Source organism: Quercus lobata, chromosome 1 (genome assembly GCF_001633185.2).
Source record: "Quercus lobata isolate SW786 chromosome 1, ValleyOak3.0 Primary Assembly, whole genome shotgun sequence".
NCBI classification, from domain to species: Eukaryota; Viridiplantae; Streptophyta; class Magnoliopsida; order Fagales; family Fagaceae; genus Quercus; species Quercus lobata.
Window position 1 is genome coordinate 42,747,010 of NC_044904.1, and position 72,089 is coordinate 42,819,098.

At 36.7% G+C, this 72,089-nt stretch overlaps 1 protein-coding gene and 1 long non-coding RNA gene across 2 annotated transcripts; one reads left to right on the top strand and one right to left on the bottom strand.

The window, feature by feature from the left end:
* Positions 1 to 22,749: 22,749 nt before the first annotated feature.
* On the bottom strand, positions 22,750 to 32,236 carry LOC115990524 (homocysteine S-methyltransferase 1). Its single transcript, XM_031114353.1, has 7 exons — positions 31,908 to 32,236; positions 31,747 to 31,803; positions 30,764 to 30,969; positions 24,670 to 24,799; positions 23,567 to 23,770; positions 23,404 to 23,475; positions 22,750 to 23,207 (listed from the first exon to the last, which is right to left on the bottom strand). The coding sequence occupies exons 1-7, from the start codon at positions 32,070 to 32,072 to the stop codon at positions 23,064 to 23,066; spliced, it is 978 nt and encodes a 325-aa protein (XP_030970213.1). The 5' UTR covers positions 32,073 to 32,236; the 3' UTR covers positions 22,750 to 23,063.
* Positions 32,237 to 57,179: 24,943 nt separating this feature from the next.
* LOC115956849 lies at positions 57,180 to 62,657 on the top strand. Its single transcript, XR_004084313.1, has 4 exons — positions 57,180 to 57,743; positions 58,391 to 58,495; positions 61,819 to 61,863; positions 62,456 to 62,657. It is a non-coding gene; the product is annotated as an uncharacterized LOC115956849 (long non-coding RNA).
* Positions 62,658 to 72,089: the final 9,432 nt, after the last annotated feature.

Genomic DNA, 72,089 nt, shown 5'->3' on the forward strand with positions numbered 1-72,089 from the left:
GACTACCATTCAATTATTATGTTGTTTGCCATAGTGTTATTTCCATTTGTTATATTTTTCTGCTATAACTTTATTGGCTACTTTCCTTGTTGGCGCTAGTCTTACTCACTCCGTTTAGTATTCTAGTTACTTTGTGGTACTGTATTCTTGCTATAACATATGTGATAGTTATTCCTGCCATGCCCGTACCATATGCCTACCCCACGGTGCTCCTGCCAGAATACGTCTATATTGGGATGGCCCAACTTGAACACAAGTTGGCGTAAAGTGTAGTCCCATTTAGGCCAGTCCCATCACTCTTACTTTAGATCTACGGGCCGTAGTGCAGCAATAAGGGTCTCAAGTTCCATAGATGCTGATAGGTTGTCTAGCCTTAGGGATAGGTATCTCTATTTCCCGATGATGTATGCACTCATCTTGCTACTCCAGATGAGTGGTGTTATTCCCCAAGGTCTCCTCATATATGAATCATATCTTTTAGTTGGGCTTAGATTTCCTTGGAATGCCTTTACTGGAGAGCTCTTCCATAGACTGGGCATTGCCCCTAGCCAACTTAATCCCAGTGGTTGGAGGATTATTGTTGTGATGCAACTCCTATGAAGGGATTTTAGTGAAGGGAATTGTCTACTGACTGTGGATGAATTTCTCCTCTTTTACATGCCTGTTCAAATCTCCAAGTCGCTTGGTGTCTTCCAATTTTCTCTTGGTGTAGAACTTTTAAGCTTATCACATCACTGTCCTTGTCTGATAGAGAGTGGAAGTCAAAGTTTTTCTTTGTATATGGTTTTTGGATTGGCGATCCCATTGAGGTAGGAAGAGACGCATTCCCTTCTTTGTATGATGTGTGGGGTCATCCTACAGGTATGCATTTCTTCTTTTCATGTATATGTATACATATTATATTCTCGTCTGACATGTTGTTCTATTCCTTTCTAGCTTTAGTTCGTCTTGTCTTAGACGCCTTCTTTGAGGCTAGAGTTCATAGGGCATCCATTTTCATGAAAAGATATTTTCATTCTTTGGTGACGCTTCATCGTCTAAGTTCATTGGGGCTTAGGACCCAAACCCAGTGAAGTTGCACTTGGTTACAAAGTTACCACTCAAAGGAGTAAGTACTTCATAATTTCTTCCAACTTAGTGGTAAGTACTTCATAATTTCTTCCAACTTTGCTTCGTCTTGTTCATCTAATATGTTATTTAACTTGTCAGGGATGGCAACCATGAATAGAAACAAGAAATTATTTAGTGACGATGTCGTCCAGCCTGAGGAGGTTGCTCAAATTGAGGCTCGTCCTACCGTCCAGAAGACATTGAAGCTTGTCCCCCCTATCGTTCCGGGGAATAGGAAGGTTGTGAGCAAGATAGTTGACACGAGGAATCTTCCCAGTGGTCGAGGCTTCAAGAAGTAAAAGGTTGATTCATCGGCCCCAAACTTGTCTACTCTTGATGCGGTTCCAAGTGATTTTACTATCCTTGCTGATCCTTCAATCGTTGAGCCCAAGGCTTCTAAGACTTGTACTACTTCTCTAGCCTGGTTCACGTCTTTTGGGCCCATGTCTACTTGTCAATTCGACGAGGCTAGTGTTGTTAAACCTCCCTCTTTGCTATCGGATTCTGATTTGGCTTGGCGAAAGGCCAAGGAGGTGGTTGACGACTCTAATATTAAGAATTCCTTTCAGCTATCTGTTAAGGAATTTGAGAGATCTACCATCCACGACTTGTTCAAGGTAGCTTTTCATAAGTTTTCTCACAACTTGTTGGGTAACTTATTTATAAAACTTTTTGATCTCGTTCTTTCGTCTATAGGACTTGGTTAAGTTCAAGGCTGTAGCTCATCAAGGACAAGAATTGAGCAAAGATAATGAGAGGCTAAGGAGAACAAGAGTTTGGCCCACGAGCTTAAAAATCAAGTAGAGAGGAATGTGTGTATCGTCAATGACGTGAGGAACTTTAAGGGCCAGATGAATGAAGACTGATATTGTTGGAAAGGAGTCTCGTCTAGATCATCTTTAGAGGATGAATGATTAGCTCTCTGATTCTTTAAAAGAGGCTAAGGATGCCTCTGTAGACGAATTTATGTCGTCTAAGGATGATGATGCTCAGATCATCAGCCAATTTCGATCGTCCAGATGGATGTCATCCACGACCAACCCAGTCCTCAGTAATGAGTAAATGGAAGAACGGGTGTAGTTCACCGGCGTGATGCCTGCAAAAAAGTCTCCGATGCCAAAGTCAGAAAGATTGACAAAAGAGAGCTGTGTGAATAATGTGCTAGAGTTTTTTTCTTACCTCCACCCCTTTTGGGGTTATGTATTTATATACGTGCACTCACAGGTGGTTTCTTCTAGCCGTTGGTGGAGTCTTGATGGAGACTTTATTCTTGCCTGGTAACGCCCCTGCGGGGTGTTAATGATGAGCTGCCCCTCCCAACGGTCTGAAGATTGATCAATGTTTTATAACGGTTCCTCGAGGGGTGGAAGTGGGTTTACTCGTCCTTGAGCGACGACCATTTCTTCCCGGACAATCTTGGTTAGGTCGTCCGCCACTAGTCGTGAATGTATGGACGATGATTATTTGATCGAGCCTATCAGCTGCCCCCCTATTCCTTGATCGTCCATATCATGGACAGTCGTAGGAATATGAAAGGGTTTTACAGGTTCATTTGAGTAAATATGTATATATTTATTTTACATATCCTTTTTTTTTTTTTTTTTTTTGCAATTGTGGCATTTGGGGTTCTGCTCCGCATTGATTGCTTAATGGCGGTTGTGGCTCACTTCGCGGCCACGTGGCTGAATTTCATTGGCTGGGGGATCTCGTTTCAGGTGAAAACCTTTTCAGTTTTCCCGCACTTTCCAAGGCAGAACCCTTTGATTTCTTTGGCCTTTACTTTTCTCATTTTCCCATCTTCTGTGAGGTTGGTTTCTCCCTCACTTGCGTGTTTTGCTCCTAACTTTCTCAGTTTTCTCCCTAATTTCCAGGTACGCCCCCTATTTATGCTTTCTTTCCTTTCTGAATTTTGCTTGCATCTATGTCTTTTAAGTTCCTTCTCTTCTCTGTACTGTCCCTTTTTCTTATTGAGTGGTGTTGCTCCTCTTTAATGGTGGATAACTTCAAAGTTAGGCGCAACTCTCCCTCTGTAGCTTTTCTCTTTGCCCGTTTAGGATCCTTAGTGGAACTTTCCGGCGACCCATTGGGTGCGCTTTTGCCTAACGGTTCATACCCACAAGTTGAGGAGTTTGTCAGTAAGGGTAGTGGGTTAGGATTGGCGTTGGGTGTCTTATACCCTTTACTCTTAGAATCTCAGGTCTGGTTTCGGTCCATTCGAGGGATCCTAAGAGGGGAAAGTATGGGTTTAGAGGAAAGGTCAGGTGATTTAAAGAGGGGATCGTCCTCTAACGCAGGTGAGGAAGGAGCCGGGGTTGATACAGCGACCACCATGCTTTCTCATGCTCCCTCGTCCTCCCGTTCTCCCGCTTCGGCTGTCATCCGTCCCTTCCATGCCCTTAAGGAAAATTGTTCCTTGAAAATAGAGGTTTTTAGCAAATTTAAAGATAGATTCCAGTTTCCTGAGGGGACCAGGGCTCGTCTTCCCAGGAATGGTGAAAAGGCTTGCACCTTTGCCCACAGGGAAGTTTGCTTTTATGAGGCTGCTTTTTCGTGTGGCCTCCGGTTCCCCGTCCATCCGTTCATCATGGAGCTTCTTCACCATTTTAACCTTGCATCGGGGCAACTTATGCCTAACTCTTGGAGAATAGTTGTTAGCTGTATGGTGATTTGGATGACCATCGCCGACGGAGACATGATCACGGTCAATGAATTCGTCCATCTGTACCGTCTAAAAGAGTCCAAAGAATTTGGATATTATGAGTTTGTACCCTGGAATAGGAAGTTGCGTCTGGTAGTTGATCTTCCGTCGTCCTTTTGCTACTGGAAGTCTAGATACTTCTTTGTGTCGGGTGACGGTTGGGAAACGTTGCCTGATGACTTGTGGGGGAACGTTCCTAGGCTGCTGCACCGGTGGGAGACCCCTTTGATTGGTGCGTTTGCTCCTCATGAGATGCCCCCCCCCCTTTTTTTTATTTTTTTTTATTTCCTCTTTGATGTCGTCTTTTGCAGTGAAAGATCGTCTAGAGCTCGAGGGCAAATTTGTAGAGCGAGTCCAGGCGGCAATCGGGTACGCAAGGACAATCGAGGATTTTGGTGAATTAATCAACCCGCGCACTTTAGCTCGTCACTGTTTGGGGCCGGAGCCTTCCCTCTACGTCCTCAGTACCCTCGATCGTGAAGAGAAAAAATGTAAGCTGTTCCTTCCAATAGATTTGTCTCCTTTTTCTTCGTTCTTCGCTCCTTACTTTCTTTTTATTCGTCCTTAATCTCTTGTTTTCTTTTTCTTCGTCCTTAAATTATTTTGTGTAGAAATGACTTCCAAGTTTAACAAGAAGATGTACAAGAAAATTAAGGACAAGAAGAATGAGCCTCTTTCCAGCATAGGTTAGAGGAGGTTGAGAATTATTGATAAGGAGAAGGAGAAAGAAATTAAAGGAGGTGGTGGAGATAGGCTTGTCCACACCTGCCCTTGATCTGGATGAGGGTTTGGCTGCCTCTCCAGCCATTTCGGTTGAGGAGGTGGCTCGTCCTTTCAAGAAGCAGAAAGTGGCGAGCAAGGGGAAAGAGAAAGTTGGTGCTAGCGTTTGGTCGGACGCCGAGACGGCCATGGACCGTGATAACGAGCACTTTACCCCCGGGGAGATGAGGGAAATTATGAGTGTTCCTTCGCACGAGATGGTGAGCCGTCACGTTCACAAGCTCGTGCAGGTAGTCCACCACATTTTTGCCTTTTTCTTCGTCTTTATCTGCTTGATCATTTTTGTTGATTTTGACTGAACTTTTTTGTCCTCAGGTGTTGGGGGAGACCATGCACATTACCACGCAGTATCTGGCCAATGAGGAAAAGGCTGTCGTGGCCAACTCGAAGGTGGAAGCACTGGAGGCTGAAGCTTCGGGCTTGTGCAAGGACTTGATCACAACCATGGACTCCCTCAACGCTTCCAAGGAGAAAGTTCAAGCCCTGTCGGAGCAGCTAGACGCTGAAAAGCAGTCCGTGAAGCAGAAGGACGAACTCCTGGCAGCAGCTGCTCAGAAGATGAAAGTCGCTGTGGCCAAGGCCGTCACTGCCTTCCAGACCATGGACGAATATAACACCATCCTCTTCCAGTGGTACTCTAAGGGGTTTGAGCTGCTTCGGAGATATTTGATCAAGCATGGACCTGGTACGAACCTTGAGGACTTAGACTTTGAGGCTGTTGACAAGGAGATCGAAGAGGACGAAGCAGCTCAGGCAACGACGTCTACCGGTGCGAAACCTTCTTAGGCGAACAGAGACGACGATGTTCATCTACCAGCTTGATTTTATCTTATTGAAAAAGTTTTTATTTTCTGTTTGTATGTATTAAGTTTTCATGAACAACTGATGTTTGGATGCCCCATTTGTTTTTTGGGGCCCCCTTTTTTGCCTCTGAACAATTTAACTTTATGTAATAAGTCTATTTAACAATTAGGCTTTATATAAACGTCTGAGTGTTTACCTTTGCCTTTGATGATTGCATGTGTTGTGTGAAGATTTTCTTTTGGATGTTCATTTCTTCCCTGTTTGCGGGCTTTGAAAAAGTTTGCTAGCCCACTGAATTTGTCCCCGTCATCCTGTGCCTCTTGAGCTACTTTTGTTTCGTGCACCTTTTTTGGGGATTTTGCTTACTCATCTCAGATGATGCCAATCTCTTCGTCTCTGGATGGCGTTCATATTTTTTTTTTTTTTTTTTTGGATTATGGATGAGGTTTGTCTGTTCGAGGAATTTTATTGTCTCACTTTTCTGGACGATGCGTATCCATTTGAGGAATCTAGTCGTCTTTCTTTGTTGGACGATGTACACCCATTTAAGGAATCCGATCGTCGTTTTTCTTTTTGGGACGATGTACATCTGTCTAAGGAATCTTATTGTCTTTCTTCTTTTTGGGATGATGTACATCCATTTAAGGAATCTTATCGCCATTTTTCATTTTGGGACGATGTTCATCCGTCTAAGGAATCTTTTCGCCATTTTTCTTTTTGGGACGATGTACATCCATTTAAGGAATCTTATCGCCATTTTTCTTTTTGGGACGATGTTCATCCGTCCAAGGAATCTTATCGTCTTTCTTTGTTTAGGACGTTCATTTGTGTTTTTTGGGAAAAATTGTGGCGCATGACTTGCTGAATAACACTTAAGAAATACTGGATAATACTTATGAATTGAATAATAAGTAACAGGCTTTGAATAATTGCATACATAAGACAGGAAGTATTAAATTGGGTTTTACAATCAGGCTATGGTTCCTTTTCATAATACCTCTTTAGATGTTCGACATTCCATAGATGAGGTAGTCTTTTTCCTTCTGAGTCTTCCAGATGGTAACTTCCTTGACATGAATAGTGGACGACTTTATAGGGACCTTCCTAGGACGGTCCCAATTTGCCTTGTGCCAGATCTTTTGTTGTGGGGGTGACTTTTCTAAGGACAAGGTCTCCAACGTTGAATCTTCTCCGCTTCACTCTTCGATTATAATATTTGACTATCTTCTGCTAGTATTTGGACATTCTTTGGGATGCCTGATCTCTGATCTCGTCCAAGCCGTCTAGGTTCTGTTTCAGTTGGTCGTCACTGGTTTGTTCGTTAAAGAATTCTCTCCTAAGGCTATTAAGCTCAACTTCGACCGAGATGACCACTTCTGTGCCGTATGTCAGACTGAACGGTGTTTCTCCTGTTGGTGTACGTGCTGTCGTCCTATATGCCCACAAGACGCTTGGCAATTCTTCAGGCTACGTTCCCTTTGCCCCCACTAACCGAGACTTGATAATCTTGAGCAGGGTCCGGTTGGTTACTTCCTTCTGTCCGTTGGCCTGAGGATGACCCAGGGATGAGTACCTGTTTTTTATGCCCAAGCCCGAGCAAAACGATCTGAATTTTTGGCTGTCAAACTGACGACCGTTATCTGATATGATCGTCCTCGGTATCCCGAACCTACAAATAATATTTTTCCATACAAAATTTTGTACCTTTGCTTCGGTGATTGTCGCCAGAGCTTCTGCCTCCACCCACTTTGTGAAGTAGTCGATAGCAACGAGCAGGAACTTTACTTGTCTCTTCCCTTGAGGTAATGGACCCATGATGTTGATCCCCTATTGTGCAAATGGCCAGGGCGAGGAGATTGTGGTCATCTTTTCCCCAGGGATTCTTTGAACATTCCCATACCTTTGGCAACTATCACACTTCCTCACGAAATCAGCAGCGTCTTGTTGCATTGTTGGCCAAAAGTAGCCTGTTCTCATGATCTTCCTGACGAGGGACTTTGCCCCCATGTGGTCTCTGCAGATTCCTCCGTGCACTTCCTCCAGGATGTATTTGGCCTCCTCCCCTTCTACACATCTCAAATACGGTTGGGAGTAACCCCTTTTGTAGAGTTCGTCATTAAGTATCGTAAATCTGGCTACTCATTTCTGGACCTTTTTAGCCTCTTCTAGATCTAATGGTAGTCGTCCTTCTCGAAGGAATGACAAAATCGGGCTCGTCCATCCACTGCTGGTATGCACCGAGAGAGTTTGAAGTCCCTGGATGCTAGGAGAGTTTTGTTCTTCAATCTTCCAACCGAAACTTTTATTTTGGTTGTCCGCTGAGGCACTTCGTGCAACCTCGTCAGCTTCAGTGTTCTGATCCCTAGGGATCTGGATGAACTCTACGTAATTAAAGGCGCTTACCAGCTAGTTCGTCAATTTGAGATACTTCTGCATCCTTGCCTCCTTTGCTTCGTACTCCCCTCTTACTTGCCCTATGACGAGTTGGGAGTCGCTCTTGAGCACAACATTCTCACCCTCTGAGGGCCCGAGCTATCCTTAATCCCGTCAGTAAGGCCTCGTATTCCGCTTCGTTATTGGTTACAAGGAATTTGAGCTGGACCCCATACTTGAGAACACTTTTTTCAGGGGAAGTGATGACAATGTCTGCTCCGCCTCCTTTCTGGGTGGACGACCCATCAGTGTTTATCGTCCAGAGGCTCTCTATGCTCTCGGGGGTGGTGAATTCTGCTATGAAATCAGCCAATGCCTGTGCTTTTATTGCTGTCCTTGGAAGGTATTTTATGTCGAATTGGCTGAGCTTGATTGCCCACTGTACCATTCGTCCTGCTGCTTCGAGTTTGTTCATTGCTTTTCTGATGGGTTGGTCCGTCATCACAATGATGGGATTGGCTTGAAAGTATGGACGAAGTTTTCTCGAAGCCACAATCAAGGCGAAGGTGATCTTCTCTACGCGAGGATACCACGCCTCGGCACCCTGAAAAGCCTGGCTGACGTAATACACAGGAAGTTGCAACCCGTCTTCTTCTCTGATCAACGCCGTGCTGACGGCCGTAACAGACACAGCTAAGTACAGGAATAAGTCTTCGCCCTCTTTTGACGGGCTTAAGAGCGAAGGGTTGCTAAGATAGCGCTTCAACTCTTGGAACGTCGTTTCGTATTCCTCCGTCCAGGAAAACACCTTCTTCAAAGTCTTGAAGAATGGAAGGCATTTGTCTGTAGCCTTCGAGAAGAATTTGTTGAGGGCCGCTATTCTTCCCGTGAGGGATTGCAGGACCGTCCTAAGTGAGGACATTTCAAGGATGGCTTTGACCTTCTCGGGGTTTGCTTCAATCCCTCTCTGCGAAACCATAAACCCGAGGAATTTTCCCAAGGAGACCCCAAAAGCACACTTGGACGGGTTGAGCTTCATGCTATACTACCTGAGCGTATTGAACGTCTCCCTGAGATCGTCCAGATGATCTTCTTCCTTCTTGCTCTTGACGAGCATATCGTTAACGTAAACCTCCACATTTCTCCCGATTTGCTTCTCGAATATCTGGTTCACCAACCTTTGATAGATGGCACCTGCGTTCTTGAGCCCAAAAGGCATGACCTGGTAACAGTAAAGTCCCTGGCTGGTGATAAAAGCACTCTTCTCTTGGTCTTCTTCAGCCATTTGTATCTTGTTGTATCCTGAGAATGCGTCCATAAACGTGAGAAGTTTGTGCCCTGCTGTGGGGTCCACTAGCTGGTCGATTCTGGGTAGTGGGAAATTGTCTTTTGGGCAGGCTTGATTTAGGTCTGTAAAGTCGACACAGATTCTCCACTTCCCATTTGCTTTTTTGACCATGACTACGTTGGCCAACCACTTTGGGTAATGGACTTCTCGGATAAATTTGGCTGCAAGTAACTTATTTACCTCGTCCATCACTGCCTTGTTTCGCTCGGGGGCAAAGACTCTCCTTTTCTACTGGACGGGCTTCTTTCCTGGGTCAACATTCAGGTGATGCTGGATAAGGCTTGCTGGGATTCCTGACATATCTTCGTGGCTCCATGCGAATATATCGAGGTTACTTTTCAGGAAGCTGACGATCTCTTCCTTCGTCCTGGGACTCAGGTTCGTCCTGGGACTCAGGTTCGTCCCTATTTTGGTCGTCTTTGGCAGACTCCCTTCAGCCAGCTCTACCGTTTCAAGCTTCTCCACAATTTCTGGTGATTTCTCTTCAATCGTCCACGTATGGTTCTCTTTTGAGGCTAGGACGGCCTGATATCATTCTCTTGCCAATACTTGGTCTCCTTTAATTTCTCCGACCCCCTGTTCTATTGGGAACTTCACCTTTAAGCAGTAGGGGGAAATAGCAGCCTTCCAGCGATTGAGCATTGGTCTTCCTATGACTACATTGTAGGATGAGGGTGAGTCCACTATCAGGAAATTGTGCTGGTTGGTTACTTGGAGAGGGTATGATCCGGCCGTCACTGTCAACGTCACTATTCCTCTAGGGTATACCTTGTCTCTGCTGAAACTGACGAGGGGAGACTCAAAAGGACAGAGCCTTTTTGGGTTTAGTTTTAGTTGTTGGAAGGCAAGAAGATAGATTATGTCGTCTGAGCTTCCACTGTTGACTAGGAATCTTCGCGTGTTAAACCCCTCAATCATGATCATAATGACGAGTGGGTCATCATGAGGTTGCTTTACACTTCTGGCATCCTCCTCAAAGAAGTACAAGTCTCCATTGGTGCGTCTTTGCTTCAACGGAGGTATACTGTGGACACTGTTTACCTGCCTTTGGTATGATTTCCTGAGGGATTTGAATGATCCCCTAGTGGTTGGTCCTCTGGCGATGGTTTTTATCTCCCCTAGCGCGCTTTGTGGACGAGGTTAGGGGCGGTCTTCGTCTCTCCTTGCACTAACTTGCTGGTTTTCCTGTCCGTACCTGTCGGAATCTCTCCTTTTCATATACTGTTGTAACTTCCCATTACGGATGAGCTCTTCAATCTGCTCTTTGAGGTCTCTGCAATCCTCCATGTAATGCCCATGATCTTTGTGGAAGCGGCAGTATTTCCTCTTGTCGCGCAAACCAGGCGCTGAATGGAGTGGTCTTAGCCACTTGAGAGATGGTTCATCCCTTATCTATGTTAGAATCTGGTCAACGGGCATCATCAGCAGTGTGAATTTCAATGGACGAGGGTTCTTGTCCTCCCTCCTCCTATTTCCATCGTCATTTCGTCGATCAGCCCGATCCCTTTTTAGCCCTCGTCGATCGTCCTCCTTTTCCTTTTTCTTTTCCTTGCTCTTCTCTGCTCCGTCAATGGCTGCTAGGGCTTCTTCCGCGTTCATGTACTTCTGAGCTTTCAGCAATGCCTCGGCCATTGTCTTAGGAGGGTTCTTTGCCAAAGATGCCACAAAATCTCTGGAATTTAACCCCGCTTTGAAGGTCGTGAGATGTACCTTGTCATTTGCCTCGTCTATTTCCAGCATTCCTCGGGTGAAACGTGTCACATAAGACCTCAATGGTTCCTTTTCTCCTTGTCTGATGGTAAACAGATGGTCGGCAGTCCTTTTTGGACGCTGCCCACCTACAAAATGACGGACAAAGGAACTGCTTAACTACTCGAAGTTATCAATGGACGATGTTGGCAACTTGTTGAACCACTCCCTGGCTGCTCCTTTGAGGGTTGTAGGGAAGGAGCGACACAAAATCTCATCAGGTGGTTGTTGAAGGCCTAGGGTCGTCTTGAAGGTATTCAGGTGATCCAAGGGATCTTTCAACCCGTCGAAAGGTTCTAGCTGGGGTAGACGGAACTTGGAGGGCATTAGGCACTCCTGGACGGCCATGGTAAAAGGTGAATCCGTCTTCCGGACAATCCTCTCCAAGCTTTGGTCCGTTTTTCCTTTGATGGCGTTCTTCAGTTCGTCCATCTCTTTCCTCATCTCTCTTAAGAGATCCGAGCTTGCTTCCTCCGGAGTGCTGGTTCGCCTTCTGTTGCTGTCTTCGTCGTCGCCCCTGTCTGCACAATTACTTTCCTGTAGCAGTCGTTGCTTCATCTCTTAGTTCTGTCTGGTGAGTTCTTCCACAGTTGCTGATAGCAACTGGATTTGTAGGGCCAATGCAGCGGGATCTGGGTTTGTACTGGATTCCATTTGGACCGGGGGCAGATCACGTGTTGAATCTTCCCCACAGACGGCGCCAAACTGATGATGCTCAGATTGTCAGCCAATTTCAATCGTCCAGATGGATGTCGTCCACGACCAACCCAATCCTCAGTAACGAGTGAATGGAAGAACGGGTGTAGTTCGCCGGCGTGATGCCTGCAAAAAAGTCTCCGATGCCAAAGTCAAAAAGATTGACAAAAGAGAGCTGTGTGAATAATGTGCTAGAGTTTTTTTCTTACCTCCACCCCTTTTGGGGTTATGTATTTATATATGTGCACTCATAGGTGGTTTCTTCTAGCCGTTGGTGGAGTCTTGATGGAAACTCTATTCTTGCCTGGTAACACCCCTGCGGGGTGTTAATGATGAGCTGCCCCTCCCAACGGTCTGAAGATTGATCAATGTTTTGTAATGGTTCCTCAAGGGGTGGAAGTGGGTTTACTCGTCCTTGAGCGACGACCGTTTCTTCCCAGATGATCTTGGTTAGGTCGTTCGCCACTAGTTGTGAATGTATGGACGATGATTATTTTATCGAGCCTATCAAAGGACTTCAAGGATGTTTTGGATCGACATTACATTGTGGGTTTTGAAGATTTTTGTCAGAAGACAATGGAGACGTTTTTGAATATGGATTTCTCCAAGATCAAGCTTTTTAAGGCTAATGATGGTTCCTTGCTCACTAAGAGTTCAGATGGAGCTAATAAGGAAGACAATACCTTTGATTTGCCTCTGGGCAAGATTTTAGGCCAGCCCCAAGGTGATTCCTCAAAGTGACTTCTTTTTATTCTCATTTGCAAATGATAGGCCAAGAATATATTGACCCGTTGTGACAAATTAACCAATTAATTAGCCAAGTGAATTAATTAAGTTAATTTACATGCAATACGTGTGGTAATAGAAATAAATCACCAACTAAGTTAATATGCAGTGGAAAATAAAGTTGACACGGTGATTTTTTTGCGAATGAAGAAAACCTTGAAGGCAAAAACTCCATTGGGTGATTTTAAGGTTGATGGTGTTGCAAAAAACACCAACTCTTGAGCTTGTCCATATGGCCCGTCCAATGAAAGACCAACTAGGGCGAACCAAGCGCGTGTAGTGATCGTCCCAAGCGTCCTTAATGACCTTATCTGTCCTTCAAAGCGTTTAGATGGACGAGCTTCCTTAAAAAGCTCGTCTGTCCTTAGAAACATTTGGACAGACGAGCTTTACACTGGTGAATCGTTTCCAACGGCAGTTATGGAAACGATAGTCAAAGAAACATAACTCCCACGGCAGTTACAGGAGTTGACTCCAAATCCTATAGACTCCTTAATAATAGGGGAAGTTATGAGATGAATAACCGCTTACATCGACCCATATAAATGCTTCCACTTCGGTGAAAAAAGGTAAGTTCATTCTAGACAATATTCCTAGAATCTTGAAATTTCAGATTTTCTAAAGAAAGAGACTAACTTCACCATAGGAGGATTCGTGGCCGGTCACCCTGGTCTCTTCTGACTTTTATCAATTCTTTTTCAGGTCTGACACATCATCCTAATCTGCATCATCCAACCTACTGATTTTCCAAGAAACATCAAAGGTCACCACTTCCGAGAATCCACTATTATCAAAACAAGCGGTTACAAGTAAAGGAATCCTAGTACCTAATACCAACCTACAGTTGAATCCTTACCCCAATACCCAATTGGACTTGTTCTGTAGTGACAATCTCTTCTTTTAATGCACAGTTCCAGTATGTGACTAACCAATTGATGTACGGATCCAAGTACGTGACTAACCACCAACTCAAGAAGGATGTTGGCTGTAAAGTTTTTCAGTTCATCAACACAATGAAGATCATGAAACTCCTAGGTTACAAAACCCTACGGCGTACAAACGTAGCAGTTTCTTAAAGAGAAAAATGAACTAGGGCAAATTGTCTTCAGTCACAATATGCTTGTGAAAAACCTTTGTATTAAGTTGCAGTCACTTGCATCAGTTGTGATAGCCCTTAAATAATCCTTATATATGTTTAGAGTTATGAGAAAAGAAAGCCTAAACATGTATACATGGATTGGAGTAAAATCAAATATGAAAAACTGATTTTCTTAAATCTCAATAGATAGGGTATCTATCGAGCATCGGGCAAAAGCTACCTTTTAAACGTTGATAGATGCTATCCATCGAGTTTTAAAATCCAGCAGTTCTTCACTTGATTCTTGGACATATTTTCATAGCTTTAACACTTGGACTCGAAACCTTGTTCCTTGAAGTATTAAACACATCCTAGATTTACCCAATTACAAGTAAAGTGTGTTTTGTCAAAAGATTAGCCATTTCTACATTGACATATGTTCCTAGCATGATTCACATATGTCCTAACAGCAAACAATATTTATTTCTAGTAGCTTTCATGGGATCCGCTATCTTGGATCATTTTATTTTTTGTTAATTACATTTCATTCGTCCATGTTTTGGACGTAAGTTCTATACATTCATCCATGGTATGAACTTACTTTTAAAGGGTTCTTGGACATCGGTCATCTACCCTTATTGCTTATTTAAAACAAGCTTTATATATATATATAGACACACACCTTCATCCATGTTTTGGACAAATTATTTGTTTAAGGGCTTTTCTCGACATTGTTCGTCCACCCATATTGTTTATTTAAAACAGTACTTTGTATGTTTCTTCATCCATAATTTGGACTTTGTTTAAGGGTTTTGGACATTGGTTGTCCACCCATATTCGTCCATAGTTTAGACTTTGTTTAAGGGTTTTGGACAGTGGTCGTCCACCCATATTCGTCCATGGTTTGGACTTTGTTTAGGGGTTTTACACGTTGGTCGTCCACCCATATCGTCTGTTAAAATGATGTTTTCGTTTCAGCTGAATTTCATTGTTTGCATGCTATATTTTTTTTTTTCATTGTTCACATGCTATATATTTTTTTCTCGTCTTTCACTTAGTGAATTTAGACGATTATGTGAAAGGTGTTCGTTCCTTTACTTTATACCTTAAAGTTTTGTTTCACTGTTAGTGGTATTTTGTCTTTCCTTTGTCAAAAGGTGGCTTTTGACAGTACGTCTCTGCATCCAAATATTTTTGTCGTCTATGTTAGCCTTTTGGATATGTAGTATTTTGAGAATACTTAGTAGAAAATCCAAATTGCTTTATATACAAGCTAGAAACTTTGCATATAACAAATTGAAATCCACATGCATTACACATGCTAGTAGCATGTGCTTTTTAGGGAATTAAAATGCTAGAGAACATAAAATGTTAAAAGATAACATAGATAGACAACTAGTAGCAACTTACTGCTATTACTTCCTTAGATGCTCCACATTCCATGGGTGTTGTAACTTTCATCCATCTAGGGCTTCTAAGTGGTAAGTTCCTCGTCTTTTGTAGCTGACAACCTTGTATGTTCCTTCCTAGTTAGGCCCCAACTTTCCTTGAGTAGGGTCCTTAGTAAGCTAAAGATACCCTTTTAAGACAAGGTTTCCAATGCCAAGCAACTCCGTCTAAGCCGTGATCCTATAGACGAAGTAAGGATGCATGAAAAAATCAATGAGCCACTAGTCCATCTAGAGGCACTAGAAGACCTACAAGAAGGAAGAATGCTACCAATGGCCACTGGTGGGGTGTCGGCCTTGATTTGAGTGAAGTTTGGCCTTTATTTAGGGGATCTTGAGTGGGTCTCCTTATTTTGTGTCACTCTCCTCTTGGGAGATGTGTTGGCTAACAGAGTTAGTGAGAACGAATTTCGGAGAGATTGCTCCCTAGTTTTGAAGTAGGGGACTTGTAGAGTAAATTCCATTGGTAGCATCTAAGTGTAGTTGAATTTGTCTAAGTGTAGAATGACTGTTACCTTAGATGATCATGATGTAGACGAACCTTATGGTATGGACGATTTTTTATAATCCACCTGTGTAATTGGGTGATCCTTTATATGGACAGTCATAATTGCGTTGGATGACACCTTAGACAAGACTATTACTTTATTCCATAGAATGACCATCTATGTGGACGAGTCCTATGTGTAGATAACCATAATAACATGAATGGTTAATTACGGTCTTATGGTGGAAATAAGAAACATTTTCCTATTCTGACCAACCAATATGAGATGGACAAATAATTTTAGACGGACGGTCTCCTTGGATGAACATCCTCCCTGGACAAGTGAGGCTTTTATCTCTAGTTTCGAGTCATCGCTCATTGGACAAATAAGAATGATCGTCAATGGGTCATTCCCTATATGTATAAGCAAATGAAAAGTCCCCTCTGGAAGAGTCTCATCTAGAAGAGCTAACATTTGTTAGATAAGGTCATTTAGGAAAGTTTCCCTTTTCAAATGGAAGGTTCCATGGTCGTCCATGCAGTCGGACGACTTACTTGGGTTAACGGTGATGGAAGGCCGACTTGGTAGACATTTTGGATGAGTTTATTGTAGAGTGGCAGGTAGTTCACTTAAGGGGTAAAAATATTATCCTTATCAGTTGGCCCCCATTCCATAAGCGTTTGGTGTACCTTGTTTGGATGGTCGTCGGAATTAAAAGCTATTTTTGTTGCCCTTTGATTTCCAACAAAGTTGTTGACGAACAACTTGCTTAACTTCTACTAGAATGAAGTTATAGTATTTGGTGGCAACTTGCCAAGCCATACCCTCAATAGGCCCTTCAAAGTTGTAGGAAAGGCTTTGCATATGATTTCGTTTGGAATGCCTTGGTGATGCATCGTCGACTTGAATGTAGTCATGTGATCGTAGGGATCTCGTGTTCCATCATACGAGTCTAGAGTAGGCATCTTGAACTTTGAGGGTACGAGATGATTTGTGGTTAATGCGGTGAAAGGATAGTCAGTCCTGTGGATGAGGCCGTCTATGCATGTTCTTCCTCCCATAGAGCCCTTCATTTCTCTCATGGCTATCTTCACCTAGTCCACTTCTCTCTCCAAGTGTGGTACTTCATGGGTGGTGGTTCCCCTTTATCAATCTTCTTCTGTAATGCCACTTTTTACCCTCCTTTCCTCTAGGTTTAGTCCAGACTCTTCTCAGTTTGCATGTCGGCGTTGACAATGCCTCTTCTTGTGGACTTTTATGGTTTTGTGATGCTAGCTTCATGACCATAGTCACCATAGACTGCAACTGTTGCTGGACAAAATCTGGTGGAGGGTCAAGGGCGTGATTTGGATGACTGGAAGCATCTCCATCATTTGGATGTTCTGGACTAGTGGCTACTGATCTAGTCCAAACCATACAACCTTTTGTCTTTGGGAGCAAAGTGGCAGTAACTCACTTTTCTCACAAACGACGCCAACTGATGATGCTCGAAAATCAGTAGGCTGAATGCTTCGAACTCCAACGATGGTTGAATGACCTGGAAAATAAGAAAGGGACTATCGAAGGTGGCCGGAGTGAACCGGCTAAAGACCCCTCTGATGGTTAAGTCAGTTTTCTCTTTAGAACTCAAGTATAGTAAGTGGCTGAATAGTAGAACATACCCTAGGTTAGTGAGATTGAGTCCTTTTTATAGAGAGTTTGGAGTGGGTCTACTTGTTAGGTACTACTAACATCATGGGAGATGTGTGGACTTAGTGGGGAGCGTGGAGCGAATTTCGGGGGATTCATCCCATGTTCCAAGATGAAGGATTGTGGTCTAACCATTTGTAATCAGTGGAGAACACTTAAAATTTTACTAAGTGTTTGTTGATCGTCCATACCTTCTTGTGGTATTAATGACCTATTTATCTATAGATGACTGATGTTGGTGTATATGACTAATGTTGGTGTAGACGATCTATCTTTCTTTAGATGGCATTTCTCCTTGGTGTTACCTTTTTCCCTTTTCCTTCTGGATCATCATCTTAGACGAACTTTGTTTTTGTGGACGATTCATATGGACGATAAACACTTTATAATTACCCATCAAATACTACATGGGAAATAATATTTTTATGCTTCACCTTTTAGGTTCTTGATTAAGACTGTTTTGTTTTTCATTCTTTCTTGCAACTTTACTTTAAGTTGACAAATCATTGTATTTCTTAGAACTCTATTTTGGTTTAATACTTTTTGGTGTTGTGTTTTTTGAGTTCCCTATCACAAGCCCCCCCCCCCCTCTCTTCTCTCTCTCTCTCTCTCTCTCTCTCTCTCTCTCTCTCTCTCTCTCTCTCTCTCTCTCTCATTCATTTATAGCTTTAGTTTAATTATTGTTTAAGTTAGTACTTAGTCATTTTGGAAGTAAGAATTTGAATATATATATATATATATATATATATCAAAACACAATCTTGGCTATGTATTTGAAAGTGTCTATCAATTATTTGAGTAATATCATAATGCACTATAACACAATCTATATCATATCATATACTATATATAATAGCAGAAGCTGAGAGAAAGTTGATTCCTACAATTAAGGAGGTGCTACCATATAGGAAAAGTGCCCACTTAAAATTTTGCCACGTTTAAGTTAAAAAGCGATACATTATATTGTTTGGTAACGCTACAACACTGTTTATAAGCCCTCATTATAAATAACCTAAAAAACCGGTTAAAATTAAAAGTACATGGAAATAGAAATAAAGAAGCAATTAGGATACTGAGAGAAGCACAGAGAGAGGCGATGAAATAGAGAGAGGACGAGGTCTAGGATAGAGAGAAAGGAACAGAGATAGAGGCAAAACGGTGAACAATGCATCGATTGGGCATAAGAAATCAAAAAGTTACAAAACATGGTTTTGCAAACTCAAAAGCTAGGCAGAATGGTAAACAGAGAAGGCACGGAGAAAGAAAAAGAGAAAGAGGCAAAGTTCCTAAGGCCGTCCATTATGCGTCACAATCAAAAGGTAAAGAGAGCAGAGTTCATCCGAACCATACCTCGTCCGTTCCCTTGCAAAATTTAGACCACTAGACAGCGGAACCGACTTCGACAACAGTACATTTTTTTTCTCAATTTTGTAGGTTTAGGTCTAAAACGTTACTTTTTATTGAGTTTTTTTTTTTTTTTTTTTTTGGGTAGGTTCAAATTTGATTCGTTTTTGTTTTGTCTTTTTGGAATCTCTATCAAAATGTTTGTTTTCTCAATTTTAGATATTTGCTTTTTTTTTTTTTTAGATTACAGAAATCACTAAAAATATTGTTTTTAGTTTGGGTACTTTTGTTTCTAATGTTAACGAAATCGTTGGGATTAAATAAGAATGGGATTGAATGTTGCATTGATATTTATTTTAGTTTTTTTTTTTTTTTTTTTTTGTATACCCATAACCAGTAAAGTTTTTTTTTTTTCTTTTTCTTTTTCAAATCTGGGGATTGAATATGAACTAGTTTTGAATTTTTTGGTTGGATTGGTTTAGATTTAGTTATTTGAGTTAAATGCAATCAAAACTCAAAAGGATTGAGATACAGAGATAGGTGAGACAGAGTTCATAGGGCGATTTTAATTTAGGTATATGGGTTACATTAGGTTTTGATTTGATTTTTGAAATTTGGGATTATATATGATTTAGGTTTGGAGAGGGCAAAGACAGAGAAATGAGAGAGAATGTGAGTTTGCTATTCGGAAAGAGCGTTGGTAACGAGAGAAATCTGACATCTTCCGGTTAGACCACTAGAAACCTTTATTGGTAATTTTTTTTTAAAAAAAAATTACTTTAAACGTTTGAGTTGATATATTCTTAGGCTTGGGTATTCAATTGAATTGATTTTGATTCAAGATATGTCTTCCTTTTTTAACTTTTTTCCCTCTAAACTACACCCTAAAATACCATTTACAGGACAGAAAAACAGACATCTCCTTCCATTAGAGTCTAGAGAGCAAGAGGGAGATTAGAGAAGTTTGGTTTTTTAAATTTGATTTTAATTGTCAATTTGTCATATACATACTGCTACAATTATTGTTTCTTCATGTCTTATTCTTATTTCCTTTTATGCATGTTTTGATTTCATGTTGGGTTAAAATTATAGGAAAAAATAATTGTGTTAAGTTGTTAAAATTTTCTGTTGCATATGACTAATTGTTAACAATGTTCTATTCAATTTTTATCTATTTTAGATCAGTTCTATGATAGATTTCGTTTGATGTTTCTTAATGATTTTAAATTGCAGAGTGAATATTTGTGGTGTAAATTTGAAATTATTTTCTAGGTTGTTTAAACTGTATTTTAACCGGTTATTTTTCCTTTTATACAGAGATGCTATCAAATGGTGTGTTAACCTAATGAAACAGTATAATTTATCCTTTTTTAATTGCAAGTGTGGCAGAGTTTTAAATGGCCAAACGGTGCAACGTGCAGCTGGTTTAATTTAAAAGCTGTATATGTGGCAGCATTTTAAGGGACCTTTTTTTCCTACATGGCAGCACCTTTATAATGTAAACTAGATTGTCACTTATATTGTAAACAGTAGGTTCTTCTCCATTGTTATATATAAACTTTACTAATGTTTAGAATGTTCTAATATTACAGATTCATATCGCAATGAAGTACAAAACTTTGAAGCATATATCAATGAATGTGGGATGCAATTAACATAGCTAACAACCATGATTTGATCAATATTGCTATGATTTCGGTTGACTAATAGGTAATTGTTTTTTCCTATTTAAAACAAATTAACATGGATGCCTTGAATTTTTACTGCAGGAGTTTCTGTTTTGGTTCACCATGTGGAGAGAGACACCAAAGATGATTGGGAGGCCTATAGAAACATGTGTTTGACATGCTACCTCCTGTGCTTTTCGTTGGTTTTACTTATAATTTTTCTTTTGATATACAAACTAACCCCAATTCATAGGAATTACTTAAAATCGTCATTACCCTTTTTGTTCTCTAGGTTGCCAGATAACTCTTTGTTTTAGCTTTATTTGAAAGGGAAAAAAAAAGTTAAAATATTTATCTTTGAGAGTTTTCTTTTGGATTATTTTCTCAGTTGATGATAAAGATTGGTGGGGAGATATTTCTAAGAAAGGGGCTCTGCCTTGGCAAATAACAGTTGTGATGGAAGACATCTGAGACTTGCTGGCTTAGTATAGACATTTATATTTTGTACATAGAAATTTATTGGCAAAAGAAAAGTCTTAGATGCATTTTTTTTGGGACAATAACTGCAGTGCATAGTAGTTTTTCTATATTCAAGATTTATAGAAAGCTTACAGAAATGTTCAAAGGGCTTAAAAAGGTTTGTAATACCGTATGCAATATACTTGGATCAATGATGATTTAAATGTAAATCTTCTTTTGAAAATGGATTTTTTTATTTTGTGTTTTAATAATTTTCTAACTTAATACATTTTTTTTCTCACACTTTTTTACTGTATGAAGTTTAGCCATTAGTATTTGGCTTAATACTCTACTCATCTCATCTCTTTTATAAACTACTAATCTCTTAGGTGTTAAATATCATTGGTATTTTGATTGGATTGGTTTCGATTTAGGTATTTGGGTTAGATTTATTTATTTTAAATAATTTGAATTTTTTTTGTAATTAATGTACGTATTTATGTTAGAAGTAGTTTTGCTATGGGTATTCATGTAAGATTTGGTTCTGATTTGTAATATATAATTGCTAAACTTCTATTCAGTCATAAGTTAATCTTTGACTTGAGAGGGGAGAATGTTCCACATGGAAGCCTTTCAAAATTGGATATGGAATTTTAGCATATTGGTTTGATATGTTTCATTTTCTTTGCAAGTATTGATTTTTAAGCTTTTCAGTCTGTCGGTCTTAACATTTTCAATTAGTTAAGAGATTTTTTTTCCCCAATTTCCTATGGGGCTTCTTGAATGCTGAAAAAAAGGTTAGAAAGACAGAATTACCATTTTCTGTTTGCAAGATTTGGGGGCTGTGCAAGCTTGAATACAATATAATTTAGCTTGATTTAAAATAAAAAAAATAAAAAAAATTCTTTTTGTTTAGCTTTTGAGGAAAATATTTTCAAGGTTCTTTTGTTTTGATAAATAAAAAGTTCACCTTAGTGATGCAAAATAACCAAGACAAGCTGTGTTAGAGAGTTTATTTATTTTACCATAAATAACAAATAAGAGTGTCTTAATTCAAAATAAATAAATAAAACTAACTACCCCGCACATTGTACGGGTTATACACTAGTATATAATAATAGGTGAAGTTAAGAGAAATTAAAATTAGAATTCCAAATTAGATTTTTAATTTTGCACCATATGTATTAAATTATTTATTCTTAAAGAGTTTTATTTCTTGATTTTAGAATCAAATGTAGGACCATATCATAAATATTCATCCAAGTGAGTTATTAAATACAAAAACCAAAGAGTTTAAAATAAATGAATCATAAAAAATAAAAAATAAAAAGTGCTTCACAATATTTTTTTAAAAATGGACAATTTACATTTTATACCTAATAATATCCTTACAAAATTTTTTAAAGAGTTAACAAAATATAAAAATGAATATCAATAATATTTAAATTATATATATAGGAATTTTATTATACATCTTATTGTATATCTTTAAGTATATCTATGCATATACATAGAGTTAAAAGCTAATTTAAAATAATATGGACACCTAAAAAAATGAATAATATCAATCAAACACACCAAAAATAATAGAATGATAAATTTGCAGAGATAGAGAGATGAAAAATAATTTTACAAATTGTTTAACTTTTTGGAAGAGTAAATTATCTTCAACAAATTTAGGAAAACAAATTATACATTATATAAAAATTACAAAATAATTATCTATTCTCATGCATCGCGTAGGTTTGCAAATAGTTCTATTAGAAGTAGAAACATTGCATTAGTTTCTCTAATAAAAAAAGAAGCTTTGCATTAAAAAGTTTGTGCTAAAACTCCCTTTTTTTCCTTGTGCTCTATTTTATACTCCGTAAATTGTGGTATGTTGTATCTCTATTTTTTTTTTTTTAACTATAATTTTTTATTTTTGAGTGAAGAATGATAGATGACAAATTAAAATTAGTAGAGTACAAAGTAAAACACAAAAAGTGCACAAATAATTTGTATTTTCCTTTCTAAAATATATAAACACTAGTTATTCTTGATCAATCATTGATATGACCTAACTCAATCGTCATAACCCCTTCAGGACTCTTCCTCAAGTTCTGAGATTAATGAAACAGTAATTCGCGTGAACCTGTTTTTTAAATAATGGAATTATTTTGCCGTTTTAAATGTGCACCAGAAAATTGTAGTCACTGTAATGGATGAGATCTTATATTTCATCTTTTAATATGATGAAGCCCAGTAAGTATTTAATATTGATTACACTAAATGACCACACTAGTTTTTCATCGTCATTTAAGTACAAAATTTGCTCTAGAAACGAAATGTAATTTCTTTTGTAGTTCATTTCGCAAATAGTAATGGGATGCATAATCTCTAAGATTAAAAACTGATGATATTCTTGATCTTCTCTCTCTCTCTCTCCATTCTTTTAATGAGTAAAAATATGAGGTAAAACAAATTCAATGGAAACAACTCAGAAAAGTAAAGCCACTTGGTGGAAGTTGAAAGAATGAAATCAACTGCCTAGCTATCTCCTTTGCTTAGGAACTTTCTTTCAAAACCTTTGAAATGGCTAGAATGGTGGAAGGTGTTGTCCGACAACAGCCTCCAACGAGTCTAGCTCCTGAGTTGCGCCATCTTGTTGCAAAAACTTCAAATTTGTCATCACCAAAACATTTTGATGGCTGTCAACCAAACCACAGAAATAAATTAATTAATAGAAGCAACTTCAGAATGCGTACGTGTATGTTTGTGTGTGAGAGAGAGGGGAAGATATCCAGTGAATCAAGCATATGTCACATCCCTATGTGAGAGTGGTGCTACTTATGCCCAATACATATGATACTTATTCGTTAGAGATTCAAAACAACCCTTACTCACCAGCCATCTCTTAGCTCTGCCATCCCATACCTCACCACTATTAGGGTATACAATTATTGCCTTCTTGGTTAACTGGAGAGAAAATTGTCATTCAATTACTGATAGTATAAAATCAAATTCTTTCTGTTTCAGCAAATCAATTGGCATAAATTGTAGGAATTACCTCCTTAAATTTGTGGATAAGGGTTTCAATAAAATGGGGAGGTGCACAGTTTATTCCAATTGCATGCACCTTGTTGCTCTTATTTATTATATCCAGGCACTCCTTAAAACTCTCTCCTGATGGGGCATTCTCACCATCTACAGAGCTAAAACAGATCCAAGATGGAACTTCAATGTTCTCTTCTTCAAGCAACTCAACACAGGCCTGCAAATTGTATTTCAATAATGCAGAAGCTGTCAAGTGAAAACACAAAGGTAAAAAAAAATGCAGAAAAATAAAAAAGAAAGTTCCAATTCTCATGGGTTTACAAAATAAGTAGGAATCAACATAGAAGTTTCAGTGTGACGTCACCTTTAAGTGATACTAAAAAAGTACATGTAGAATTTCATTTCCAGATATAAATAAACGACATAGTTGGTCAGTACACAATAACAAATTCAAGCTGGAATGAATGTTCACTTGAAGAATTTAACATAAAATTTTTATATTGGTTTCCTGCCCTAGGCTCTGTAGCTTTGAAATTATGAAAATATTAGTGCTGGTCAAATGATAAGGTACAAACTGAAAAGGTAATTGGTATTTGAAATTTCTGACTACTGAGATAGGATCAATAACGATTTATCAACATCCTTACAGAGCCCATAATCTGTCTATCATTTGTTTTTAAGAACATAAAATTGTCAATCATTATGTAATATTATGCTACAATGATTTTAGTGAATCGCATTGAAATATTAGATAAATCATACAAATACATCTTCAGTTTTTAACCTGTAGGCCCAATAAGCGAAGGCAACAAGTGAATCACATATTCTCACCAGTAAAAAGAATACATCAAGAAATTAAATGCCTGAGATTAGGCCTGAATAATTCATTCAAATAAAAGTTTCTGGCTTACGAAATTTGTCAGGATCACTTGCAATTCACAAAGCAAAGTCATAGTTATTTTCTTGTGATTAATGTACAGAGAGAACTAACACCATTACAGTCAGATTTTGATATTGCTCAAAGGCAATTCAAATTTCCTTCTTGTTCCATGGAATTATTAGCTCAACTAAAAGCAACTATCATTCCACAAAAGCATATTTGGGTAAGGAACAGACCTGAGCTTCAATTTTATTGGGAATAGTCTCAAAGGCAAGTAAATCCGGACCTGCTTCCACTAATACTTGCAATCTGCGCCGGTGGAAATCCTTCAGCTTATCCAAATTCACATCCAGGCCATAACACCCACTAGAAGCAAATGACATTAACACATATAAGAATATGATAATACTTACCATATAGAATATGTTAGGTTCTAAGACTTTAGGAAATAAATGTATTAGAACTTTAATGTGTATTGTGTTAACAAACCATGATCAAAACTTAGAGTCTAGATTTAGGCTACTCAAAGTGTGTTTATGTGTAAAGTTGGAATTAAGTGATTGCAGAATTTCCTGGACTAAATTTGCAAGGCTCGATCAATCGAAAATTAGACTTGATCAATCGAACCTTGAACAGATTGTTTTTTCTGCAGAATTTCCAACTCAGCCTAAGCCCATATGATGTGTAGGATTTTATGTTTTGCTTCAAGTATAAAAGGAAAAACCCTAGCTATGTTTTAGAGGTTGATTGATATGCTCTGTGTGTGAATTTTCTGTGAGATCTAGAGATGTTTACCTTCATACACACTTAGGATTATCAAGATCAAGATTGATGTCAAGAACTTGGTGATCTCTTCAGTTCCTGTTTCAAGAGCTTAAAGAAAAACACAAGTAGGAGAACTTGTGGTTGCTTTGAATTAAAGCTAGAAATAGTCCGTGGATTCAGAGCTGTCACGTGATCATGGTAGTAAGTTTTCTACTCAAGGTAGTAAGTTTTCTACTCAAGGTAGCAATAGGATGTTAGTGGTCTAAGTCTTATTATATAAACTTCAATTCTTTCATAGTGAATCTGTTTTATCCTGAGAATAGCTAGGTTAAATCCTTTCCAGGTTTTTTACTAGTTTAGTTTTCTTGAGTTATCATATCGTGTGTTCTTTATATTTCCACACTATTTACATGATATGATTTGAATGTGTTTAACTTAGATCTTATTAATGAACTTGTTAATTAACTTGACTTAATATTAGGTCAAACAACTTGTGTTTAAGGGGTCTAAAAATGTATAAGTGGTATTAGAGCAGGTTAGCTCTAATATTTAGAACCTTCGATCTAAGAGTTGATTCTTGACCCCTGTTGTCATGGATTCTTTGAAGTTCTTATTGCTAAAAGTCCAACTTGTCTACTTTTGGTTTGCATCTCTTGTTGCTTTTGTTAAGACTTTCCTTGAGTATCTTGGAAAAAATTACATGTAATGATAATTATGTGTGTTATATTGTTTTAACTGTCTTAAAGACACGCGATTCTTATCTTTGGTATTTGGATAGTGGTTATTCCAGGCATATGACAAGAAATAAACCTTTATTCAAAACATTTTTTGAATGAAAGATTAGAACAATCAAATTTGGAGATAGAAGCAAATTTGTGATCAGAGGCATTGGAACCGTGGACATTCTAGGATTGTCAATTTTTGAAGATGTCTGGTATGTTGATGAACTGAAGGCTAACTTACTCAGCATCAGTCAAATTTGTGACAATGGACTGAATGTTCTCTTTACCAAGTATGAATGTGAGATACTTGATGAAAGAGGTGACTGCATGTGTATTGGTGTTAGAACAGTTGACAACTATTATGGTATAACACCAAGTATAAGTAACAAGTGTTTCAATGCAAAGATCAAGTAGACTTATGGCATCAACGGTTGGAACACACAAGTCACAAGCAATTAGAGAAGATTTTCAAGTGTAATGCAGTTATTGGTTTGCCCAAGTTTGAAAAGATAGAAAAGTGCATATGTGGACCATGTCAAATGGGTAAACAAGTGAAGTCCAAGCATCCGTCTGTAACTGTAATTCAAACTTCAAGACCTCTAGAGTTGTTGCACATTGATCTCATGGGTCCTGCCAGAGTTCAGAATTTAAATGGAAAGAAGTATATTCTAGCTGTTGTGGATGATGTCACTAGATATACTTGGATTGTGCTTTTGAGAGATAAAGTTGAGGCTCTTGAAAAGATGATACACTTGTGCAAGAAATTGCAAGTTGAGAAAGGTATTTTGATAGCCAGAATTAGAAGTGATTATGGAAGAGAATTTGAAAAAAAAAAAGTAGCTACCTTCTGCAATGATCAAGGCATACATCAAGAGTTCTCATCACCCAAGACACCACAACAGAATGAAATTGTGAAACGGAAGAATAGGGTTGTTCAAGAGATGGCTCATGTCATGCTAAATAACAAAAAGATGTCCAAGTCCTTCTGGGGAGAAGCAGTTAACATTGCTTGCCATACACTCAACCGAGTGTATTTCAGACCTGATTCCAAGAAAACTCCTTATGAACTCTGGAAAGGAAAGAAGCTTGTTGTCAAACACTTTAGGATATTTGGTAGTGACTGTTATATTCTGCGTCATAGGGAGAACCTAGAAAAGTTTGATGCAAAGAGCAACAAGGGATACTTTCTGCGATACTCTTCCACTAGTAGAGCATAAAAAGAATACAATCTGAGAACTAAAATAGTCATGAAGTCTTCAAATATGGTGATCAATGATGAACTCTGTTCAGAAACTCATTCAAAAAACACACCTTCAGTTCAAGAAAAGACTATGGAGGTTGATGATTCTATTCCTGATGATTATGTTGGGAAGCATAGTGATGAAGAGCTACTGTTATTGAATGATGCTGTTTCAGTACCATCAAGTTCAGAACCATCCATACCGGTCCGTGAAACTTAACAAGAACAAAGTGAGCCTAGTTCTTCAACTGAACAAAAAGGTACCTCCACATCTCTAGTCAAAGGTCCATCTTCTGGAGTAAAGTTAAATCACCTTGCCACAAACATATTGGGTAGTTTGAATAATAACATGAGATTAAGCTCCAAAGCATTAAATGTAATTACTTACTTATGCTATCTATTCCAATTTGAACTAAAAAAGGTGGATGAAGCACTTCAAGATGCTGATTGGGTAAATTCTATGCATGAAGAATTTCAACAATTTGTTCGGAATAATGTGTGGGAATTAGTTCCTAGATCAAAGAGAGTAAATGTGATTGGAACTAAGTGGATTTTTAAGAATAAGTCGGATGAACATGGTACAGTCATTAGAAATAAATCAAGACTTGTTGCTCAAGGATACACACAAGTGAAAGGAATTGATTTTGATGAGACTTTTGCACCGATAGCAAGATTGGAATCCATTAGGATACTTTTGGCAATAGCAAGTCATTTGAATTTCAAGCTGTATTGAATGGATGTCAAGAGTGCATTCTTGAAAGGAATGTTGCAAGAAAAGGTGTATATTGAACAACCAAAGGGTTTTGCTGATCCTCACAAACCGGATGATGTCTACAAGTTGAAGAGAGCCTTCTACGGTTTGAAACAAGCTCCCAGGGCATAGTATGGTAAGTTAACTGCGTATCTCAGAGCATGGATTCAAAAGAGGATTTGCAAATACTACTCTCTTCATACGAAAAGATAATAATTATTTTGTAATAGCTCAAATTTATGTTGATATTGTTTTTGGTGCTACTAATGATTCTCTTGCTCAATCTTTTGCAGATGAAATGAAGAAGATGTTTGAAATGAGTATGGTTGTTAAACTAACTTATTTCTTAGGATTGCAGATGAAGCAAACGGATTCTGGAATTTACATCAACCAAGCAAAGTATGCCAGAAATCTTGTCAAGAGATTTAAACTTGAAAAGGCTGCACATGCTAGAATATCAATGGCTACTAATGCAAAGCTAACCAATGATCCTTCACGTGAGTCTGTAAATGTTACATTATATAGAAGCATGATTGACTGCAAGTCGTCCTGATATTGCCTTCAGTTTTGGTGTATATTCTAGATTTCAATCTAATCCTAAAGTTTCACATTTAAATACTGTTAAAAGAATCATAAAATATGTTGGTGGAACTTGTGATTACGGGTTGTTTTATAGTAAAGAGTCAAATTTGTCTCTTGCTGAATACTTAGATTCAGATTGGGCTGACAATGCCGATGATAGAAAAAACACCACTAGTGGGTGTTTTTATGTAGAAGCCAATCTTGTTGCTTAGATGAGTAAAAAGCAAAATTACGTCTCTCTGTCTACTACAGAAGCAGAATATATAGTTGCTGGAAGTTGTTGTTCACAGTTTTTTTGAATGAAAAAACTATTGAGTGATTATGGGATATCACAAGACACCATGGTTGTCTATTGTGATAATTCAAGTGCTATCGATATCTCTAAGAACCCTGTTCAATACTCTAAAACTAAGCACATAGAGATTAGATATCACTTTATTAGGGATCTGGTTGAACGAAAAATTGTGGCTCTTAAATATATCCCTACTGAACATCAAAATGCTGACATCTTTACCAAGCCTTTTGATAGAAGTAAGTTTGAGACACTTTGTCAAGTAATTGGTGTGACTCTGTCCCTAATCATCTTTGGCTTTCTTGGTCCTTGTGCTTCATCTTTCTACTCTTTGTGACCATTCTTCTTTGCTTTTTTTTTTTTTTTTTTTTTTTTTTGGATTTGCATTGGCATAACATTCATGCATTTCATGATAAGTTATTTTTGTTATTCTTTTCAAAATAATAAAATAAAATAAAAAAGGAATGAAAGGAAAGAAAAATGTGTTTTGCATTATTTTTCTTAGACTTATAATCAAGGTTGGTCATATTATCTTTACATAACATGTTTATGTACCTTGAATTTAGTGGACTAAATCTGCAATGCTCGATCGATCGAAAATTAGACTCCATCGATCGAACCTCGTGCAGATTGTTTTTTCTGCAAAATTTCCAACTTCGTCCAAGCCCATATGACATGTAGGATATTATGTTTTGCTTCAAGTATAAAAGGAAAAACCCTAGCCATGTTTTAGAGGTAGATTGATATGCTGTGTGTTTGAATCTGTATGAGATTCAAAGGTTTTTACCTTCATATACACTTAGGGTTATCAAGATCAAGATTGATGTCAAGAACTTGGTGATCTCTTCAGTTGCTGTTTCAAGAGTTTAAAGAAAAACACAAGTAGGAGAACTTGTAGTTGCTGTGGATCAAAGAAAGAAATAATTCATGGACTCGGAGTTGTCACGTGGTCATGGTAGTAAGTTTTCTACTCGAGGTAACAATAAGACGTTAGTGGTCTAAGTCTTATTGAACAAATTTCAATTCTTTCATAGTGAATTTGCTTTACCTTGAAGATAGCTAAGTTAAATCTTCCCTAGATTTTTTACCGGTTTAGTTTTCCTAAGTTATCATATCGTGTGTTCTTTATATTTCCACACTATTTACATGATGTGAGCATTTGGATTACGTTTTCTCCATTATGTTTCAGCGTTTGCGTTTACTAACCACGGGGACCCATGCTACAATGCGTAAAAATAAACGCACAACTCTTCCCAATTGAAACATAGGATGAAATCAGCTTGAACGCACCGTTTCATTAAAAGTTGGGCGTGTGCGGGTATTGATCTTCGTGTTCTTCACCATTCTTTGTGTTCTTCACCAATCAAACCCAAAACATGACTATTCATGTTCTTGAAACCCAGCAAACTGATCAAAACAAAAGATCAAAACAGTGAAGCCAAAACCATATGAATCAAACCCATGTGAAAGAAAATCAAACCCATCAAACCCAGCAACCGATCAAATGGATCTACCCAGCAAACGCAAATCAGACCCATCACCAATCTCAACCTCACCCAGCACCACCGACTTCCCATATCAAACCCATCCACCACCACCGAGGGAACCCGATCTTCACCGGCGTCGGACTGGGTTGTCTTCCTCGTGGATTTACATTCTGAGCTCTTCGCCAGCGTCGCTGAGACATAGGTCTTCCTCTCTTCCTTTCTTTGGTGGGCGTGGAACTCTCTAGACACAGGCATTAGCTAGGGTGGGTGAGGAGTTAATAGAAGGGGGGGGAAAAAAATAAGAAGTAAAAACACGTTTTTAGCTAAGCTACAGTACTCGGACCCAAAAATAATCAACACGCGTTTTTTACTTATTTGCTACAATGTTTTTACTTATGTTTAAAGGGTCTAAAAACTTACAAAATATAACTATGTGAATACAAAAATGGAGATAACTAACTGTCAACTTTGTTTATAGTGTTGAAAGGCACCTGTACTCCGAACCATCAGCAAGATAAGCTCCATAGCTTCCAATGGAGGCTGCAACCAAAGCCCTGTTATAGCAATGTCCAGGAGTCCTTTCCAATGAATTCCAAAAACTATCCCGAGCTTCAACAGCCAACTTGACACTCTTCTCTAATAATGACTCCCCTTCTTCGATCGAAAGTCCTCTGGACAGAAATCCGGGCAGGGTGGCCTATAAATATAATGAAGAAGTATGGTAAAAAGGAGTTACAATGACTACAGAGAATAGGAGATTATAAGGAAATCTAGCATCCAAAAGCACATGCACTCCTGCACAATCTTTGGAGGCAGAAACAATCAAGAGATAATCTTCACTAAAATAAAAAATTAACAGGCTTACTTAGCAAAACATCATTCTAGCCTGATATATCAACAAATTGGATGGAAATTAGAATATCACTGTTAGTGCCGAATGGTGTCAAAATAAATAGTGGAAAAAGGTACATTTATTTATTTAATTATTTGTTTATTTTTCACTGAAAAGTGATAAGGAGGTTGCATTCTGGTTCTAGATGCCACCAACATCCATGTTCGACTACATATATGCTATAATTGGCACCTAACAGGCTAACAGCTCAACTCTATCACACTGCCCTGTTGTTAAACATGTTATATACACTTACCCAGCACAATACATTTATTAGCACATCCATTCCAGAATCCATAATCGCTTTGAAAGCCCAAAAGTCCAACTACTAATTGTGATTCACACACAATATCCCTATTTGCTTCAATATTATTAGCCAATACTTAAATGGGACATTGCATACTTCTATACAACATTGATTCAAAATCTTTTTGAAATCACAATCAAATAACTTTATTTTTTATTACACAGGAACAAAATGATAAACAAAGATCAACCAAATAAAACTATCTTCTCAAAAAAAAAAAAAAAAAAAAAAACTAAAGGTAGTGCGATGTACGAAGGAAGAAAAGAAACACAAACCTGGTAAGATGAAGTGACCAAAATATCAGCACCAGCCTCCAAGTATTCCAAGTGGACCTATACACATTTCAACAACCACAAACTCGTTAAAGTTTCAATTTTTTATTTTATTTTTTTATTTTTTTTAACGAAGGATGCCTATTGCATACAGAGAGAGCTACCTGCTTGATAAGATGAGGGTCTTTGATGAGACAGAGGGCACTCCAAAGAGGGTCATTGATGACAGCACCATGCCTCTCAAGCTGTGTAGCGAATCCTCCATCAACCACAGCACAACCTCCTGCCTTCTCTATCAAATCTTCCAATGAAGACTTATCCTTCCCCATCTCTCTCTCCCTCTCTCTCTCTAAAGGTTTTTTTTTATTTATTTTTATTTTTTATTTTTGAAGAGGCAGCAGTGCACGTTGAGAGAAGGCTTTAATGGCGCCGGTGACAAAGGGGTTGTTGGGTGTTGGACTTTGGAGGATCTTATGTAAATTTTGTGAATGAATGAGGACAAATTACCGGTCAGGTTCTTTTTAACTCGTTCAAACCTCTAAAGACTCAAAACTCTTTTGGTTTGGTCAGTTTGTTGGTCCTACTGACCTCGGTTGGTAAGAAGTTTAAGTTTTTTTTTTTTTTTTTACACTGAAAAAAAAAAAAAAAAAAAAAAAAAAAAAACCAAGGAAAAAGAGAATGGATTTGAGGAACTTAAAGTTGTATTCTCGGCCCAAAAGTAAGTTCATGAGCTGGTCCCAACTAACTGAGCCCACCCAAATGACCAAGTGTTCGAGCATTGCGTCAACCAAAATAGAAAAATGTAATTGCTTTACACATTTAACCCCCCAAAATCACTCACATAAGCCGAGGTAAAAATATGTAAATTTACAAAATTGCTACAATAAATGTGTAAATTTACACGGATGAAAATAGATAATTTGATGTGAAGTGTTTTGAAAAATAAGTATATGTAAAATAGAAAAAGTAGATTTTTATGCTAAAAATAGATGAAATTTTTTGCATAAATTGATGTGAATGCTCTTAAGAGTTAAGACCCAAAAAAGCAAAAAGAGTCACGACTTAAGATGTACTATTACCAAAAAAAAAAAAAAAAACAGAAAAAAAGAAAACATAGTTTCATTTACTTTGATAAAACTTTAGGCATTTAAGAAATTGGAATTTTATATTTAAGGTAATTGTTCAAAACTCTTAGAACATTTAGGTTAGTTCTTCCAAACACGATTTTCAAACAAAAATTCTTCAATACACACCAAGTAACTACAAGTACTTTAAATGTTGATTAAGAGACTTTTAAATCCAAGAACTCATGGATCACATTAGATTTAGAAACCACTTGACTAAACCTTTAAGATTAAGAAAATTAATTTTTATTTAAAAAAAAATGATTGTTATGTGGTGCAATTTGCAATTATAATATGGTGTTTACCATTTTGAGTTAGTACTTATGGGTGTCCATGGGTTGGGTTGGATCGGGTGTGACCCATACCTGACTTGACTTAATCGAGCAAAGAAAATCTTAACTTGCCACTAATCTGAATGGATGATCAGATCAAGAGAATTGAGCCTTCAATACGTGGTGGTCAAATCTGTTGGCATCAAGGATTTAGAAAACAATGAAGATCCAGTAAGATAATGGTGGAAAATAGAAAAAATTTGACAAGATCTTGCCAGATTTGGTGAAAATCTCACCAAATCTAGTGAAATCTCTTTGAATCTAGTTGAGATTTCATTGAATCTGGCAACTCTTGTTGGAAAATTCTTGACTCATGATCTTGTTTGGCTAGTTTTGGAGGAGAGAACCTACCACTCGACCTATTGGAGTCAGCTATTGACAGCAGAGGCCTACTAGTACTTGTGTAATTAATGTGACATTAAACTTGATGGCACGGGAAGGTGGTAATCAGGCAACAACTATTTTAAAGTTTGCCTCTCTAGCATCATTTAAGTTTATTACAAGGTCGATTTCTCTTGAAGGTTTAAGTCATTAAACAACATTGTTATTTTTTTTTTTTTTCCTAAAAATAAATTTAATAAGGACATGGTGTAAAAAACCTTATTTATATTACCAATAATATGGTGCCACATCAAAAGATAAACTTTTCATTTAAACTAGTTTTGAAAAATCATTTCCAACCTATTACGTGGCAATTGATAAAACCATCTATTTGTTTAATTTAAACAAGTAATATGACTAATTAAATAGGTCATATGACTAAAAGTATATGTGAAGAGTTTATCAAGCACCCACATAGTGGGTTGGAGGAGTTTTCTTCAAACCGGATAAAAGCATTTTGGATAGAATTTGACTCTAATGACTTCTTCTCGACTTTGATGGCATTTCAATTCTCTAGCAGTGTTTTTGATTCTCTGCACATTTAGGTTTTAATATTTTTTCAATAATTATATTAAGTAATAAAGTTTTAATGAAAATGTGATTGTGTCTATTAACCTTTTTTTTTTTTTTTGGCAAAATTTTAATGTGTAACGATGCTAGTGAATATTGTAAATAGAAACCTTTTTTTTTTTTTTTGAAAAATTTTAATGTCGAACAATGCTAGTGAATATTGTAAATAGAGGTTTTTACACTAAGTCCTTATTGGATTTAATATATTTTTTTTCTTCTAAATTTTCAACAAATCCATCTTACAAATTTTCCTTAGCTAGTTTACGGAAGTAGGGCTAAACCATGCCCAAAGTCTACCTTGCCTACATTGGCTCAAACCATTATAAAAGTTGTACTCTTTGAGCAAGACGGAAGGAAAAAGAAATAGGATTTTAGAATTGAAGAAACAGCTAGCTGTGAAAAGGAACCTGGGGTCGGGGAGAACTGAGGAGCTTTGACTTCGGTTCTGCCTACTTCGTTGCTCATGTTAGAGATGGCGTTGTCTACCACCGCGCACCCTTGTGCGGTGGTCACTCCACAAATATAAGTGCTTTGTGGGATGTGGGGTGTGGGAGGCAAGGGCCAGGATTCAAGTCTCTAGGAAGGAACTTCACACACATATACACTTAGATTAGGCTAGAGTAGAATTTCTATCTTGTATCAAAAAGGAGATGGTGTTGTCTACTCCACCGAGCTATACAACGTGGCCCCACTTTTATAATGTAACCCTATGCTATATACACTTTTAACTCTCATTTTCCCAACACTTGCTAATTCAATGGGAGAACACAAAATGCAACAATGCATCATAGTGGCACTAATAAAGAAAGGTCACCTGCTCATATTTTTTTCTTAAATTAAGATTTTGGTCAATGCTACAAAATTGTTGGAAGCCATATTCCATGCCTTGCCTGTGCTGCATTCATAAGTACAATTTGATCATAGTCTTAGCTACTTTTTGTCGCAATAATGTACTACTTTTTTCTTTATGTATTAAATTTATTTAGGCCAAATTACAACTTACCATATGTGGTTTGATTAAAATTTAAGTTTCTTACCTGTAGTTTGAAATCCCATGATGCAAGAGTTCTGTTGGGTTATTTTTGATCTTACATTTTTATATATATATATTTTTTTGTGTTTTTGAAGAAGAGAAACATAAAAGTGGAATAAAATTACATATTTAGCAATGTTTTTTACATTACGAAATTCTAATAGAGCTAATCTTGGACATCGCCTCTGGTTCCATACAATAGCCCAATCTATCATGTTTGCAGCTATAAAAGAAGTAACATACATGTGCCGTTTGAAATTGACACAAGAGTGGTGCTGCTCTTTATGGAAACAAAATTTCAATATCCACTCTCAGTGTCTCCAACATTGGTGACATATATTATGTGTCTGCCTTTTATTTTTAAGATCTCAAAACATTATCAAGTTTTTTAAAAGAATCCCCTAAAAAGAAAGTTTTCTAAAAGAAATTCCTTAAAAAAATGTTTTCTAAAAGAAAATTATATTTACAATCACATATTGTTGATGCCCACTTTGACAAAAGGGCCCAATGGGAAAAGAAGCCCAATAATATGAAAAAGATAGGGAGAGAAAATAGAAAAATAAAGACCAGTAGGCCAGAATGGTAGGAATAATGGTTAACAAGCCTACAAAAATAATAAGTGGCCAGGAAGAAGCAAATGGGCCAAGGAAGCTCAAAGAATGAACGTAGTAAACCCATGGGAATAGTAAGAGGTAGAAAAGACGTAAACAAGCCAGGGAAGCCCAAGAAATGAATTAGTAAATCCGTAGGGTTGACATAAAGGCTAATAAGCCCAAAAGGTAATAAGAGGTAAGGATGTGGTAATTGGGCTGGGGAAGCTCAAAGGATTTAAGAAAAACTCATGGGAGTGAAAGAGATAAGGAAGAAGAAAATGGGCCGAGGAAGCTCGAGGAATGAAATGGACCAAGGAAGCCTAAGGAATGAAATGGGCCAAGGAAGCGCAAGGCATAGAATGGGCTGGCCTAGTAGGAATGTTGGCTAGTGAAGCCCAAAAGAAGAAAGAATGTAAGGAATGGATTGGCAAGAATTTTAGCCCATAAGCCCAAAGGTAACAACAAAATAAGTGACATCATAGCAGGAGTAGTGCAATGGCATGATAGGAGCACTAGCCAGCCTACGGACACGGGACAAAAGGGGACATGGGCCAGGTAGGAGGGAGAGGGCCCACACCCAAATAATGCCCAGTCCAAAGAGGAGATGGAATGCAGAGAACGAAGGCCCAAAGGCCCATGTATCATTCATGTCACAAGAGTTAAACAAATACCAGAATGTCTAGCAAAATCAAACAAACACGGAGGCAATGGCAAATGCGTGAAGGCTAGAAAAGTAATGGATTTAGACGGAAGTGGAGCATGCACACAGGGCTCAAGCACTGCCTACCTGTACCTAGCCAATATAGGGGAGGTGGGCCACGGTCAGAGGTATGAGAGGGTATGGTCTAGTGGTGGTAAGAAGGGGGTTCCTGCTCAAACTCTTTTGGGAAAAAATGTCTTGCTGGAATGAAATCTCACCCAAAATGAGTAAACATGAGCTAAAACCACTAGATGCATGCCATAGAGGTAGGTAAAGGAGAGGTTTAACCCTTATCTGATGAGAGTATTAACAGAGGTAAGAGACAAAAATAAAAATAAAAAAAATAAAACATTTTATTCTAGGAATGAGGCATGGTGCAAGCCCTCACAGTGCAATGGTAGTGGCTGGGCAGCCGGCTAGTAGGCAATCTCAGAAGGACGCCCACCATGAGCCAAAAGCAATTAAGGGGTAAAACGGTAAATCCTATCACAACAGACAGTATAAAAGGCCATAGGCGTGAATAGTATGGGAGGAACAACGGCAAACAAAAAAAAAGAGATAAAAAGAAAGAAAATAAAACAGAGTAAACAAAGAAATAAAAAAGAAAAGGAAAAATACAGAAATCCCAAAGAAAGGGAAGAAATATGAATGCCAGGAATAGAGGCTTGCATCAATAGGCTACCCTTTTCTCTCCCTCTCAATAGATCCACTCTTTGATAAGCTAAGATCTCAAGTTCCAGCCATCTAGGTCCTTTTTCCAAAGTGTATAATCTCTACAATATGAATTCCCTTTGAGGTTACCCACATTAGAGATCAGCTTCCTTTTTGGGCTTGTGTCCGCTGAACAGTTAAGCTAATTCTTTGACAGAAGAATCCTATTTTTGTTGATAAAGGACTAACTTGTTATCCTATTGATAGACCATTTGTCGTAGTCGTGTTATTCGTGATTATATTGCTCTACTCCCCCATTGTCGTGTTATTTATGTATTATTGTTAATTGGTAGAAATGTTTTAGTTATTTTGCTGCATCGTGCCTTCTGTTGTAACATCTGTAACAGTTGCTCCTGTTGTGAGCACGTGGTACATCTAAAGCTCCTGTCAGGGTGTGTCTATGTGGGGATGGCCCGACTTGTGCACAAGCTGGCCTAAGGTGTGTTTTAGTTAAGCTTGTTCCGACTCTCCTACCTCAAAATCACGGGCCATGGTATAGTAGGAGAAATCCAGTCCAAAACACAAAAAAAGGCCCACCACACATATCAACTGCCTTTAAATACAAAGTTGTTGTGCTCAGACTAGGGGTAGCCTAACAAAATTGGAGGCCTAAGACAATACATTTAAATGAGGCCTTTTTATTATCACTTAAATAATTTTTTTTTTTTTTTTTGAAGAATCCACTTAAATAATATTTAACTAGTGTTTAATATCATATTTTTTATATAACAAAAATCCATTTTTATTTATTTTGTAATACGTTTTTTCTTTTGGTTGGAAAAATGCTTAAGCTATAACAAATTTTTTTACAAAAAAAACTTGCGAACGATGTAACAATGAATGTGATTAGTGACACTTTAAGAAGATAATAAACAAGTACTTGGATATATGATATTAGAGATATTATAAATTTTACAACATGAGACTTACAAAGATGTATAATCAATTTACAAAAAGTAGTTCAAAAATGTATTTAATAAGTTGTTGATATTCATAAATCATATTAATTGTCACATCAATTTATAAGACCTATGTATTTAAATTTATAGTATTTCTAGCATTTTCCTATCTGAATTATTTATTGTAATTAGTAACACATTTTTTTGTAAGACTTTTGTATTTAAAGTTATATTATATCTAGCATTACTCAATTCTAAAAATTCTTAAATGTAGAATGTAAAACTAATTTTTTTTTCCTATATCTCAAAAAAAAAAAAAAAAATCAATTTTGCCTCAATTTTGGGAACCTTTCTCTAGTAGGGGGCCCTAGACCAAGATTTAAGTGGCCTAGGTCTAGGGCCGGCCCTAGCTTGGACCCACCTCCATGGATTTGGGCTTTGTAGGTTGAGATATTTTGGGCCCTTCGTTATTTTCTCTATTGGCAATAAATGAAGTTATTAAAAAGTCCCACTACTCAATCCTATTGGCTTACTATTGAGATAACATACTAAACATGAAGAAAACTTCTCAAACCAACTAGAACAAAATCTATGACAATGCCTTTCATTTTTGAATAATTTATAATTCTCACTTTTATGCTGATATGGCCTAGTCTTGAGATACTCTTGATGAATTTCATTGGATTGATTAACGGGATTTGAACATGTTTTATTTAAAAATATACATCAATAAATTACTTGCATTTTGAAAACATAAATATTAAATTTAATAACCTAGTCATATAACATCTAAAAAAAAGTAAGTACTAAAGTGTATGTTGACAAAAAAAAAAAAAAAAAACCAAACATTTGAAATGAATTTGTCTGAATTATTATTATCGAATATAAATATATAACTAATAAACAACTCTATAAAAATAGCTTAATTTTATAACTCAAGAAAATACTTTCAATTAAACAAATAATAAAGAAACACTATTATTAAATTTAATTATAAAGCAATTTGTTAATAACAATCCTAATTTTATAAGCTATTGGTCTTTTTTATTTTATTTAGAAAAATTTATTAAGAGAAAACCAAACAACAGAGACCAGCTTGCCTCGCCCCTCACAAAAAAAACAAAACAAGGGGGGGTATTGTTGACATCAAAGGAACCAAAAAAATTACAGTCGAAAGACCATCTAGCTTTTTCTCAAAAAAAAAAAAGGACCATCTAGCTAGAGAGGGGGAAGCATAATTGCATTGCCTAGGAACCCAATAAACTGAGACGCTTAGTGAATCTGCCAAGAGAGCCAGAGAATCAGAAATGATGGATTTGATATAACAAGGGGAAGCAAACTCCAAATCAGACCGGAGATTGGCACAAATCTGAAAATCCGATTCAACAATCACTGCCTCAAAATTCAAATTAGATGCTAAGGATAGTGCCCACTTAATAGCCTCAGCTTCGGCCTGAAAAGGGAGGGTGGTGTTCACTTTCTTTGAACAAGCAAATACTAGCTCCTCTCTCCAATCTCTGGTAACGGAGGAAATGACAGAAAAGTGGGTCTCCAGCAACATCAGCATTAATCTTAGATGAATGGAGGGAGAAAGGGGACCAATATTGAGCAAGAGCCAAGCTACTCAGACTACGAAGGGGACGCCTAGCCAACTTATGCTCAGCAAATAAGCCGGAGATTCTGGAGAACATTTCATCACAATTTACTACAGATCCTTCGAATAGAGACAGGTTTCTTTGTTTCCAGAGAGCGTCGCAAAGAATCGCAGCATGGTCCACTTCAATACAACTTTTTTTTGTTTCTTAGAATCCCACTACAGTACTACATGTATTGATATTTCATGTCGGATTGAACTACATGTATTAATTAACAAAGCTATAATTTTCCTGGAACTAACAAAGCTATAAGCCTACAAGCTACTTCAGCAACTTTACTAAAGAGTCATTGAAACATTATTTTTTGAGAATCAAAGAGTCATTGAACTGGTGCGACAGGGGATGCTGGTCATCCTTGCTGGTCCGATCTTCGACTGGATGGAGCTCTTACAGCTGACGACGTAAGTGCTAAGGGCATTATATATATATATATATATATATATATATATATATATATACACACATATATATTTATATTTTGATTTGGGAGAGATTGACGATGAATTTTGGAGCTGTTTAGGAGATTTTATATTATTTTCTTTTCATTTGGAGCAGACCTGATTTAAGAGGAATCCATGTAGAAACACGGTTTTCAAATTCAGACCATTCAAGGAACAGGTGAAGGTTTCAAATTTAGACCGTTCAAGGTTTTTAAGGTTGGACTGTGATTTGATTAAAGTCCAACCGTGATGATGTCATAATTAAATTTTTAATTAATTAAAATAAAATAAATGTATAAAATTTGTATATATTAGCAAAATTGACTAAAAATAACTTCTTCTTCTTTTTTTCTTTTTTTGAATGGAATAAAAATAACTTAAAAATTAAAACAAACTTTCAAATAAATTTTCACAATATTAAAGGTTAACATAAAATAGTACATTATAAGATTAATAGAAAATAGTACAGCATAAATAAGCATGAAAAAAATTGTATAATAATCCCTCAAGTTGAAATCATTTTGATTAAATAAAAATCACTTTTAGAATAAATTCATAAATAATAAATTCCTATGCGAAGGTATTATTCTTAAATCACAAGTTAATTTAGCAATTTAAACAAATTTAGTAATATTTAATACATTGAGAGAAAAGTGATATAGAAGTTGGGAAAGTATAAATCATGTAAATCTAATATATATTTTTAATAATACTTCTTAGTAGTCCACAAGAGGCTAACCTGGCCTGTTGGTCATCCTATTAGCCACAGTGCTTAAGTGGAAGAGGTCTTTGGTTCTACTCCTAGTTACTGTGCCTCTTTCTCTAATTTTTTGAAAAAAAAAAGTCAATCATTTGACTCGGTTGAACTGGCTTATGGGTCACACGATTTTTCAAGTTGAAACACAATTCCCTAAGATTTCTTGCATACCTAGTTCTCATATATAAAAATCCAGTCTCTAATTTTTTGAAAAAAAGTCAATCATTTGACCCAGTTGAACCAACTTATGGATCACACGATTTTTCGAGTTGAAACACAGTTCTCTGAGATTTCTTGCATACCTAGTTCTCATATATAAAAAACCAGTTTCATCAGCAGTTTACTGTTAACTTGGTCGGGTTGGCTAATCAAGTCCTACTCCTAGTTACTGTGCCTCTTTCTCTAATTTTTGAAAAAAAAAAAGTCAATCATTTGACTCGGTTGAATTGGCTTATGGGTCACACGATTTTCTGAGTTGAAACACGGTTCTCTTAGATTTCTTACATACCCATTTCTCATATATAAAAAACCAGTTTCATCAGCTATTCATGGTTAACCCGGTCGGATTGGCCGATCCAATCCGGGTTTGAAAACCATTTGCAAAAGGGATTTGGGGTTTTTTATATATTTATTTATAATTTATTTTTTCTGATATTATTGTGAATTAAATAAAATTATTTATTTGCTTGTAATCTTGTATTTGGAAGGAACAATGGCCCAACTAATGGTCCAATCTTTATTTTTATTTTTGGCTTCTTTATATCAAAATAATTTTTTATGTATATATTTTTAAAAATTCTTGGAGGGGCCAGTAACTAAATTACTCTTTGTTGATACCCATTTTGGACAAAAGGCCCAATAGTAGAAAAAGTCAAACAATGAGAAAAGATGAAAGAGAAAGGGAGTAGAAGATGTAAGAGCAAAGTAAATGGATTGTGGAAGCCCAAGAAAAGAGGTAAAAAGCCCTATGGGCTAACATGACAAGAATGACAGCCAGTAGGCCCATAAACACAACAAGAAGTAAAAGTAAAGTAAATGGGCCATGGAAGACCAAGAAAAGAGGTAAAAAGCCCAATGGGACAACATGGTAGGAATGATAGCTAGTAGGCCCATAGGCACAATAAGAGGTAAAATTAAAGTAAACGGGCCATGGAAACCCAAGAAAAGAGTTAAAAATCTCAGTGGGCCAACATGGGAGGAATGACAGCCAGTGAGTCCATAGGCATAGCAAGAAGAGAAGTAACAAGAGCAAAAGCCCAACGGATTGGATGGATAAGGAAATTTGCCAAGCTAATTTCCAAGCCCATAAGAGGAAATAGTACTAGCCCAAGAGCCCATACCTTTCATGCCATGAAGGATAAGCATGAACACAATGGATACATAGCAGAATGAGATATGGTAAGAGCGATAGAAATGACATGGGAGTAAAAGAAGACAAATGTGGAGGGTAGTGGAATGCATACATAAGGACCAAAGCACTACGCACTTGTACCTAGCTAATATAGGAGAGGTGGGCCCTCGGTCAAGAGACTTAGAGGGTGTGGTTTGGTGGTGGGGGGAAAAGGGGTCTATTTTGTGGTTTCTACCAAGACTTCTTTCAGGAAAAATGCCTTCCTAGGATGGCATTTGGCCCAAAAGAGGTAAGCAAACGACTGAGACCACCTGATGCATGCCATAGAGATAGGTAGAGAGAGGAGCTCAAGCCCTTATCCATTTAGTTTAGACAGGAAAGGTGAGGGGAGAAACAAAAAAAGTATAGTTTTGTCCTAGAATGGGGAGTGGTGCAGTAATCACACTCTAAGCAGAGGTAGAAGTTAGGCAACCAATGGGTTAGTGGGCAATCCTGAAGGAATGCCCATAATAAACCAAAAGCGGTTGGTGAAGCCTTAGGGACAAAAGGGAGAAATCTCATTGAATCAATTCACTATAAAAGGAAAAGATAGTCATGGATGAAGGATGGGGAATACACAGTGAGAGAGTAGCAAGAAACTAAGAGTAAAGAACTAAGAGAAAGAAAGAAAGAAAGCGGTAAAAAAGGAAGAGAGAAAACACAACAGAAATAGGGGCATGCATCAATAGATCACTTTTCCCTCCTCCTGACAAGCCCACTCTCTAGAACTCTAGCAGTCATAACCCATAACCCTTTAGGCCCTTTCTCTAGAACAAACAACTTTGATGGCAGAAGCCTATAACAAGGTTGTCCGTGTTGGAGCTCGAATCCCTTCTTGGACTTTTCATTGTTGGTAGACTTGACACAGGACTAGGACAATGAACTCATGTCATCTTATTTGCCTAAATTCGTTCCCATTTTCCTGCCATTGTTTCTTTTAACTTGTTTAGCATTTTTGTCAATCTTTGTTCTGCTGTAATGTCTTATGCTGTTGGCTATTCTGTTGTGGAACATTTTATTATATTTGCTGTATCACTTGTTTTGCTATAACACCTTTTCTTATATTTGTTGTATCAGTTGTTCTGTTATAGTACATTTTATTACATTTGTTGTGTCAGATGTTCCACTGTAGTATATTATATTATTGCTGTAACATTTGTTCTGCCGTGGTATTTTCCTTATTATATTTACTGTATCAGTTATTTTGCCATGGTGTTATCCACTGTGTCCACTAAGACACCTAATCTACTATAGCACCTTTTGTCTCGTCTGAGCATTGGGAATGCTTGGCTTGCGCACAAGCTAGCCTACAGTATAATCCCATTGGGATAATAGGCTAGTCCCAACTCCCTAACGCATCAATCCATAGGCCTGAGTGTAGCAGGACAGGCCCTAGCCCATCAACGCAGAAAAGGCCCCACATTAAATTGGTGACTCCATTGGGGATTTGGGAAGCAAACAGGGAAGGACTGACAAACCCTCGCAAGTCATGCCTACAAGATCCATGACAACATGGAACATGAGTGTTGTACTATCTCAAGCAGAGTCCCTGCTAGCTACCTTACACAAACCCAACCAGGCAGATGGTGCAACTAGTGCGTGGGCTAAGCCACAACAATAGCAACAAAATCCAGGAGACAATGCCAACCTTTTCATTGAGATGATGCAATCAATGTAGTATACCTAACAACAATTGGTGGAGGATATTCGTTAGCTAAAGGCTGACAAGACTAAAGAAAAGGGCAATCAGCATGACTCTGAGAATGCAGTTGACAAAGAGGAAACCTCGGAGGGCAGATGCCCACAGAACACAGAATAGTGCTTCGTGACAATGGCGGACATTGTGATGTTGTTGGAACGAGAGAAGGCCAAAGTGCCCAAGGAGAGATTCTACTTGAGGAGACCACCATACCCGATGTGGTTGCTTAGCAAGCCATACCTTGACAGATATGAGCCACCAACTTTCTCGCACTATAACAGTAGAAAGGGAAGCATCGTTAAGCACGTGAGTAAGTTTGTGGACACCATGGGACCATAAGCAGGAAATGAGGACCTGTGTTTACTCAAAATTTTAAAATCCCTGTGTGACCATGCTTACACTTGGTATACTAGCTATGGCGGTATCTACAAGCGAAAAAAGGAAGAAACCAGGTGGGAGGGAGTACGAGAGCCCTCCACCCATACCATGCACACTGAAAGAGTTGGATGTGCTTTAAGAAAATGGATTGTAGACAGGGTCTTCAAGCCCAATCATGTTTCTAGAGAACCCACTGAAAAGGAACGGAGAGACCCGCATTTCTATTGACTACACAACTATGTGCAGCATGCTACTGCAGAATGTTGGGCACTCCACAGGTTGGTCCACTGCAAAATCAAAGAAGGAACTCTCAAGTTGACCTAGCTAGAAGTTCAGAGAAACCCACTCCTAAATCATAAAGGAAAGGGGGTAGTACTAGTAGTTATTTGTGCCGATCTAGGCGATGAAGAGGAGGAAAGGCCCTCGTTGCCAATGGGAGCCATCATGACTTTGCAAAAGAGCTCCCAGTTCAAAAATCTATTTGATTGGCTAGAGTTTATGGCTAATGAGAGAAGAATGGCCACAGAGGCCTTGGTGAGCAATGCTTCGGGAGCAGGGGTTGAGTGCCTTACTGTAGAAACTCTGTTTAACCGAGATTTTCTTGAAGACACTAATGAAATCACTTTTTGTGATGAGGACATGGAGGAGAGATACCCAAGTCATAGAAGACCACTTTATTTAGCAGCCTTGATAAATCAAATTCCTATCAAGTGAGCTCTGGTGGATACGGGCACTTCAGTAAACCTTATACCACTCAGCACGTTGCAAGCAGCAAGAATACCAGAAAGTAAGATTTTGGGATATCCAATGGAGGTAATAGGGTTTGGAGGAAAGGGCGAGTATACAATTGGATTGTAGACACCGTATTTTGTACCCCTTACAACTCAGGTCCCTGTTCCCTAATGATGCTGAAATTCTAAGACCTAAGGTTGGTTTAGGGCCCAATCAGATGTTAAATTGACTTGAGGAATGTTAAAATGGAAAATATAACTTTTAATGAGCAAATAAATCTATTTTTAAAAAATAAGGACTAAGGGAACTCTCGACTTGCGCACGCAGGAATCAACTTGCACGCACGGCCATGGTACATGCATATGCAGGGTTAAACCTGTGCACACATAGCGAATTCCAGAAACTATGAAAGGAAAATTTTCAACATTAAAACTGAGTTTTGGAACGAATCCCATATTGTCTGAGAGTTGTTCCAAACCCCTATTTTCTCAATATAAATAGTCATACATGGTACCTTTTCAAAACACACAAAAATCCTAAGGGAAAACATTAAGATTCACTAGAAATAGTGAATCAAAGAGGGAGTTTTTCACAAAATATCCTTAAGTCAATTTTCTTTTGAATAGGCCCTTTTTTGGCCTCGATCTTTGAGTTTAAGATTACTAATCACGTTTCTTATTGATTGTGAATAGATTTGATTGAGGGAATGATAAAAAATAAAGCTTCGAAAGCTTTGTGTTTAAGGTATTAGTCTAAACTTTCTTTTTCCTTTTTGATGCTCTAATCTTTCTATTTGCTTTAGTTTTTTGTTATATGTTTTAATATGTTTGAATGGCTTAGTTTTAAGTAGATTTTATGTTTTAAAGCATGTTAGGTTGTTAGAATTATCGTTTTTGAAGTCCTGCTTTATTTTTTATGTTACTGTGTTCTTGGCTAGAATTTTTTGGGCTAAACCCACGTGCGTATAATCCTACTTGCGCACGCAGGCTAGATTATGCACACGCAGGCTTCTTCATGCATGTGCATGCAACTGCCCAAAAACCCTAATTTAGATTTTTGCTTTGTTTTCTTTGCTTATTTCACATATTATGCCTCTGCTTGTTCCCTCTTTTACGTGTTTTAGTCCTCGTGTTATTGTTTACTTGTTTGTTTGCTTTTCACATGTTAAATTAGGGTTTATCTTGTGTTTCTTTGTTTTGATGTCGTAAACATGCATTCACGTATTCATGCATTTATGGTCCTTGTGTTATTGTTTATTTGTTTGTTCACATGTTAAATTAGGGTTTATCTTGTGTTTCTTTGTTTTGATGCCATAACCACGCATTCATATATTCATACGTTTATGCCATAGGTGTTGAGATGCAGCAAGATAAGTGAGGTAAGTCATGCATTCACATAAATATGCATCTTTTGAATATGATCTTGCTTTAATAATGAGTATGAACATGCTTGTTTGGATGAGTGTTTCCAATGTATAGATGCAATCACATGTTTCCTGGAACTTTCTAGGCTTGTGTTTCTGCCATGATTTGCTTGCTTTCCTTGGATGAATAACATGATGTAATGAGAAGCATGATAAATGTATGTTAGGCTTGAATTGCAATATGCCATGATAGATGTATGATTAGGTCTTTTTGGGATGACTGATGCCATATTGTATGCTTAGATGTATGCTAATGTGTGTATGTGTGTGTATAGATACAAAATTGAATACGCGTTTAATAGGGTTAAGACATAAGATACAATGAGAGGAAGCCAACCCTAAGGTTAGGCAGTTTTGGGTGTCTAACACCTTCCCAAGACTGTACCTAAACTCCGAACCCATATCTCTGATAGTAAGATGAAAAAAGTCCTTCCTCGAGAGGATGCTATATATATGGTTTCTAGACCATTGCAAAAACTAAGTGGTGACTCTCTGTTGTGTCCACAGTGGCGACTCCACTGGGGATGGTGAGTTTAATTGTCATGTGTCTTATGTCTTAAACTTAATAAAGGCTTATTCAATACTTGTTTGCATACACATCACTTGGTTCTATTGTCCCTTTTACCTTGGTTGGTGATGAGTGGGAAGATGGAAGTTTCCATTTGGGCCCAAGTCTTTTAAAATTCAACCCACTAACTCACAATGTGTGCCGTTGCCTATGATGGGCTTTGAGTATGTTAATGATTTGCCACCAATCCTTAAAGGTCCACTTAGGCCATTAGTTGGAATCATGGCTCACCTAGTTGTGAGTGACCTACTTATCTATCCTTTTAGCTCTAGGGAGCCTACCCACACTTAGATCCCATCAAATGAGGATGCCCTTTATATCTCTTGTTTGTTCAACCATATATCTTATGTTCACTCAATTCTAAAGGACAAATGAAAGATAAAAGACATAAAGAATTGGAGGATGACCCAAAAGTTATGGCATACCCTAAGATATTGGCACAAAAAGAAAAGAAGTTCTCACATATGAGAGACTTATCCAAATTTCAAAGGTATGTCTTAACTTGAAAGGTTCATAAGACCATAGCCTAGTTGCTATCATAAGCCCAAATCAAAAGGCCTCTTGAAAAGGAGAACCTTGGGCCTAGTGTAACAAATATGCTATGGACTTAGCATCCAACATCCTACAAAGTCAATACGAACTTCCCTAATCTTGGGCCTCCTTGTTGTATGCCAAGGCCAAAAATGATAAGAGATTCATAAGTTTTGAGAGGAGGGCCACAATATGTTCTAGCTAGAGGGCTACTTCAAAAAAAAAAAAAAAAATTCAAGAAAAGAAGAAAGTCTTTTGCAAAGAAGAAAATTTTTTCAAAAAAAAAAAAAAATCTTTTGTAATTTTGTTTTTTAGAAGTGGAATTTTAAAAAGAAAAATCTTTTGCAAATAAAAATAATTCATTAAAAGAAATGTTTTGCAAAGAAAAGAATTTAAAAAAAAAAAATCTTTTGTAAATAATTTTTATTCAAGAAAGGAATTTTCAAAAAGAAAAGGAAGAAAAGTTTTTAAGATCAAAATAAAAAATTTTGAAAAGAAAAATTCAAAAAGAAGATAAGAGATGATCTACAAAGCCATGATATACCCTAAGTTTTGGACCTATTCTTCTTCTTTTTATTTTATTTTATTTTATTTTTTTAAATTCAAGAGGGCCTAAGATCTTGATTATTTCATAGACTTTGGAGGAAGGCATTGGGCCATGAAGTCATAATATACCCTGACTTTTAGGGTCGAAATTCAAAAATCCTTTTCAAAAGCAAGAGAGCCCAAGATCATGAGTATGTTATAGGCTTTATTGAAAAGTTATGAACCAATCCATGCTTTAGGAAGATTTTGAAACCCTACAACCCAAAGACATGGGTAGGCTCACCAAGAGCCCAATGAGGATTAAAAGAGGAAGTTTTTTTGGACCAACTGACCAAACTCTTCAAACTAAGGGTGATAGGCTAAGAAAGTATTGACTCCTTGTGATGAATTAACCAATTAATTAGCCAAGTTAATTAATTAATTCAATTAGCATGCAATAAGCATGGTAGCACAAACAGATCACCAACTAAGTTAGAATGCAGCGGAAAATAAATTGACACGGTGATTTGTTTACAAATAGGGAAAACCTAAACGGCAAAAACCCCACCGGGTGATTTTAAGGTCACCACTCCCGAGAATTCACTATTATCACAACAAGTGGTTACAAGTAAAGGAATCTCAGTACCTTATACCATTCTACAGTTGAACCCTTACCCCAATAAATAATTGGACTTGTTCTGTAGTGACAATCTTTCCTTTCAATGCACGGCTTCGTGTACGTGACTAACCAATTTGATGAGAGAATCCCAGTACATGGCTAACACACTAACTTGAGAAAGATATTGGTTGCAAAGTTCTTTAGTTCATCAACACGATGAAGATCACGAAGTTCCTTGGTTACAAAACCCTACGGCATATAAACACAGCAGCTTCTTGAAGAGAAAGCTGAACTAGGGTATATCTCCAGTTCATAATATGCTTGTGAAAAACTTTTGCATTGAGGTGCATCATTTATGACGGCCCTTAAAACAATCTTTATATATGTTTAGAGTTGTGAGAAAGAAAGCCTAAACATCTATACACGGATTGGATGAAAATCAGCATTGAAAGTCTAATTTTCTTAAATCTCGATAAATACCCTATCTATTGAGCAATTGTCTAGCATCAGACTTAAACAGCCTTTTAAACCTTGATAGATACACTGTTGAGATTTAAAATCCAGCACTTCTTCACTTGATTCTTGGATAGACTTGTATGGCTTTAGCACTTGAACTTGAAACCTTGTTCCTTGAAGCATGAAACACATCCTAGATCTACTCAATTACAAGTAAAGTGCGTTTGTTAAAGGATTAGTCAATTCTATATTGACATATGTTCTTAACATGATTAACATATGTCCTAACAATCTCCCTCTTTAGCAATCCGTGACAAAACCACAACAAAAAAATGAACATATGAGAAAAGTCATAAATCACTCAACTCATACACACTTGTTGAATACAGTAAAATCTATCCTAACACAAACTCTTGAAAAACTTTGCAAGAAGAGAGTTTATGGCAAGAAGACTTTGACAACCTATATTTTTGAAACACTTTAAACAAAACTCATCACAGCATCTTAGTGTGAAAAAGAAATAAAAAAATTACATACAATATATAAGAAGTATGTGCATAAAGAGAGAAAAGAAATAACACATGAGAAGATAGGTGAAAGAACTATAATAACAACCTTATCATATACATATAACATCATAAGTAAAAGGTTTGCTATCACAAAGTAAGAACAATGTATCTATAAAAAAAGAAAAGAAAAAATACATAAGTCCTCACTATATTGCTAAAAAAGAAAACACTCCCCCTAACAAAAATCTCCTATGCTAACTCTCCCCCTATGTATATGACTACTCTCATATCCAAAACTACTTCCCCTTTTTGTCACGAATGACAAAGGGTAAGTAAATCAAGTAGTCATCTCATCGTCACTAGGCAAGCTAGCATCCTCATCCTCATCATCATCATCGTTGTTAGAGTCACCATCATCGTCCTCATCCTCAGATGCCTTTGGAGAAGGAGAGGAGACTTTACGAAGCCACCAAGGCGAGCTTGCCGTCGAGCAATACAACCGACACGGGTGTTTACCTAACACAACTTATCACTGAGTGTGTCAAGGCAAGCATCCATGTGCTGTAGCTGCGCTATGATTGCCTCGAGCGTCACACCACCCACCGATGAAGAAGGAGCAGATGTAAAAGGAGCGAAAGAAGTTGGATGAGTTGTTGTCTTTATCTGTGGCTGCTTCAGTCGAAGTTAGGCCTCGCTCCGTCTGACAGTAGCAGCATCTATGGCATGCATAACCGAAAAATAAGGAGACTCAGGATAGAAGATAGAAAAATGGTGAAGAATTCGTATGATAGCCGAAGGAAAAATGAGCTGATCACGGGTCGCCATATCCCTATAGACATCTATAACGAATAGAATGAAGTGAGAGGGAAAATCAATAGTAAGCCTCTCAAGGAGGGATAACAAAAATCAAGCTTAAGGCTCTATGATAGAGTTATATTAAGACAATGGATGGAGAACAAATGTCATCACCATCTTAAGGAACCTCGGACCTTTTGCAAAGCCCGAGCAAGGGTTGTTTTGATGGTCACCCCAAGAAGAAGGTGTCTCATAGAAAAGAGATGAAAGTTCATCTTTGGACATAGTCCTCAGACGATCGCAGCCAAGGTAGTTAGGATGCGCTACCCTAGGAACATGTAGCACCTTGAGTACAATATCCGGAGTGACTACGATGCGTGTACCTCGAACGCGAGTGACAAAATGAGGTACTGAAATGTCAAATTCATGCATATTGGAGTAAAACTCTTGTATGATCACAGAGGGACAAGTGACCGGGATGCCACACAGTGACTCCCAACCCCTACTATAGATGACAATGGGAAGGTCAGTATCGGAAAAGTCTGATAGAATGACTTGGTGTTTCAAATGAATGCCTCGTTGTGAGAAGTTCTATGAAAAGTCCTTACGAGCTTTATTATCGATTAGAGGGGGAAGAAGAAGAAGATGCCCCAGGACGAATAGGGTTCTAGGACGAAGTAGATTTTCATTTAGGTGCCATAGAGCAACTAACAAAAGAAAGAGAGAGAGAAAGAGAGAGAGACATGCAAAAAGTACCAATTAGTTTAGTATCAAATGATAGAAAAAAAATTGGTACATATGTTTGAAAAATGCATGAGCATGTAATATGCAACATTAAAAGCATTATGGGCTCAGCCCAATCCAAACCTAACAGCACACAATAATTCAACATAATAATCATACATCTAAAATGCATGAATCATAGTTAAAATGCCCATGTGATGCAATGCATGATGATTTAAAATCATTTACACAAAAACCAACCCAAAATTTTGTGAAGAACTCTTCAATTTTGAAAAACCCCAAAATTTTCAAAAAAAATCCCAAAAGTTAGGTCAAAAATCATGAAATACATGATAAGAATATAGAGATAATAAGCTCATACCAGATGAAGAAATGATCTTTAGGCCGAAAAACTTCTGGGTTTGAGGTTTGGAGTGAGAGAGAAAGGTTTGGGGAGGTGAAAAGACAAAAACTATTGAGAGAGATAGGGGAGAAATGAAGAAAAATTGTGCGGACCCTTTATATGGAAATCCTAGTTTCTCGATGGATTGAGAGGTATCGAGAATAAAAATAATGAGAAATAGCTATCGATGAGCTATCGAGATGTGTCCACAGCAAAAGGGGCTCGATGGATCGAGAAGCTATCGAGCATACAGAAACTTCCTCGATGGATCGAGTAGTTGTCGAGCAGTTATCGAGATTGAATCTCAAGAATCTCAATGGATCAAGATTGCGATAGCAGCTATTAAGACAGGAAGCTGAAGAGCTCGATAGATAGTCTAGCTGTTGAGAGGTGTCCAAAAGCTGTCGATATTGCTTAAAAGTAGTTTTTCAAAAAAGAGAAAAGAATAGACATGAATGCAATCAAACATGCTACTCAACCAAAGATCCAAACAACATTTTGAGCTCCCAAAATCATCTCTCAATAAGAAAAATGTCAAGCATTTAGATCCAAAACACACACACACACACACACACACACACACACACACACACACTAAACAAGTCTAACCAATTTTATATTTCAAAAACAAGTTAAGACAGTTTAGTGAGCATACATCAACACATGTATTCCTTGTGATGGCCAAATCACATTGTACCTACACATGTATCAAGAGTAGCAAAGAATATTGCGTGTTATGTGTGAAAAACATCGCAAGATTGCAGAAGTGTCTATATGTTATGAGGATTTGAGATATGAGAAAATCACTTTAACTCATACATAATCATAACTGTTTGATGGGGAATACCATCTTCAAAGTATATCCTATAACTCCCACATCTTCTAGAAGACACGCTTGCAATCATATATAAAGCATTTTGATTTTTTTTTCTTTTATTTTTCTTTGCATATTTTCTTTTAAGCAAACCATGCATGGACATATAAGAGAGAGAAAAGAAATACCCAATGATGTTAAGCTTTTGACATTGAACTTTTGCTATGCCAAAGCATACACATCATTTCATGATTGGCGGGCAACAGTTGTGAGGTAGTTATTTATGCATTTCTCTTAGGATTTTCTAGTCCTTCCTGTCAAAAAGAGTGATACAAGTGTTAACTACAAGAGATTACTTAATCTTACTCATCACAAACACGAGCCACAAAGCTCACTTGCTTAGTTGTGCATAGAGATGGTCATCTAAACTTTGCACTTGAAGTTCTCTCCAACTGAGCTCTGACTTGGAACAATTCTGCCTTAAGCTTCTTGGTCTTCTCAGCCAAGAAATTATTCTCAAATCTCAGTTCTCCAATGTTATGGCTGGCTTCATCAAACTTTGTGGAGATTTCTTCTTGTTCAAGCTCCACTTCATTGAGCTTTTTGGTGGCCAACCTATACAACTTCTCATGTTTTTTCGAGACCTTGTAAATTTTGCATAGGCTATGTGGATGTCATCTTGTTCATCCATCTTCTCAAATTTAGACTTCACCAAGTCCCCTTCTTCATCCATATCTTCAACAATCCCCTCAGTAGGATTTACAGTGGTAGTGAAGGCATTTAGGATTCCATCATCCTCATTGTCAGAATCATTTTTAGACTCGATGTCACTCAAAGTAGCAGCAAGTGCCTTACTCTTCCCAATGGTCTTGAGATACGTAGGGTACTCTTATTTCATGTGACCGAAGCCTTGATACCCAAAGTATTTTGGTCGTGAGGGAACAGTGTACTAACCGCCATCCCTAGCGTCCTTCTTTCCTTTTTCTTGGTTCTTGAACTGAGATGAATTGGATTGCTTGTGGTCTTTATTAAATCCTTTAGCATTGGTATTCTTCATAAACTTTTTGAATTTCCTGGTTATATTGGATTTCATCTTAAAATTTTCATCGTCTAAAGACTCATCAGTGTCACTGCTCTTGGCTTTCAATGCCATGCTATTTCCCTTACTAGATTTCCCTATCCTTTTTAAACCCAACTCATAGGTTTATAGATTGCCAACCAGCTCTGTCAAAGAAATTTTATCAATATCCTTTGATTCCTCAATCACGGTGATCTTGGCACGAAATCTCTTGGGTAGAGATTTGAGTACCTTTCTAACAATCTTGGGTTTGGAAATGGTTTCCCCAAGATTAAAGGCTGAGTTCACTAAGTCCTTGAACTTGGCATAGAACTCATCGAATGACTCATCCTCCTCCATATTAATCTCTTCAAAGCTTGTAGTAAGCCTCTTGTAAGGTTGAATTTAATCAACCATCTTGTTGGCTTTATTCCGTGCCAATTTGCTTGTAATTCAGCACTTAGAAATCCTGTATTTAGGTGAGAATCATGTAAGGGTAGTGTGTGAAAGAGTGTGAAGAAATGCTCAAGATTGTGCACTGAAGCAGGGACTGGTGATTGGATCACGCAGGTGGCTCGCGACTGGCAAGCCGCCAAAGGATGCAGACGAGTGAAGCATGCAGAGAAGCTAAACCGTCATGCCAACTATAGCATTATAGGAAAAAAAGTCTAGACTGGCCATTCAGTTAACTTGTGGCTTGGACTTGCGACTTAGTCAAGTCTCGAGGCCAAGTCGCCAGTCCACTCTGTTTTGAAAAATTGACTCTTCGCATTCCTTTCTTACTCCAGTATAAATACCCCTTATACCCATGAAATATTGAGAGCTTTCAAAGAGAATTTTGAGAGAAACCCTAGAGAAAAACAAGATTGACTCATCCACAATCTTTACATATTGACTCTTCAAATTCCTCAACTCTCACCCTCTCCATTGTTACATCCTTGAGAGTTTCATTAGCCAAATCCTTTTCTCACCATACCCATAACTGTGAGAAGGCTTTTTGGTGCTTGGGAAGCAGTTAGGAAGGGATCAATTGATATTGGTTGGTGCTATGGGTTATAGCGGAATCCGATAAGCTAGAGAAGACAAAGGTTCGGCGTAACCTTGTTTGAGCAAGAAGTTTGGAGGGCTTAGGTACACTGGGTAGATTAGACTTGGAGGGTCTTCTACTGTTCATGTATCCTAACTTCATTCTCTAGTAGATTATTGACTGCTTGGAGGACGGCAGAGAGGTTTTATGTAGAGGGTTTTGATTTCCTCTTTGATAACACATCGTTGTGTTGTCCATGTATTTGCATCTCTCTTCCCTTAATCTTTGCCATTTAATTTCTGCTGTGGATGTGATTTTATTTGATTTAGATTGTTTATCAATTTTTTTTAAGCTTATGTTAATATTCTGCACATACATTATTTGATAATAAGCTTGAATTGGTAATTTATAATTTGGGGGTCTAAACGTTCATAGGTGTTTTACACATTATTTGAACATTCAATTGGTATCAAAGTGGGTACACTTGTTGTGGTTTAAATACCTAAGTGTGATCCTTGACCCCTCATGTTTATTTGCCATGGATAGTGCTTTGTATGTCTCTATGCATGTTTTTGTTGATAATGAATGTAACATGCCATGTGTTTGTGAAAATGTCTCTATGAGTGATGATCCTCATGATTGTGATGCTATGTTTCATGAATCTTTGGGTGTCGTTGATATTCCTAACATCAAACTCTTCAAGAAAAAGGCTAAGAAGTTTCATAAAGATTTGAGCAAGTTATTTTGTGAAAAGGACAATTTGATTGCTAAGCTCAATGAATCCAATAAATTGGTTGAGAAATATAAGAAACTTACTGAAAATTCTCTTCAAAAGTTGAAAGATTTTGAATGTTTGAATATGGACTTGGATGCTAAACTTGTTTTGTCTAACAAACTTGTTGATGAGCTAAAATGTGAGAATGAATCTTTGAAAATGCATGCCACGTGTTTGATTACTGAACCTATTGCTAAAAAGGATGATAATATTTGTTGCAATCATGTTGTGGTACCCGATTTTGTGCCTATTGTGTATTCTACCTCAAAGGACAAATCGGTGTACGTTCCTCCACACAAAAGAAATCAAAAGGTGGAGAGAAAGACTCTTGAGTCAAAGCCTCCGTTTAGGTCTCAACCTAAGGCTTTGGATGGATCTAAGTTTGTTCCAACTTACACCATTGTGGTGTGATTGGTCATATAAGACCTTAATGTCATAAGTTGAAGAGAGAACAAAACCATGTTGCTAGATCCCTTCCCAAAAAGCCTAGTGGACCTAAACACATTGTTTGCCACTATTGTGATGCTTTTGGTCATCTAAGACCTCATTGCTATAAGTTTCATACTCTTAAAAGAATCAAAAGAAAATACAAACTTGAACTTCTTGGAAGTTATGCTAAAAAGGGTAAACTAGTTTTGAGTGAAAATAGTATGTTATTAAAGAAAGTGTTTAATGCTCTTAACTCCTTGACCATGTGCATCTTCGGTTCTCATTCTTCCAACCCTCGTCTCACTTCTCATGAGACACTCATTCCAAACAATCGTTCCGTTTGGATGAGGAAGGGTTCCTATGGTTGAGCTTTTGCTCGTTTGGTCCTTGATCTAATTCTTTCGATTTTTGTAGGACCCTTCATGCATTGAATGTCATATCTTCATTAATTTTATGCATCTTGCATTGCTTTTTATGCATTGTTTTTGTTTTGATCTTACTTTTATGTTTTAGTTTTGTGTGAGTAAAAATCCAAAATCACATAAAAAGTGAAAAATTCAAAAAGTTTGATCGTATATGTTTAAGCACATATCATATGTGAGTTTTGTCTTGTACCTTCGTACAAATGGCTTTATGCATTTATGAGTTTAGCTTGTTCTTTATGCACTTATATCTTTGTGGGAAAAATCTTAATATCTATGTGTGATTGTTGTAAATCGATCTTCAAGCTTGTCATGAATGATTAGTCAATATTCATGTTGGTTTTGATACATGCGTAGACTTGTGCATACATATCTTCCCACTCTTCTATTTTATTTTATTTTTTTTGGCTTAAAGAGCTCAACCAATGTAAATCTCAAAATGGAAAAAAGATAATGAGCTGCAAAAGCTATCACACATACTAGTATTCGACTAGGAAAAAGGGTAAGCGATTTTTATGAAAATGTACGACGCCCAAAAAGCTAGAGGCTTATTCGTCAAATTGAAATATAAAAAAATTCAGGCATCGATCTCAAAAAGAGATGTAAAGATAAAAAATGATCAAATGTTATGAATCATAAAGAAGCCAAATGAAAAGCTTCAAAGATATGTAATCATTTTCTTGTGAGAGGTCATATATGTTCATTTCATACCATATATAATAGCAGAAGCCTTTAAGGAGGTGCTGACACGTTAGGAAAAATGCCTATCTAAAAAACTGACACGTATAAGCTTTAAATTACAATCTTTCACTGCGTTAAAATATTGTTTGGGAGTCTCTTGCTATAAAATGAAACTAACCGCTTAGAACAAAAAAAAAAAAAAAACAAAAACAAAAAAAGAAAGAAAGAAAGAAAGAAAGATTGGTACTCAGAGAAAGGAGAGAGAGATGAGGCACACACCGAAGACCCTAACACACAAAGAGACCGAGACCGAGAGGAAGAGATTCCAACAATGGCGACACGTTTCAAGGAGAAAGTAGAGAAACCCGTAACTCCTCTCTCTTCTTAGAAACCCAAAAATCAAAACCATATCCTTCCCCCAAAATCAAAATCCAAAACTTAGATGAGAAAGAAGTAAACGATCATGCAATCTCCGATTCTCTTACACAATGGCCACCGATTCATCAGACTAACTCAACTTCAACCCTCCTACTACTACAGAAGAAAACCCTAAATAAACCCTAGACAACGACACTACTACTACTGCTGTCACGCCCACCAGATCACCTCGAAGAAGAAGAAGAGGAAGAACCAACTGATGAGGCTTCCGATCAGCCTTCTGTAACCACCGTTGATTTCGACATGAAGTACGGCGAGGATTCGAAGACCATTGTAGCCGCTGCCTGTAGCAGGGGATGTTGTTGATGTGGATCCCCGGCTTCCAATATTCAGAAGAAGATCCGCCGTGCTGAGCGATTCGGCGTTTCTTTGCAACTGACCGAGGAGAAAAAGCATAATTCACGAAAAGAGGTCTTTTTCTATTTGTCTTTTCTTTTTAATTATTGAATTGGTGTTTAATTTCTGTAAATCTACATTTTTTTTTTGTTTCTTTTAATGTTTCATAAATAATTTTTTCAAATACTAATTTTATGATATTTACCTGTTTAGGATTATTGAATAATTTTCGTTGTTCATGTTGTTAACTATCCTGCAAATTTTCTGCGTTTTTCTCTTAAAAGACCATAATTTGCCAATATGAATTTTTGGGTTTTAGGATCAATTAGTTCAAGTTGGTTTCTTTTTATATCTGTATACGGTTCTCACGTATGTTTATATATATTATATTAATACTCTTCTTGCTAGCAAGGTTATGAGATTTTGATTCTATAAGAGCCTATATGGGTTATATACTTATATATGATTTTTTGGATTTTAGGATACTTAATTAAATTGGTTTTTACCTTTTTTTTCTTTTCCCTGTGTATTTGAAGTTTTGAACTCAATTTGATTTTTTGAGTTTTTCCTCACATATACATTATGATTGTTGATTTATGATTGTGGTCTCTATAGCATTTATTCTTTTTTGGTGTTTGTGGGTTTTGGTCTTCTAGATTTCATGGAAGAACAACTCTAGTACTCTGCTATTTGCTGATGTTTAGAATGTTCAAATATTACAGATTCAAATCACAATGGAGTACAAAACTTTGAAGCAGATATCAGTGAATGTGGGATGCAGTTAACATAGCAAAAAACCATGATCTGATCAATATTGCTTGGAAAGGGTACTTTTTACAACTCTGATTCCTATGTTTTTAGTTATTTTTATTTTTCGACTGAGTCAGTATTGCGTATTTAATTGTATTTTGACTGTCTAGATCAGTTATATATTTGCTTGAATGCATCAAAATTTTCCTTATAATATCTATTGAATTTTGCATAAGATTTTGTATCATGAATATAATGTAATTTCCTTTTCTTTTCTTTTTTTTCAATTTCTTGAGTTCTGTTTTGTTCTGTTTTCTTGAACTGATAATGTTTTGTCGATGACTGCATGCTAAATACTTGGCTACCCAATATCAGAACATAAGTTGGCCTAAAAATGTTGAGGGATATGTTTTTATGTTGTCACTGCTTTCACTGCCATCTTTCTAACTTCTGTTTGTGTTGATGTTGGTAGCATGTACAGTTGTGCTCTGTTTTCTTTTATCAAAGAAATCTTATTATTTCATTGTTGTCCCGTAAAATTGTTGGAAATTTGGAATTGCTTTAGTTTTTTTACCATTGTTGCAGTAGCCTAATAGAAGGTTGGAATTCTCCACAAATTTTTTCACTATAATTCAGACTAGCTCAGTGATGACATTGTGTTGGTTTTTGAGAGATTTTAGTTTGTAATATTGAGGGTTCTATAATTGCTAATTTCAATTTTAAGCTAGTTTTGTATATTTAATTTGTGGTCTCTAGCATTTTATTTTTTTCATTGTTTGTGGGTTTTGGTGTTTTGGGCTGCTTTAAATAAGCATATGATTCATAAAGTATTTCATGTACTGTAATTGTTGATTTTTATAATTCACATAATATGTGCGTGCATCCACCCTTTGGTGTTAGTTCTTGAGTTTTTATTGAAAATTTTGCTTCGCAACCCAATGAAGAGATAAAAAGAAGGTAGTGGGTTGATTTTCTATTGATGAGTAATGGAATCTTAGGGATTTGCTTTAGCAATACAACATTTTGAATCAAAAGAAGGGGTCACATATTAGGTTTTACTTTCTCTACTAATAGAGGTTATATTTATTATATGCGTCCATTAAGGGTTGATTTTCTTAATAGGTTGTAGCTTTCTTTTAAGATTTTGTTAAATACTGTTTTGCTACATTACTCAATCAAGGTTTAAGGGTCGGCAACCTTTTACCCTAATCTCCCATTTATATTTTCCAGTTTATTGAGTTTTGTTTTCTTCCATTGTTGTATTGGTTAGATTTTATTTTTGTTTAGCAGATTTTTGTTAGGTTTGCACTTTTTTTCGTTTGCCTTTATGTTTTGTTGATTACTGTAGTGTGTTGATTTATTGATGATGTTCCTCAAAGTGAAATTATGGTTTCCCTTGAATTATTTACTGCATTTTTTAAATAGAAACAGATAGATAGATAACAAAATTTTTGTTAAATACTGTTTTGCTGCATTACTCAATCAAGGTTTAAGGTTTGGCTACCTTTTTCCCTAATTTCCTTTTTCTTTTTTCTTTTTTTCAATTTCTTGAGTTCTGTTTTGTTTAGTTTCCTTGAACTGATTATGTTTTGTCGATGACTGCATGCTAAGGGATTACTAAATCAAAGTCTTTTCTCAGTTTATCTAAAGTCTTTAACTTCTCATTCCCAACTACTCAATGCTACAAAGGGTCCTCTCAGTGATAAGACCATTTATTATACTTCAATAAGAGTTACAAAATTAATTTGAAAGGTCAAATTCTGTTTTCATTTTTACATAAGTGCCTACAGATTGCAGAGTGACATGATTTGGAGGTAATAATAGATGAAGCTTTTTCTTTGTGTCCGTTAAGGGTTGATTTTCTTAATAGGTCGTAGCTTTCTTTTAAGATTTTTTGTGTTGGCCTGTAATGATTTTTCTTAAGGGAATCTTTGCCTATATATATATACATATATAATTTTTTTTTTAATTATCAATATATATTTTCTGCTTCAATTTTGGAGTTTGGTGGGCTTAGACATCACCAACTATAGATTTAGATGCTCTAAAAAACACTTTTATGGTGACATGGCACATAATATTTAACAATGCTTTTACTTGGTTCTCTTTTAGAATAGCGTTTTGTTATTTCCTATTGGCTTTTCTTTCATATATGGCTGTTAGAGACAATTTTGTGATGCCATCTCTAATCACCTATGTTTTGTTAATAGCCATATTTGTAAGATGGATGGTTTAAAATCTGAATGTTTGGGGAGTACAGTTATTTTGTAATTTTTGGAAGTAAAATTATTAGTATTTTATGTTAATTACTGAGTTTTTGGTTCTCTTTAGAATAGCATTTTGTTATTTTCTGTTGGCTCTTCTTTCATATATGGCTATTAGAGACAATTTTGTGATGCCATCTCTAACCACCCATCCTTTAATCACCTATCTCTAATCACCTATTTTTTGTATTTTATGTTTTGTTAATAGCCATATTTGTAAGATGGATGGTTTAAAATGTGAATGTTTGGGGAGTACAGTTATTTTGTAATTTTTTGTAAGTAAAATTATTGGATTTTTATGTTAATTATTGAGTTTTTGCAGATTGAACTGCATTTTCTCTGATCGCCTTTGTTGTTTTTCTTCTTGATATTTAATTTTACTATTATTCCTCTATTGATATATGTCTCTAATTTACTAGAATGCTTATTTTGTTTTTTGTTTTTGGAGCATCTTACGCTTTCCTTTTGCGTTAGGAATAATTTCTCATATATTTCAAAATTGTTCTATTAGACTTGGTTTCTTTTAATTTTTGTATTGCTCAGGTTATTAGGCTCAGTTTATTGGCAGGTTTTTTTTTTTAATGTTGTTGTTGTTAGCTTTGTTTATTTTGTTTATTCATTTGTTTTTATTGTGTATGTCTTAGTGTTCTGGATTGAGTACTTATAGATGTTTTAATTTTATTTATTTATTTTATGAATAGATGATTACATAATAATGGGTGAAAGCTTCATGAATTCCATAACATGGGTGTGTGTATAATCTAATCTATCTCTTTGTGTAATTTTGAAGCATAGCCTAAAAAATTTGAGGAACTTTAGTGTAATTAATCTTGATTCTTGCTGTCTTATTGAGTGCTTATGTTTAGGTGCTTTTTCAATCAAGGTATTTTAGTTAGTATTGATTTCTGCTTAGTATAGTTGTTTTGATTTGGTTTGGTTTTGGATATATGGTTAATATGATTTTGGGCAATTTTTCAATCAGCATAAGATTTTTTGCCTTTGCATATGCATCATTCTTCTTGAATGACCATTTCAACCTGAGTTTACAAACTTTTCACTTAACTTTCATCAAGAACAATTTTAGGTTTACTTATCTCTCTTCATTTATTATTGATTTTTTTCCCCTGGGTTTGTAGGTGGAAAGGCGTTTCCTTAATGCAATCCAAGTCTTAGAAGATAAGGTATGACCAATGTATAGTTTTTACTTTATTGAAATCTCTTTGATTTTGTGCTTTCATAGATTGTGGTGAAAAGGTTCAAATTTGTTGAATCGGAGGGTTTTGAATCTTTTGATACAATTATTTGCTTTGATCTTTAATTTTGCATATTTATGTAAAAATAATTGAATTGTCTATTCAAATTGTCAGGTTACGGAGAGGAATTACCATATTCATCTTGCTTAATTTGTTTCTTAATATTTTGAGTTACATTGTTTACTAAAATGGTTTTTTTAGTGGGGACTGAAAATGTTTACAATCCTTAGATAGTTAAAAAATAGAAAACATAGACATGTTTGATGCCTGCAGCCCATTGTTATTAATCTGAGTGACATCTTTGAGAAGAGGATCCCATGAAAATTGCATTATCAAATTTAAACCATAACTGAAATATAAAAGTTTCATTTTATAATTTAAAGATATAACATTAAACCTAAAGCATAAGGAGCTGGACATAAAGAAATTACATATCCATAGACTTATGGGGGATAAACTTGGTAATAGATGTGTTATCTCATATAAATTGTGTATTCATCTATTTACGTTTTGTATACAGGTGAGTATTATGATGAGGAGGTTGCTGGTAGAGCGTATGATCTTGCTACCTTAAATAGACAATCTATATCAGTAGTTAAATGAATAACATATTCAGTTTTATACAAGGTCGAGATTTCTCAATTATATACAAAAAATTGTAATGTTCAATTTGATTTTTATACATCGTTGAGATTTTTCACAGTTAAACTGGCCTTCATTTGGGTTCTATTCAATATTTTGTTGCTTTAATACAATTGGTAGGCTTCACCCATGGTTTCTTACATTTTCATATTTTTACATTATAAACATTGTTTGCATTTTCCTTTGGTGTAGTAGGTATTGTCATAAAATAAATTAAAAAAAAAAAGTGAAATTGATAATTTGGTATAAATTAGTGGCACTACATTTTTGGAATCACTCTTATAGTGAGAGTGTGATTTTTTTTTTTTTTTGGGGGGGGGGGGGAGGGGCTAAGTGAATTCTGTAAGACTATTTACTACTGTAGTTGATGTAATTCATAGGTTATTACTATAGGATTTGAATTTTATGATATTTTAATTATTAATTATTGTTAGTTGAAGACATTGGTACTTGCTTCTAGCAAAAACAAAGACAACTATTATCTCTCTTGGACCACCCTGAATTTATTTTGTTTATCTTTTTAGAAATTTGGAACATGCTTTAAATATTAACTCTTTTTTTTTTAGAAACAAAATAATTAACTCTTGGAGTCAAAAGAAAGAAAAAAAAAATCACTTTTTTTCATTTTCTTGAGTGCATGTGTGATGAAGGAAAACATTTTTTTTTTTTTGGGTCTATTTCAAATTTTTTTGAACGAGCAAGAAATTTCAAGATTACATTTCATTGTCTCTATGTAAGACTCCTTGAATTTAGGTTTCTTTCTTGCAATTTTATTTTTTATTTTTTATTTTTTTTGTATTATCTAATTATGAAATTTTTAAATTTTCACATGTGGTTTGTTTTTTGTAATAAATAAAAGTATCCCGCACATTGTGCGGGTTATAAGCTAGTTTCTATAATTGAGATAGACCACTTGACTTAGTACTAGTTGTGTATGACTTAATTGAATTGATCATTGAAATTTCACTCCAGACTAAGGACTATTCCACATTTGATACACACACACAACACACATGCCTAATGTTCAATGAATGCCTTATTCATTTGTTCGATTGTATTTGTTTAAATGTGATGTGTGTGTGCTCAACTATATATGGATCAATCCAAAAATATTTTTGATCATTTTATATGTTTTTGGAAGTGATTTTTATCACTCTTTGTGTTCTTGTTTAGTGCTTACTTTGTTTTTCATTGTTTAAACATGTTCTTTGTTGAAAAACAAGTGTTAGAATTTTTGACTACTTATTCTGGCTACTTGTGTGAGTAGCAAGCAAGTAGCGAGTTTTGGCTACTCGTTTTGGCGACTTGCAAGTAGCGAGACCCAATAGCGAGTTTACATAGAATGTCTTGGTGACTTACTCGCGACTTGCTTCGCGACTTGCCCAATCACAAAATGCCCAGAAACAGCTTTTTAAAAGGCTTTTTGTGGGAAACTTGTTTTAAACCTCTCCCATCCTCTCTTAAACCCATCTTTCACTATTTTTACATCAAAACCCAATTAATTTGAATGGTTTTTCATTCCATTAACATCTTTAAGGTAATTCTAAACTCTTTTCATTGTTTTTGATCCTTAGATTATGTTTTGGAGAGTTTTGTACTCTTGGTTGGGATTTTCAACATAGGGGTTGGGAAAAACTTAATCTTTGTCAAATTTTTTGCATGGGATTGGTTTCTTTTGATGATTTACTTTGGATTTTGGTCCCTTGTGGCAAAAAGAACATGTATTAAGGGTGGATTTCTGATGTTCATGCATTGTTTTACATTATGTTCATAGTGTGCATGCTAGATGTTTGATAAAATGTCTCTTAGGAATTTTCTCACTTGTTTGGACTCCGATGAGTACTAAACTTTGGGGTTTCTCATGTTTCCTCATTAGGAACATGTTTTGTTCATTGGTTGTGGATTTAACACACCTTACCCCACATGTGCATTTTCCATGCATTGCACATAACCACCTCTTGCACACACCTTTGTTACTCTTATCATGCATTGGTCTATACCTTGTTTCTTCATCCTAGCATGTCATATTATGCTTTGTAGCATTCTGTTTTGTCTTTTGTTTGAGCTTCATTTTCTCATTCATCTCACACCTCTCATGCATTGTTATCATTATTTGTACCTTCATCTCTTGCCCTCATTTCTCCTTGACCCTTTGTCTATTCCTGACAAAAAGGGGGAGAGTATACTCTAGATAGTATACCAAAGTATTTTTTCATTTCTATATGACTCTTGTGCACATCCTTAGGGGGAGAAATTCTATTTCTTGTGCACTTTTGTAGGGGAAGAGAAATTCCATAGGAGAGATGCATATACCAAGGGGGAGAAGACATTGTGTTAATAAGAAAACTTTTTTTTTGCTTGCTTTTCTTTATGTTTGTTTTCTTGTTTGCTTTATGGTGCTTTGAGTTATGTTTAGTATCTATGCTTTGTTGTTTTCATTGCATCGTGTTTTTGTGTTGAACATGTATACATCCTTATGATATTATGCTTCATTGAATGCACGTTTAGATGATCATTTGCTTTACTATGTGATCATTGTAGTCATTTCTTTATGACTGTTTTGGTGTATTATCAAGTTGCTTACATGTTTCACATCATGTTTACTTGATCGCAATTTACTTGTTACATTATACTTGTCTTTTTATTACTTGCTTTACCTTGAGGGTCTAATGTGTTTTTTGCAAGTGTTTCAAGTTACAGGTATATATTTTCCAAGTTCATCACAGCTCCTATGATTCATGATAGGGGGAGAAAGAGAGAAAGAGTTTTGTGTTATATTAACTATGTTTTTGCCATAGTTCATGATTATACTTAGCTATTTAAAATATTTTATTTTGTACCATTGCTTCGTAGCATAGTACTTGTTGATTAATGTTTTGTATTTTATTTAAGTACATTACTCTTGTGCCGTTTGTTCGATTTTTATCCTTGATGCATTTACCTAGTGTTTATGTATTAGTTGAGTGTTAGACATGCAAATAATACTTTGCATTAAGCTTATTAGCTTACATGTCCGGATGTTCATTCTGTGTGTGAATGAGCATTGTGATCATTATTTATAGTGATTGTTCATTTTTGGTTAAGCCATGATTTATTTCTTAAGTCCATTTTGCTTGACCGCATTGTGCTTGCTCCATATGCATTACAAGTTTTCTACATACAATGATCATACTGTGTTGTTGTGTTTTAGGAGATACTTGTTCTTATGGTTCAAGAGCTTCACAGATTCTAGAGTTAGGTGTGAGTGAGTTTTGTTCAACTGTTCCTAACTCACATGTTAAGTCTAGAGTTTGTTTTACGGTTTTGTCATAGAATAGCCAAAGGGGGAGATTGTAAGGTTGAATTTAATCAACCATCTTGTTGGCTTTATTCCATGCCAATTTGCTTGTAATTCAGCACATAGAAACCCTGTATTTAGGTGGGAATCATGTAAGGATAGTGTGTGAGAGAGTGTGAAGAAATGCTCTAGATTGTGTACTAAAGCAGGGACTCGCGACTGGATCTCGCGGGTGGCTCACGACTGGTAAGCTACCAGAGGATGCACATGAGTGAAGCATGTAAAGAAGCTGAACCGTCATGCCAGCTGTAGCACTATAGGACAAAAATTCTAGACTGGCCATTCAGTTAACTCGCGGCTTGGACTTGCGACTCAGTCAAGTCACGAGGCCAAGTCGCCAGTCCATTCTGTTTTGAAAAATTGACTCTTCGCATTCCTTTCTCACTCCAGTATAAATACCCCTTACACCCACGAAATATTGAGAGCTTCTAGAGAGAATTTTGAGAGAGAAACCCTAGAGAAAAATAAGATTGATTCATCCACAATCTTTACATATTGACTTTTCAAATTCCTCAACTCTCACCCTCTCCATTGTTACTTCCTTGAGAGGTTCATTAGCCAAATCCTTTTCTCACCATACCCATATCTGTGAGAAGGCTTTTTGGTGCTCGGGAAGTAATTAGGAAGGGACCAATTGATATTGGTTGATGCTATGGGTTATAGTGGAATCCAGTAAGCTAGAGAAGACAAAGGTCCTGGATGAGCAAAAAGCAGAACTCCATTTCTTTATCCACTGCAGAAGCTAAGTACATCTTTATCGGTAGCTGTTGCACCCAACTCCTATGGATGCAAAAACTCCTCCATGATTATGGTATTTGTCAAGAGCATCTCACCATCAATTGTGACAATACTAGTGCCATCAACATCTCTAAGAATCCGGTCCAACATTCTCGAACCAAACACATAGAGATTCGACATCACTTTATTAGGGAGCTTGTCAAAGATGGTATTCTCACTCTTGAGTTTATTCACACCGATGATTAGAAGGCTGGCTTGTTCCCCAAACCTCTTGACAGCAAACGTTTTGAATTCCTTCATTAAACCATTGGTGTTATCTCCATGGATTGATCTCTTTCTCTCATCCTTCTTCCTCATGCATTTGCATCTAGTTTTTATGCTTTGCTTTAATTAACATGTTTTTGTTTGTTTTCAGTTTTTTTTTTTATTTTATTTTATTTTGTTTTTGATATAAAAATTAAAAAAAAAATTCTGAAAAATCAGAAAAATACAATAACAGTGTGTGTTTTGTGTACAGTGGTACTTGTGTACTTTGGATGGCCATTGAAACAAAGTTTTCTAAACTTTGTATCTTTTATAACTTAGATGAGTATCTCTATGCACAACTAATAAAGTGAGCTTTGTGGCTCATGTTTGTGATGAGTAAGGTTAAGTGATCTCTTGTACTTAATACTCGTATCACTCTTTTTGACGGGAAGGACTAGAAAATCCTAAGAGAAAGACATAAATAACTATTTCGCCACTGTTGCCTGCCAATCATGAAATGACATCTGTATGCTTCGGCATAGCAAAAGTGCAATGTCAATGACATTTGTGTGCTTAGGCATAGCAAAATTGGAATGTCAAATGCTTAACATAATTGGGTATTTCTTTTCTATTTATTATGTGCCCATGCATGATTTGCTTAAAAAGAAAAATATGCAAAGAAAAATAAAAAGCAAAAAGATCAAAATGCTTTAAATATGATTGCAAGTGTATATTCTAGGAGATGTGGGAGTTATAGGATGTACCTCAAAGGTGATAGTCCCTATTAAACAGTTATGATTGTGTGTGAGTTAAAGTGATTTTTTCATATCTCAAATCGTCATAACATGTATACATTTATGCAATCTTGCGATGTTTTTCACATACAACATGCAATATTCTTTGCTACTCTTGATACATGTGCAGGTACAATGTGATTTGGCCATCATAAGGTTTACATGTGTCAATGTATGCTTACTAAAATATCTTGACTCATTTTTGAAATATAAAATTGGTTAAACTTGTTTAGTGTGTGTGTGTTTTTGGGATCTATGTGCTTCAAATTGTTGTTGAGAGATGATTTTGAGAACTTAAAATGTTGATTGGATCCTTGGTTAAGTTGCATGCTTGATTGCATTTATATCTGTGTTTTTCCCTTTTTGAAAAACTGTTTTTAAGAAATCTCAACACCTCCTCGACACCTGGCTATCTATCGAGCTTTTCAACTTCCTCTTATCACAATCTCGATGGCTTCTCGATAGCTAGGTGAATCGATTGAGATTTCTTCTGGATCCTCGATAGCTTCTCAATAACTGGTGGATCGATTGAGCTTCTTTTTAGCTTTTCGTTGATTTGTCCCTCGACAGATCCTCGATAGCTTCATCTGTCAACGCCTTTTTTCTTGACACCTGTCTTGACACCTCTCGACACTTCTATCTGTCGAGATTTACTGGGCTCCTATTTAAGCGCGATTCATGATTTCCCTCTCATTTTTCTCGATCTCTCTCTCGACAGACTTGTCTTCTCACCTCCTAAAACTCTCTCACTCACTCCAAACTTCACTCTCAAGCAATTTTCAAGCTTTCTCAAGTTTTGTTCTTCACTTGGTGAGTTTCTAATCTCTCATTTACATGCATTTCATGTTTTGAAACCTAGATTTTGGGGTTTTTGAAAAATTTTGGGGTTTTTCAAAATTGATGAGTTTTTGTTGAAATTTTAGGATGGGTTTTTGCTTAAACGAGTTTAAAATCTCATACATTGCATCACATAAGCATTATAACAGTATTATCATGCATTTAGATGTGTGAAAATTGATTGTGTGCTGGTAGGATTGGATTGGGCTGAGCCCATGATGCTTTTTATATTGCATGTCACATGTTCATGCATTTCCCATGCATACATACTTTCTTTTCAATATACTTGTTATATTTGAAATGTGTTGGGACTTTTCTGATTGTCTCTCTCTCTCCCTCTCTTTTCATTTACATTAGTCGTGTCTATGGCACCTAAACAAAAGTCTGTTCAATCCCAAAACCCTCTTTGTTCTGGGGCATCCACTTGTTTTGATCCTACTCCTTCACATATTTGGTTCCATGATTAGGATGCTCGTAAGGCCTTCTCGAAGAACTTTTCTCGAAGAGGCATTCATTCGCCAACGCTGACCTACCCGTTATCATTCATAGTTGGGATTGGGAGTCACTCTATGACGTCCCGGTCACATGTCCATCCGTGCTGATCCAGGAGTTTTACTTCAACATGAATGGATTTGATTTTTCAGTACCTCTCTTTCATACTCGCGTTCAAGGTATGCGCATTGTTGTCCACCAGAGTTTGTCTCTGATGTGCTATGTGGCCCGAGGGTAAAGTTTCCTAACTACCTTGGTTGTGAGCGTCTGAGGACTGTGTCCAAAGATGAGCTCAAATCTGCTTTCTGTGAGCGCCCTTTTGATTGGGGTGAGCGTCAGTTCACTTATTGTTTGAACTTTGCAAAAGGTCCTCGGTTTTTGAACATGGTTATGACTTTTGTTCTTCACTAGGGGCAAGGCCTTCATGAGGGGAGAGAGTGAACATTTAAGATGAGATTTGTAACTGGACAAGTAAAAGATTTTGATGTGTTGAGATAAAACTTGGTCACTTTTTTTCTTCAAAAAAAAAATAGGACATATGTGATTCACTTCTTAGGAACATGTGTTACTATTTTATGTAATTGGCTAATCCTTTGATAAAATGCACTTTACTTGTATTTGGGTAGATTTAGGATGTGTTTAATACTTCAAGAAACTTTGTTTCAAGATCAAGTGTTAAAACCATGCAAGTCTGTCCAAGATTCAAGCTGAAAAGTGCAAGTTCATTAAAGCTCGACAACTAGTATCTATTGAGCTTGAAGAACTGTTCCAGCCTCGTGACTCGACAGCTGCTCGATAGCAGCTCGACAGATAGGCATCTATCGAGGTTTATGAAAAATAGATTTTCAGTTCTGTTTTAACTCTAATCCATGATTATGTGTTTGGGCCTTCTTTTCTCACAACCCTAGACATATAAAAGGATTATTTTAGGGCCGTCGAAGTGGACACAAGTTGCACAAGTGTTGAGCGAAGTTTTTTCAAGCAAATTGTGACCGAAGACAGAATTTTCCCTAGTTTATCATTCTTGTGTAGAAGTTGCTGTATTTGTGCACCGTAGGGTTTTGTGACCAAGCATCTTCTGGATCTATATCATGGATGAACTGAAGAACTTTGCAGCCAACAACCTTCTCTAGTTGGTGATTAAAGTCGTGTATTGGGATTCGCGGAATTGGCTAGTCACGTACTGGGAGCCATGCATCAAAAGGAGAGATTGTCACTACAGAAGAAGTCCAATTGGGTATTGGGGTAAGGGTTCAATTGTAGGTTGGTATAAGGTACTAGGATTCCTTTACTTGTAACCGCTTGTTATGATAATAGTGGATTTTCGGGAGTGGTGACCTTAAAATCATCTGGTGGGGTTTTTGTCGTGTTGGTTTTCCCCATTCGTAAACAAATTACCGTGTCAATTTATTTTTCCCTGCATACTTAGTTTAATTGGTGATTTGTTTGTGCTATCACGCGTTTGCATGTTAGTTTGATTAATTAATAAACTTGGCTAATTAATCAATTAATTCATCATAAGGGGTCAATACGTTTTTGGCCTATCAAGAAAAGAAAAGAAAAGAAAAGATGTGAACTTCTAAATGTCATGACTCATTTTAAATACAAGTTCAAACAAGTTTTCAATAAGAAAATAAAATTTCCAAAACATGATGGGCTTGCATTATAAATGGAGCATTGATCTTTGTGTTTAAATTGTTTGATGAGACCATTTTCATAAGGTCAAATAGAGCACAAGATGTGGACTAACCTTGTATAATTCATGAACAACCTATGCTTAAGCCCAAATGAGGATGAGAACGCAAGATGAGTGACTTGTAATTGGATTCAAAGCCCAAAGAAAAAAAAAGGCAAAAAAAGAAAAAAGAATGTTGGGCTTGGATCCAAGTGAGGGAAGATGAGAGTAAGAAGTGTGAATGATGTAATTGGACTTTAAGCAAAGGGTAAACATGAATTTGAAAGATTGATGTAGCTCATTCTATTTATAAGTCCAATATAATGAAATTATACGAGACTTAGAATATGAATCGAGCATACATATAGTCCACAAGTTGATGCTAGCAACAAAAATTGATTAAGATGTTGGGTTGAAAACTTTAAGACATTGGGAGCACATGTTTATTTGATCAAATTCATTTTCAGGGACACTTAAGATAATCTTAAAGAACATCCGTAATCTTGTCAAGGTTTACTCACTAAGGAGGATACCAAGAATCAATGAAAAGCATAAATGAAAGTGTAGACATCGTATTTTGTTTGCCTTTGATTTGCATGCCAAACCCCGAAAATTCCAAAAATATTATCTTTTTTCCATGGGGCCGTGGAAACATCTAGATTAGCATGGTGCAACCTGTTCAAGCATCGAAGCACTTGAAGTGTCATTTCAGGTCAAATTGACCAAAATACCCCAAGTCAACCTTGGGTTGACTGAAAGTCAAAGTTGGTCAAAATCATCCCAAAACAACATTTTTCATGTTTCTACATCAAACTTGAGCTACTCGGTGATTTTCATCAACTTCGACCAAGCTTGACCTGATGTTGACTCTTGGGGGCATCAAAAAACCTATTTTTGATTAGGTCATCAGAATGGGTTAGGACCTGTGCCATTATGAATATTATCAAATTCCCTTTCCAACAACTACTCATGGGTCAAAATTGGAGTTAAAATAGTCGAGATATCTAGAAAATCGTACAAAGCGCATTAGCACGCTTCCCAAAGCCATAACTTTTAATTTGACCATTCGATTTTCAATTTATTTAGTGTTATGAAAACTAGACATACAGTGCTTTCTAAAGACACCAAGATAAGTTCAATTCGATTCTAGGAAGACCTTCAAATATGTGTCCAAAGCTAGACCAGAAAAAGCCGGAACTGCTGATGTCAACAGGGGTGGTCGGCAGCCCTTGTGTGACTGTCAGCGGTGGCCAACAGCCATACAAGGTGTGCTGGAAGCTTAAGGGTCCGTTTTCCTCCATATTGCAAAAACAAAAGAAGATTTTGGCAGTTTTCTAGGAAGATTCTCTCTCTCCTCTCTCTAATTTCTCTCCTAAACACATCCAAACACCAC

Excerpts from the sequence above, each read along its gene's own strand:
- LOC115990524 (XM_031114353.1), bottom strand. The coding sequence starts at position 32,072 with ATGGGGAAGGATAAGTCTTCATTGGAAGATTTGATAGAGAAGGCAGGA. Across the intron at positions 23,476-23,566 it reads TTATCCACAAATTTAAGGAG|TTAACCAAGAAGGCAATAAT; the intron begins GTAATTCCTACA and ends TTTTCTCTCCAG. Across the intron at positions 23,208-23,403 it reads GCAGAGCTAAGAGATGGCTG|CCATCAAAATGTTTTGGTGA; the intron begins GTGAGTAAGGGT and ends TTTGGTTGACAG.